The sequence below is a fragment of the Amblyomma maculatum genome, chromosome 11 (genome assembly GCF_055883805.1).
Source record: "Amblyomma maculatum isolate TAMU_Amacu chromosome 11, ASM5588380v1, whole genome shotgun sequence".
NCBI classification, from domain to species: Eukaryota; Metazoa; Arthropoda; class Arachnida; order Ixodida; family Ixodidae; genus Amblyomma; species Amblyomma maculatum.
The window spans coordinates 4,538,605-4,610,693 of record NC_139354.1 but is presented as its reverse complement, the minus strand read 5'-3'; the positions used below and the strand labels follow the sequence as shown (position 1 = coordinate 4,610,693).

At 46.1% G+C, this 72,089-nt stretch overlaps 1 protein-coding gene across 2 annotated transcripts; it reads left to right on the top strand.

Annotated features, from left to right (window-relative positions):
• Positions 1-27,060: 27,060 nt before the first annotated feature.
• Positions 27,061-64,958, top strand: LOC146172691 (catalase-like). 2 transcript variants are annotated; one of them, XM_084584651.1, is made up of 12 exons: positions 27,061-27,326; positions 49,529-49,656; positions 50,252-50,403; positions 50,992-51,173; positions 51,782-51,961; positions 52,365-52,556; positions 54,342-54,494; positions 55,337-55,472; positions 56,703-56,851; positions 57,674-57,832; positions 63,638-63,658; positions 64,738-64,958. In XM_084584651.1, the coding sequence occupies exons 1-12, from the start codon at positions 27,273-27,275 to the stop codon at positions 64,750-64,752; spliced, it is 1,521 nt and encodes a 506-aa protein (XP_084440777.1). In that variant the 5' UTR covers positions 27,061-27,272; the 3' UTR covers positions 64,753-64,958. The 2 variants fall into 2 exon arrangements, with proteins under 2 accessions (XP_084440777.1, XP_084440778.1); XM_084584652.1 differs by lacking the exon at positions 63,638-63,658 and having other exon boundaries at positions 27,062-27,326.
• The last annotated feature ends 7,131 nt before the right edge of the window (positions 64,959-72,089 follow it).

Below are 72,089 nucleotides of genomic sequence, written 5' to 3'. Positions count from 1 at the left end.
CATCAGCTTGTATTTCACTCTTGTTGAGGCACTGGTAGGGCAGGCTGTACATAATTCGGCTCACTACCAGGTTTCTAACTAGTTTTAGTGTGTCCTCTTCGCGCATGCCATGCCGCCTGTTGGTGATGCGGGTGATCATGCGTGTCACTTGTAGCGTTGTAGTTTTGAGCATGGTAAAAGTGTGACTACTGCGTTGGTTCGATTGAACCCACATACATAATATTCTTATTTTTGTCTTTTCAGGGATGGGCATTCCTTCCAGGTAGATGTTGAGTTTCAGGCTCTCACTGGTTGGGACGGTCCGGTTTTGTTTGCCTCTCCACACTCGAAGCAGTTCCGATTTCTCGGTCGAGCATGCGAGTCCTCTTTCTCCGTTCTTGGCGGACACCTGAACCGTGCGGTACGTGAAGCCTCAACTGCTTCAATTACTGGCCTCCATTTTTTCCTGCTAAGTTCCAAACATTTCCGACTACTGACAAAGCCGAACTGAAGCTGTGGTATGCGGCGGCGAATTTTCGACCGAACGAATTTCAGATCGTTTTATTGCGATAGCAATACTGCGCCAGGTTTTGAGCCGTCGCGCAGTCCCGGCAGAAGTCACGCTTGACCTTGAACATCCGAGGAGGAGGAGGAGCAGAGGAAGAAGAGGAAAGAGAGGAAGAAGAAGACTGGTAACTTGCGCTCTCGCGTCATACTACTCTCAAAGGATGAGTCCCCAATAATGTAGCAGTTTACACTGATAGGGCGTGATAGCGGAATAATGTAGCAGGCAAAAGACGTCTCTTTGTTTCGCCTCCATCGAAACGCAGCCGCCGAGGTCGGGTTCGAGCCCGGGTACTCCGGCACAATAGTCGGGCGTCTTACCACTGCACCACCCCGGCGGGGCCCACCTCCGCTGCCTCGTGCGGACAGAAGAGAAACAAAATGTGTATTCAGCGATAGTACAACTGCTACCTGGAATTTCATGATAGGCAGAATCTCACCGGAAGCGGCGGATCCTGGCCCTGATGGGGCTGGGACAGGTGGATCACCGCCTCTTGCGGCGGGGGCTAGCCTGCCACCGAATTTTTATCTGTTGTAGGCCGTCATTGCACCCGCCATCGCTTCGGTGGTGGACGACGGCTGTTGCGGCGAGCGTCTTTCTCTCCCTCTTCTTTTTCTTTCTTCTCTATTTTCTCTTCTGTCCTCCGCTGCCTGATTGATTGATTTATAGGAAGGGAAAGGCGCGGTAACTGCCTCACTTGTTTTCTGTGGACACCTCAACCGCACCGTAAGGGAAGGCAGGAAGGCGAGCGTGAAAGTGAAAAGAGAGAAAGAGGAGCAGTAGTGGAGGGCTACGGAGTAATTTCGACCACCTGGGGATCTTTAACGTACTCCCTGATGGGGCTGGGGCAGGTAGGTCACCGCCGCTAGCGGCGGGGGCTAGCCTGCCACCGAAGTTTTATATGTTGTAGGCTGTCATTGCACCCGCCAACGCTTCGGTGGTGGACGACGGCTGCTGTTGCGGCGCGCGCCTTTCTCTCCCTCTGCCTTTTCATTCTTCTCTATTTTCTCTTCTGTCGACACGAGGCAGCGGAGGTGGCTCAGCTACAAAGCCAGTAGCAGGCCCGTGCATTTTCTTTTCCTTCTTCCTACAGCCACAACAACAACATCGCACAGCACACGGATGCCTCTTCGTTTCGCCTCCATCGAAAGCAGCCGCCGAGGTCGGGCTCGGATCCGGGTACTCCAGCACAGTAGTCGGTCGTCTTACACCCCGACAGGGCTGTCCTCCGCTGCCTGATTTATTTATTTTAAACTGATTTATTTATAGGAAGGGAAAGGCACGGTAACTGTCTCACTTGATTTCTGTGGACACCGCAACCGCTCCGTAAGGGAAGGAAGGAAGATGGGAGTGAAAGTGGATGGAGAGAAAGAGGAGCCGTAGTGGAGGGCTACGGAGTAATTCGACCACCTGGGGATCTTTAACGTGCGCTGACATCGCACTGCGAGGGCGCTGCGAGCAGTCGGGAAGGACGGCCGTGTGTTACATCGGCTCCGCCGAATTTATGCTCCTTTCCCGGACAAGGATTTCCAAAGCGCTTCAAAAGCAGCAGGACTTGTTCCCGGGCACTTCAGAACAACGAGGAGACCACCGTTTCTCAGGTGGGACCATTTTCAACGAGGATTTCAAGTTCAAGCGGATCGAGCGAGTAGCTAAGCCTAACAGATAGGCCTCGAGTCAGCTGCCCGCCGCGGCTCCGCGGGCAAACTCTGCCGCAAATCATGACAACCTTGACGGGGTACGACCCGGATGGAATGCGTATCGTCACCATTCCGCAGGCGAAAACGCCAGTTTTCGACAAAGTAACAGAAGCCAACATCCAACGCAAGATAGAAGAGTGGGAACGCGCATCAGCCCGTAACAACCGCTCGGCACGGCAGAAAGGACGAACGCCAGATGGCCACTTCACCGCCGCAGCTGATACGCCGCTGCAGGAGACGCCACGCACGCAAGTCAAGCGTTGGAAGCCTCCTCCGCAGCCGCGTCTCGACAAGCAAGATGCAGTCATCATAATCAAACCTAGAGGAACGCTGGATCTCAGCAAATTCAGGGGAAGCAACACTCTCGGAAGCTCCTTGCACATGGCAGCAGGCATTAATAACACATCAGCAGCGCTCAGCGTTTGGCCCATTTGGGAACAAAACATCATCGTCGTCGGCGTACGAGATGCCGAAATAATCAGAAAGATCCTCGCAATTCAAGAACTTAAACTAGGGGACACAGCACACGCAGTGTACTCCTACCTCCGGCCTTCTGACGACACATGTAAAGGAGTAATACAGGTGGACCCTAGGGTTTCCAACGAAGACATCACGGAAGCGCTTCGCTCCCCGGACGCACCAGTGGTGAGCGTGAGAAAACTAGGTTCCTCCAACAAAGCGGCCGTCACTTTCGAAGGAAGAAAGGTCCCTTTTCACGTCTTTTACTACGGAGAGGCGCTTCCCGTGCGCCTCTACAAGAAAACAACACCAGCCTGTTTGCTGTGCGGGAAACTTGGACACCGGGCGGATGTCTGCCCTTGCCCTGCGCAGTCACGATGTCCGCAGTGTGGCCAGGACGACATTCAAGAAGCCCATGACTGCCAACCCAAGTGCACAGTGTGCGAAGGCCCACATCCCATGGGGTCGAATCAATGCAAGTTCAAGTACCGAACATCACAACCAGCCAAATCCAAGACAGGTCAAGACAGTCACCAGTCCAGGGCCAAGTTTCGGGACCGGTCCAGCCGCAGAGGCACATCTAACAGCGGGGACCGACTGACCCAACGGGCCCAGTCCAACAGCAGCAACTCAGGACCACGCGGCTCCCGGTCATCAAGCAAAGGACGTGACACTAGCGACAAGGCGTCGCACCCCACCGGCAGTCGTCCAGCTGAGAAAACAACAGGACCCCATTACAAGGACCAGCGCAACGACGGCAAGGTGAGCTGGGCAGATGTAGCTGCCTCCTCCCCCGAAGCGTTGGCTTACAAACAACTTAAAGCAGAGATCGAGAAACTAAAGTCAGAAAATAGGAAATTAAAAGAGCAATTAGGCGTCGCAGCCAACCCGAAGAACACATTACCTCCATTGACACAACAGGCATGTCCGATGGAGGAGGACAAGGAAGAGGTACACCCTCCGTACCCACAGGAGCTAAATACTAGCACTATCGACAGGCAAACTGCACTAGAGACGCCACAGCAGGCGCCAATGCCGCAGGTACCACAACCGCAGGCAGCAGCACCGCAGGCACCCATGCCGCAATTTATTGAGAACACCGAAACACAGGACCGCATTACCCGCTTGGAAAACACAGTCCAAGATCTCATGGCCAATAAATTACAAATTATGATCGAGACGACAATCAAAAGCATGTTAGAATCAGTCATCAAGCCCATGATGGAAAAACTTGAACCAGTTCTAATCAGGATGCAAGCGCAGGAGATTAGAATTGACCGAAAAATTCAGGAATATTCGGATGTTTCTCACAACAAGGGCACAAAACTACAGGGCAAAATGGGAAATCGTCGCCTAGTCATCCCTGAACTTGATAAAGAACCTGAAGATCCACCACAGGATCCGACACACATTTCTAATCCTCAACATGGCGCCACAACCAAGACCTAAACTCACCATCCTACAATGGAACTGCAGGGGACTAAAGCGCAAGAGGGAAACATTACAACAATACATAGACTCTTATTCTCATGCGCCGCAAATAATAGCCCTGCAAGAAGTAAATATGGAGGCTAAGATCAGAGGATACTCAACACATCAAACAAACCCCTCGACATGTATTTTGGTCCACAAATCATGCACAGCAACCACTGTAGACCTTGACCTACACAGCGACATTGAATATACCTTCATAAAGTTGCTACCACAACACCGTAACAGCAAGGGCACCTATATACTCAATATATATAGTCGCCCCAAACAGCGCCGCGCAGCCTTTGACGCTATCTTTATCAAAGCACTAAGAGAAGCTCACACAGCTCCCCTAGCTATAGTCGGCGACTTTAACGCTTCTAGCCCATTATGGGGATATCCAAAGGAAGACACTAAAGGCAGGAAACTAGCTTCCGCCATCGCTGACATGGCACTCACCTTACTTACTGACCCGCAGCATCCGACTCGAGTCGGTACCAGCATAACTCGGGATACCTCCCCCGACCTGACGCTCGTCCGCAACGCCCGCAACTATGAGTGGCTCAATACGGGAGAGACCTTAGGCAGCGATCACTACATGCTGCAGACCATCTTTGAAAGCAACAAGCACAGCAAACCTCGTGGGCAAGCCAGAATGACAGACTGGGAGAAATTCAGGAAGGATACTAAACTAGTTACATCGGAACAAATAACTAGTTACGAAGAGTGGGCGGCATCTATTCTCGACCTTAAAGAAAACCTCACAAAAACCCTTGCCACCACGGAGGACCACCCAGCTGTTGACAACCATCTTCTACACCTTTGGGAAGCTAGGCGTAGTCTCATAAAACGGTGGAAGAAACAAAGGCACAATCGAAAACTCAGAATTCGAATAGCGAAGCTAACTACTCAAGCAGACCAATACGCATGGGACCTCGCTCGCACCAATTGGCTAAAAAGGTGCGAATCCCTCAAAGGTCGCCTAGACAGCAAGACTACGTGGAACCTTCTCCGATGCCTAATTGATCCACCGAAATCGAAGAGTGAACAACGTAGAAATTTGCATCGAGCCTTACACAACTTTCAAGGCACGGATGATGAACTCATGAATGAACTCACGCGTCGCTATATCTGCACTTCGAGAGACGCAGAACCCTCAAATCCAGAATACCGGGGGGAACCGAACGAAGACCTAGATAAAGACTTCACTTTAGAAGAAATCATAGCAGCACTAGCAGATATGCGCCGAGGTACAGCCCCGGGACAAGACAAAATTACGGTCGGACTTCTAACCAACCTCGGCACGGAGGCACTGCAGCAACTTACGGATTACGTTAACGAATGCTGGCGCATCGGCACCATTCCACAGGCATGGAAAACAGCCAATGTACACTTTATCCCCAAACCCGGCAAGAAAATCAGCATTGAAAACCTACGCCCCATATCCCTCACGTCGTGCGCAGGCAAACTCATGGAAAAGGCAGTCCACGCACGTCTCTCCAACTATCTAGAGAACAACGAGCTACTGCCACACACGATGTTTGGATTCAGAGCACATCTGTCCACCCATGATGTGCTTCTGCAACTCAAACGCGAAGTCATTGATCCAGCACGCAGAAACAGTGACCGAGCACTTCTATCCCTCGACCTCAAAGGAGCGTTTGACAATGTCAAACATTCCACAATCCTCCAAAATCTCCAGACCACCAACTGTGGCCAGCGAGTCTACTCATACATCTATGATTTCCTTAAAGACAGAACAGTCAACATCAGCATCGGCACTAAACAAACAAAGCAAGTGAAGATGGGCACGAGAGGCACTCCGCAAGGGGCAGTATTATCCCCACTTCTGTTCAATATTGCACTCCGCAATCTTCCACCTCTTCTAAATCAGATACAGGGCATACGACACGCCCTGTACGCTGACGATATAACCATCTGGACAACTAGGGGTAGTATGGGAATGATGGAAGAACAACTACAAACAGCGGCAACAACAGTTCAGAATTATGCACGAGCGTGTGGACTAACCTGCTCTCCCGAAAAATGTGAACTCCTAGTCTTCCGCCAGCACAAAAATCAGGCCACGATCGACATCCACGTTGACAACTCACCCATAAAGGAAGTTCAGACCGTTAAGATACTGGGTCTATGCATCAATAACAAGGGCAACAACCACCTCGCCATCCAGAAACTCCGCCTCGTGAGCGAGCAAGTCGGCAGGATGATCGCCAGAATAACGACGCGGAAATCAGGGATGCGCGAAGAAGATACTCTCCGACTGGTGCAGGCCTTCGTCGTGAGCCGCATCGTCTATGCGGCACCCTACCTTCGTCTCAAGAAGTTTGACATCAAGAACCTCGACGTCATAATCAGAACAGCCTACAAGAAGGCCCTGGGCCTCCCTCTTACGACATCGACGGACCGGCTTTTACGACTGGGCGTCCACAACACGGTAGACGAGCTGATTGAGGCACACCTCACGGCGCAGGTGGTACGACTCTCCACGACTCTGACTGGCCGACAAGTCTTGAACGATTTGAACATCAATTGCCCCGAACAGCTAGACCCTAAAAGCGACATCCCAGCCTCATGGAGAGGACAATTCAAGGGAACTCCATTACCGAGGAATATGCACCCCGACTTTCACCAGCCAAGAAGACAAGCACGAGCGGAAGCTATAAAAAGGCACTACGGCGGGCGCGAGGGCGTGTTCTATGTCGATGCTGCGGGTCCTGAACAGGGAATGGCGGCCGTTGCGGTAGTACACCAAGATAAAACAGTGGATGGACTAATATTACACAGCCATGACACACTGGCCGCGGAGGAAGTGGCAATTGCCCTAGCTGCGACACACACTACCTCAGAATACATTCTTACAGATTCACAGACAGCATATCGCAATTACCTCAGGGGCAGGATTGCACCGCTAGCAGCTAAAATCCTGCAAGATAGTTACACCCGTGGCTACCAACCCATGGATAAACACTTAGTATGGGTACCAGGTCACCAGGGCATCCCAGGGAACGAGAGCGCACACGCCTCAGCCCGAGCATTTCTCCCCCGGGCACCCAATACGGATCTCGTGGAACCTCCTATCCCATTGCTAACTTACACCGAAATACTTCAGCACTTAAGATTATCTCGCCGGGTCTACCCTCCACCGGCAAAGACACTAGACAAAGGGGAGGAGATACACCTCCGCAAGCTACAGACCAACACTTTTAACAATCCACGCAGACTACACGCAATAGATCCAGAGTCATTTGACTCACAATGCAAATTCTGCGGGGAGAAGGCGGACCTATACCATATGGTGTGGGCATGCCAGCGAAACCAGACTGTCACTATTAATAACCAGCCAACGCAGGAGGGGTGGGAGGCAGCTCTGACCAGCTCGGACGCAAGGGTTCAAAAAGAACTCATCGGAAGAGCGCGGACAGCAGCCTACGCCAATGGGGTTCCGGACTGAGGACTCCAACCGCCGCTACAACCTCCTAATCATTTTCATTAAAATATTTTTACCACCACGCACAGCACACGACGCCTCTTCGTTTCGCCTCCATCGAAACGCAGCCGCCGAGGTCGGGTTCGAACCCGGGTACTCCGGCACAGTAGTCGGGCGTCTTACCACTGCACCACCCGGACGGGGCCCTTCGCTGCCTCCTGCGGACAGAAGAGAAAGTAGAGAAGAAAGAAAAAGGAGAGGGAGAGAAAGACGCGCGCCGCAACAGCCATCGTCCACCACCGAAGCGATGGCGGGTGCAATGATGGCCTACAACAGATAATTCGGTGGAAGACTAGCCCCCGCCGCAAGAGGCGGTGATCCACCCGTCCCAGCCCCATCAGGGCCAGGATCCGCCGCTTCCGGTGAGATTCTGCCTATCATGAAATTCCAGGTAGCAGTTGTACTATCGCTGACTACAAATTTTGCTTCCGTTCCAACGCAAGCGAGCAACATCTTCGGCCGTCTCTATGTTGCGGCTGCAAATAGTGGCTGCCGACTTGGGGGCTCCTAGTCCGTTTACTACGGATGCACCGCCGCTCCTGACTTCCCAATAGCCGCGTCCACGTAGGCGACCTCTTCGGGATCCATTTTTCCGACGCGTTTTGTTAGCTCTTCGACTCTTTTATTCCTCCTCTCGGTATTATCCTCCTGATGCATATTCCTCGGGAGGGAGGGTATCATTATTTTCTCGCTACATCTAGGTGAAGGGGGAGGGGGGTAGGATAGTTTTACAGTGCATCCCGCGGTCAGTCTGCAAGCCTGCCATCTGCAAGATGGCTCTGCCCGTGTGGTGCTGCTCAGTGTCTCTAGATGAGACATGCGGTCTCTGCGTATTCTTTCCGGTTATTATGCACAACATGGAGAGGAGTTTCTCCGTACATAGAGGTGCACATCGGGAGTCTTAGGGTTCTCTAGATACATCTGCCGCCGCTTCTTCGTCAGTTCTGCGTCCGTAGCGCTACCTGGGGATCACCGAGCTATCGTCCCACTCGTGGGCACGGAGGCTCTCCGCTTTGATACCACGTGACTAGTCGGAAAGTTTGACAACTGCTTCGCCGGCATTTGGTTGCTTATAGTCTCGCCATGGAAGCCTAGGTGTAGTGTACCAGTATTCTAGTGAGGTGCGGGCCGGTTCGAGACCGTCAACGCTTCAGTCTAGACGTCAAGCTGAGTATTATGATCCAGCAGATATAGGTCGCCCGGAAGCTAGCAGCAGTGAAGAGGAAACGTGATCTGCTCGAGCAGAGACGGAAAAGGAGCGCGAATCTTTCATAGAGAAGTAATGCCAGTATATATGATCGTGTAGCCATGCTTAGAAGAGTTTACGCTTTGATAACTAAGTTTAACCGGGATAAACCTCCTCAGTGTTTCGCACCAATCTCAAAATCTAGTTGTGAGTTGTACTTTACGATAGCTGGGGCTTATACGCACCGCAAAACGTCAGCGACGGGCGTTGCATTTGCGCTGAATTTCGATCCTGTGCAGATACTGTACTCAGTTGTGTTTCGTGATAACAAAGCGCTGAATTTCCACACGTTTCAGGGCTGTACAGAATGATGTGAACTTGAACCCGAAAATTTAGTAACCACCTGACTGCTAATCAAAACACTAAAAATGATTACTGCTAAAAATGAGAATCGTTCAACGCTGCTGAACTGAATGTGGAGCGAAGGCATTCTGCGGGTGACCGAGCGTTCTTCTTCCTCTTCTTCTTTTCCTTCTTCGTCTTCTTCTTCTTAGTGTTAATTGTTCCTCTTCGTCTCCTTTTTCGTCTTCGTCTTCTTCGCGGCTGTTCAAGTTCATTCGTGACTGCTGCCACGGGCTACGCGACAGGCCGAAACTAGGCGTATGTTGCTTTTGCAGCAAAAGTAATTGGTATTTCAATAGCGGTTGGTTATTCGTCCATGAAAAGGTTTTGCATTAATTTCTGTTCTGAGTTCCCTACATTTAGGAACAATTGAAAGTGCTCGCTAACAGCCAATATATCAACTCCCGTAGAATGAACGAAATCCTCGAGGTAGGTTGGTTGACGATGGTCTTTAGAGTTTAACACTCCAGAGCGCGGTGGTGGTGGCGTTGGTGAAAACTTTTACTGCCAAAAAATGTGGAGAGGGCAAACCCCACTCCTTTACATGGCCCGAAGCAGCCCTTAGGGGGCCACCCTTACAGAGCAAAAGGCAGCCCTTGGAGGGCTATACGATTCAGGCGTTGGTTGTGCCTAAATAAGAGGCTTTTCGATCACAGAAGAATTGTCGCTCCTTGCAGGCTCCTGGAAACTTGGCCAATCACTGTCTCAAGCACAATTCTCACCCATCTTTTAGCAACGCATTATCATTGGCACGTGCAAACGATAGGAAAACGCGTGAGATTGTTGAGGCCTTCACCATGATTTAAGATAAGGGTGAATACGTTAGCTCCCCGTCCGTTGCGCTCACTCGAAGGGAAGCAGATATCCTGCGCACTGATAAACGAATGACATGAGTGCCGCCTAAGCGTGTGCTTCTTTTAGGTGAGGACAGGAATGAAAGGCTTGGTCGGTTGATTTATTCCTTTTTCAGCGTCATCGTTGCGTGTTTGGGTGGTTTGTTTTTCTCCCGCTTATCGCTGGACCATTGTCACGTGTGCATTGTTTTCTTCTTTCCAATCTTCTGGAATAAACCACCTTCAGTTGGTAGATTGCGCTTAACGTCTCTGTCCGTTTCTTTCACCATCCTGTACGCCTAATCAGCGCATCCTTTCAAATTATGTTTTTCCAACGAGCCCAGTCCCAAGCACTTCTAATCCCGCCGGGGTGGCGCAGTGGTTACGGTGCTCGACTACTGTGCCCAAGGACGCGAGATCGAATCCCAGCCTCGGCGGCAGCTGTGTTTCGATGGAGGCGAAAAGCAAGGCGCCCGTGTGCTCTGCGATGTCAGTGCACGTTAAAGGGACACTAAAGAGAGAAAGGAAGTGGGTTTGCATCGATAGATAGCCAGTTCCTGATTACAAAAAGACCACTCTTACTGAAAACAGAGCTGTTATAAGGTAGTAAAGAAGAATAACAGAAATATAGGTATCGCCACCACAGCCAAACGGCCGAGGCTCGCAACTACAAATCACGTGACGCGCTAGGGATCCCGGAGGCTGACAAATGCGAATTACGTTGTATGTTTGAATGCGATAGTACGTTTTTTCTCAAACATGATAACACGTTTTTATCATACGTAAACGACGGCGAAAATACAACGTAAACGTTGCAAGGCAAATACAAAAATATACTTGGAGGCGCCACAGGCGCCCACTTCAGTTTTGGTTATGTTTCGACTCGGGCATTTCGTGCGCACTCGGATAGTTTGGTTGAACCTGCAGCGCCTTAATTACGAGCTTGGAGCATCAGATGCGCCTTGATGGTTCCCATTCGAGCATTCGGAGACACGAGCGAGCGAAATCCGCTACCGCCGACACACTCCTTCGTTCACACTTCTGCGCCAACATATCGCCGCCGTTGCCGCTTCGACTGCGACCTGACCGCTTGACTGCAGCTGCGTACGCCACGAAAAGCATACATATGCTAAGTACCGAAGGAAAAACGCATTATCATTCAATTGTTCACTAAATCATGGCACATCTGACCAACATATACTGCGTCAACAAGACCTTCAACGTGCTATTTGCAGGCGTCGTTAACAAAAGGGGCATACGCGCCGCTCATACCAAGGAGAGCGTCGATATATTGCCCTCGGGTAAAAAGTAAAAACTAAAAATAACGAAGCGCCAGAAATACATTACAAAAGGTTAAAAAAATCGATTTGTAAAAAGCTGTAAGACTCGAACTCGCTATTGCTTGCTCCGTAACGTACGGCGCTAACCGCTCGGCTACGCCGCGCCACACGAACCTTGGAAATAGTTCTAGTTTTCATGTCATGACCCCATTTACAATTAAAGTGTTTCTGCTGCCGGTCTAAAAATTACAATTTCTTGATCATCGGCGCATGCTGCCTGCTCTCACGTCTTGCAACTAATGTTCTGGATGCCTATGCGCACTATATTGTGCACTGGATCCATTTTAACATGTGGAATTTCACAGCGCTGGCAAATGTAGTGGCGCCGGCACTTCGGTCATGTTCTGCTACCGTGGACGTAATTTTCGCTGAACACGGTGCTGTAGCACAAACCTTGAAGGAAAAAAGTGCGACGAAGCTTCAAAACTGACAAGCGCAGCAGCGAGGACACTATTTTGCTGGTAACTAAATCTTATTTGTATGTAAACATGTCAGGAAGCCCCATAGGTGAGTACAGGAGTGGGGCTGAAACGTGGAGGCTAACCAAGAGAGTTCTACTTAAGTTGAGGACAACCCAGAGGGCTATGGAGCGAAAAATGGTAGGGGTAACATTAAGAAACAGAAAGCGTGCAGAGTGGGTCAGAGAAATAACTCAAGTTACCGACATTCTAGTAGAAATTAAGAAGAAGAAATGGACATGGGCAGGACATGTAGTGCGAAGAGAGGATAACCGATGGTCGCTGAGGGTAACAAACTGGATTCCAAGGGAAGGAAAGCGTAGCAGAGGGCGGCAGAAAGTTAGGTGGGCGGATGAGATTAAGAAGTTCGCAGGGGTCAAGTGGATGCAGCTAGCACAAAACCGGGTTAAGTGGAGAAATATGGGAGAGGCTTTCGCCCTGCAGTGGGTATAATCAGGCTGATGATGATGATGTCAGGAAGCGTTGCGATGACCGGGGGCTCGGTTTGTTGCAAGAAGGAGCGCAAAAGCTTGTGCAACATGTAAAGTATTGTGCATTACAAGCGCTCTATGTTTTTTTTCTTCCTTTGTGGGCCCATCGCTCGGTAAATTACTCTCTTCATCGTTTTATTTATTTCGGCTGAGGCCGTCATTGCGAGTACGCTGTTGCCATGTTGGCCCTTGAGGGATGCGACGCCGCGGGCCCAGCCGGCTCGCTAGCTATCACGGAGTCTCCGCTTACGTCATAGTGTGCGTCACTCAACTCTAACTACGTAGTTGGAGGCCACAGTTTGAATTCGACCGGCGGGAACAAGAAAAAAACCTCAACTTCTTATCGCAATATCTCAGCAATTATTCGATTTTTTGCTGCCGGATATGCGGCGACAGTGTCACCAAATGTAGTTTATTAGATTTTCATACCATCTTTGGCTGTCTTTAGTGTCCCTTTAAAGAACCCGAGGTGGTCGAAATTTCCGGATTACTCCACCAAGGCGTCTCTCATAGACTGAGCCGCTTTTGGGAAGTTAAACCCCACAAACCAAACCAAACCAAACCAACCTTCTTTGTTCACTTCGCCCGCCCATAACCATGCTATATGTCTATTCTGCATAATACGTCTTATGAAACATGCTAATGAGAGGGCGCTTTCATATTCGACCGGAACAAGGTTAGTCTTTACTGACGAAGCGCTGACGCTGTGAGAGTGATCATTTTCACTTACGCCACGTGACGTGACGAAATGCTACCACCTGGCGATCACGAGAACTTCGTGAGGTTGCAGTTTTCGACTTGAATCATGTACATCACTGAACAGGCTACGTACATTGCCTTCGAATTACATTAATATTTTCTGGTGACTCTGTTGTAATAGGGAATTAAGTGGTGTGAAAGGGGAGGTTAATTCTAAGGAGCGTTTAAGCATATTTTTCTTATTGCCTAATAGAATGTGTCTTTTACTTTCAGGCCTCTTGTAAGCGATTAGTCTCGGTCACGGTCTCGGCGCACTTTAACCAGACTTAATATGCGTAATCGTACACGAAACAGGGTCACGAGCCTGTAGCGCTCAAAGGTTCTTGATTTTATTTCTGTTTTGTCTGATGCCGGGCTGTAATCAGTGATAACATTGTACAAGGGAGACTGCACTTCGGTCTTAACCATGCTGAATGCACTTGAACAAGCGGGGGGCGTGACATGCCCTTCATTCTGTGAGCGGGTGAAATTCCACTTTTTTTATCCGCCACTTTTCTGCCCTGCCTTAACGCGTCAATCGGGCGTTGGCAATTTCTATAGATATATGTGCCAGATTTTTGGCCTTCGATCACGTCACATTTTCTTTTTCTTTTTTTCTTCTTTTTATTTTTTTACTGGGATAGGTTTCTGAGGCACATTCTCTAATATATAAAGGGTCTTTGTCGCAGCACATCACAGACAAAAACAACCCTGTTCACTTGATGCACGAAAAGGCATTTGCCCGACGTCATAAGACATTTAGGGTAAGGGAGCGGGTGCTGTTGAAAATAAGACGTCAGAGATCACGTGGTCCCTCTGGCTGAGCATTTGGTGCTCTCGCGGCTTGGACTCCACACGGCAATCACCATTATTTATTCACCGGGCTTCTTCCGCGCTGTTTCACTCAAGTCACAATGAACCAACTAGCCCAGCAAAAAGTTCTACTTATTCACCCGGCCAGTGTATCCTCTATTTTCAGTGTCAGGTTTTACTGGGTACATGAATGTCATTTAAAACTGCATACCCAAGCTCAGGAGCATACTTATCATTGGACGACTACTTTGAGGTATCACAAGCTATAGTAGCAAATGCTTTATTTATTTATTTTTAAAGGCAGCGTTACCCCTTATGTGATACCCTCTAATGAGGGTCTTTTGAGGTATCACAAGCTATAGTAGCAAATGCTTTATTTGTTTATTTTTAAACGCAGCGTTACCCCTTATGTAATACCCGCTAATTAAAGTGAAGTGGAGACTTTTATGACCATGAATGGCTTAAGAGGTAGGGAACTTGTCTTCTTAGGTGGCCGGCTCTTTGTCAGGTAGTTCCGTAGGCAATACATATTTATTCTAGCTTCTGATGGACAAGTGATTGTGCTCTTCTTAAGGCTTCTTAATTAATGGTGGGTTCAGATTATTTCATTCAAAAACTTACTTTGCTAAATAGGTACCGTGATTTTTTGGCATTCAAATTATATATAGCATGGGAAAAATGGTATAAGAAAAAAACGTGCTCCGTTTACTTTTTTTATTATTCGAGAAATTTTCCATCAGGCACAGTGAAAAGGGAGCGGGGAGGAAGCTAGAAGAAGGAGTGTAAACAGGTCTCCCTTAAATAATCGCACAAGTTGCCGATAAACTGAAAAGAGGCATTATGCTTGGCATGCAGGCGCAACAGTTTGATATGCGATATAGAGTTCCAAGGATAAAAAGAAATGATCCAAATGCGGGGGTGTTCATAAATAAAGCGCAACAAAATTTTCCTACCGTTAGCTTGTCAAGTCAGATGAACACAAATCGATAATTTGTTGACGTGACTGGCACACACCACGCAAACAACACAACCTAATTGCTGAGGTTCGAAATAGCTGGCAGAAAGGAAGAAGAGCGCATTGAAATGGGAATTATATGTGAGTCAGACTCAAGAGTAATGTTTGCAATCAAAAACGTTTTATTGTAAGTATGGGACTGAAAAAGCATTATTAGCACAGCAGGGGGATGAGCCCCAGCTCAGTTAACGTGAACGTAAAACTAAATCCCATAAATAACAAGTCAATTTTAACTCTACGCCAATGTAAATAAACTTGCTCCAGCGCAATCGTGCGGTGAAAATAAGGCTAGCTAAACGCGGCTGCCGTGCAGGCGCTGTCCAAAAGGAAGCGCCCTCGCGGCGGCGCGCTGGTCGGCAGAAAATGGCAGCGGCTGGGAGCTGCTAGAAGGAAGGAGAGGAGCAACAACGAGGGCAAATCTAGAGGAAGCTTTATGTCTGAGTGACATTCTTCACAACGCTTTTTTTATGCAGACGCATGCAGACGAGAAGAAACCTTACGCGGTGACATAGATCTTGCTTTCACAGCAATTAATGACTTGGCTTTGACAAAGATTTTTTCTTGTTTCATGGTTGCATTTGTGTCATCTTTGTCCCAGCTTTCTCATTCCGCCGGTAGATTTTACTTTAAAGCGGAAATCCGAAATGGAATAAAATAGAAGCTCGTTGATTGCATAAATCACTCAAATGTAGCCATTATTCAAGACTGATATTCATGTCAAAGTTGATATTCTTATTCTTCACAAAAACTACTCATCGTTTTCGTCAGCCTTGCGAACTTTATCCTGCCTCGGTGCATTAAAACGCGCGTTTTATATTTGGTGTCATTTTATCTAGCTTGTACCACGTCTCTCAATCAACAGACTCTCCTCCCGTACACCCCCCTACACAAATACGTAGAAAGGAGATAGAAGAACAGAAATAAATTTCTGGCGTCCGCTGGCTATATCGCGTCATACCACGAAGTACGGACGTGCAATTGTGCAATGTCAACACAAACGAAAATGAAAACAAGCAAAATGGCTACTATTCTATTCATGGGGTAGAAACAAGTGCTAACTGCTCCTCTGCCCTTAGAAGAGAGAGTGCGACCCATCAACGGAAAGCGACGCCCAGGAAATGGATAACACAAAAGGTGGAGGCTTTGCACGCTTCCAGACCGCGCTATCGCAAAGACGAGGCAGAAACACCAAACTGTTAAGAGTCTAAAAGTACCGACCGTCCTCGAGTGGCGTTTGCCGAGCTCTTAACGCGAGAGCGCTCCCACCTTCGAACCCGTATACCTCATGGCCTTGGCCAGCTCGATACCGGTGCGTTGACCTCCAGCTCCTCAATGAAACAATGGGTGTCGCCGCGGAAAGAAAAGCTGATGTGCCATGTGCACAATTCTCGCGGGAGCTTCGGGGCATGCGTATAAATAGAGCTGTAAATTGTCGCAACAATGTTTCTGGGTGAATTTTGTTTCACCTTTTTCGTAAAATCCAAAAAATGAACTCGAAATTCAGGCTACATCAAACAACGAACTAGTACAACTAGCGGAATCAGCTTTTTGTGCTCGCAAATTATTCTTCGTTTAAGATGCTCAGAGTGGCTGCCCTGCAGACGATTGGAAAAATGAGCACGATAAACGTTGGGGCTCAGGCTGCAGCGGACATTTGTTTTTTTCATTCCTTCTAACGCTTTTATGCCTACTACACTGACTGCGGGACGAGTAGATAAGCAAACATTTAACGTAACAACACACCGTAATGACGCATTAGCAAAATTTATTCAGGAGTTGTACACCATATAAAGTTCAGTACCAGTCTATCAACGCCGCTTGCCAACCGAAGCGAATTAAAGCATGAGCGTCTGTGTCAGGAGGATCGTCAAGGCTTTGCGTAATACGGGATTTAAAAGAAGTTCTGAGCGATCATTGTTGTTTTGTCGTGTCCGGGTTTTTTTTTTTTTTTTTTTTTTCATCTGAAGCCGTGTTTTCGGCTAGCTTTGCAAACATTCTTGAGTAATCGGTTATCTTGTTTGAGGCACTCAAGAGTGGCCAGCAGCTCTAACAAAGTTATTCTTTTTTCCTCCTCCTGGAGCTTCCACAACATATCAAAACCAATGCACTCGATCCCCGCCAGCTATATCGGCATCACCGACCACTCTACATAAAATAAAAAAAAAATCGTTTCTAAGCTAGCCGGCACAGCGGCTACTAAGCACAATGACCTGACAAATCTCCATTTGCCACCTAATTTGTGGTCTATTGTAAATTATGTGCTTGCACATTAAACGGGTTGAGATTTAGTATCCCTCCAATATTCATATACTGCCTTTTTTTTTTCAGTGCCTGTATATTTTCGTTCGTGCTAGTAAAAACTATTTTAAATAATATGTGAACATGCGAGTACGTGAATTGCATAGGTGTTCATGCTGTCCGTTTAAAAATTGTATAAAAAAATACAAAGAACCACAAATACGCTTGCTCCCTCCTCCTCCCTTATGTGATGCCCAACCCAGGGTCTATTAATGATGAAGATAATAATGACAGCACCAAAGGCGCTGTGGCTAACAGGTTTCAGCCAAGCTCACGCAGCCTTTTATGAATGCTCCAGACGTTCGCGAAATATCGCCCAGGCGCACATCTTACATCACCCTTACAATCTCACGGAAGGCTCAGGGAATACAAACGTAAGAGTGCAGCTGTGCCCCCTCCCCCCCCCCCCCCCCCCCGCCCTCACACACACACGCGAGCACCTCTTTATTCATATTTAATGCCTGCGGCCCCTGTTTAAATCACAGACACAATCGCACAGCTGCAACGCTGCGCGGTAAGTGAGGTTTCTTGGATGACCTTTTATTAAAAGCGCATAATAAGAAATAGTATCACGAGTACAATATTTTGCGCAAAACGACAGGACGACAGAAAGACAGGACGAGCACGGGCGCCACTGACAAATGATTTATTGAAGGAGAGCGAGGCATATAAATATACAACAGGCCTAACATGGAACCTGGAAAGCAAGGAAAACGATAGATGTGTCACTTCAAAATTGTGACCCACTTTCCTGATAAAGTATATGCTTCCAAGGCTTCACGAGCAGTTTTTTGATAACTCCTACCAAGGATTGACTCCTTCAATAAATAAGTTGTCAGTAGCGCCTGTGTTCATCCTGTCTTTCTGCCGTCCTGTCGTTTTGGGCAATATTATACTCGTGACGTCAAAGCAACTAGCCCAACATTTAACTCGTTTAATATATATAGTAGCGTCCGCACAGTCCCGGAAACCAAGCATACCAGTGTTAATTTTCTTTTTTGTCTTCCGTTAATTACCCTTAGTGGCGACTTTGTTAGGTGCTGACCCTTAAAAGAAACATTGCTTGCCTTAGAAATTATAGTTTCAAATATAGTTATGACGCCTTCGTTTAGGCAACCTGAGCAATTCACGCATATGCTACTTCAGAACCACTGATTAGAAGGTCAGATTTATTTAACAAGCATACGTAGTCAGGTGTTTGAATGAAGCACTAAATAAATTCGCTTTGACAGGGTCATTTTTGATGAAATATTCAGATATCACTTTGTTCCTGCTGTAGACTAATTAGTTCCGCTGATGATGGTAATGCTTAATCAATTTCTCGTCTGAAAAGAAAAACACGCAGGTGTGCAAATCAGCCAAGCAATCTACAAGATGCTCCATTTATCCGCTGATGACAATGTGTGTATGTAAGTGGTTTTAATCAAATACACAAAAAGCTAAAAAAGAAAGATTTTTGCGAACCCCGGTATCTGCTATCAAAGATATGAGCTACGGGACATATAGCCTGTATATATATATATATATATATATATATATATATATATATATATAGATCAATCTAGGGGAAATGAGGGTGCTCGTTATAATACACGAAGGAAAGAAGCCAACAGAAGGCGAGGCCAAGGAAAGCGTTGGGGATGGTACTTTATGTCTTTTTTTTTTAATGTTTACTTGGATAATCACAGAAATTAGTAATTGAATCTGTTAAGGGAGAAGATAATTAGACAGAAAGTAGAAGAAAAAACAACGTGCCGATGGTGGGATCCGAACCCACGACCTCCGAATAACGCGTCCGGTGCTCTTCCAACTGAGCTACATCGGCCGCTGTCCCCCCTGCTACTTTCTTGGGTATTTATGTTGTCTGTATACGAACCTTGAAAGTGTTCACCAGCGCCACCCTCAGCCATAGCGGCGGACGTAGCGTGGCGCTGGTGAACACTCTCAAGGTTCGTATAGAGACAACATAAATACCCAAGAAAGTAGCAGGGGGGACAGCGGCCGATGTAGCTCAGTTGGAAGAGCACCGGACGCGTTATTCGGAGGTCGTGGGTTCGGATCCCACCATCGGCACGTTGTTTTTTCTTCTACTTTCTGTCTAATTATCTTCTCCCTTAACAGATTCAATTACTAATTTCTGTGATTATCCAAGTAAACATTAAAAAAAAAAGACATAAAGTACCATCCCCAACGCTTTCCTTGGCCTCGCCTTCTGTTGGCTTCTTTCCTTCGTGTATTATAACGAGCACCCTCATTTCCCCTTGATTGATCTGCTTGTAGCTTACGGGGGTCTCGGTTCTGGCAGTCTTGAAGCCATAGGTAGCGTAAGAGGGTTCTAGCACAGCTTTCGCCCTCGCTCTTGATCACGTTCTACGTGACGCAGGCGGTAACAAAGGACGTCCCACGTCCGCCGCTATGGCTGAGGGTGGCGCTGGTGAACACTCTCAAGGTTCGTATACAGACAACATAAATACCCAAGAAAGTAGCAGGGGGGACAGCGGCCGATGTAGCTCAGTTGGAAGAGCACCGGACGCGTTATTCGGAGGTCGTGGGTTCGGATCCCACCATCGGCACGTTGTTTTTTCTTCTACTTTCTGTCTAATTATCTTCTCCCTTAACAGATTCAATTACTAATTTCTGTGATTATCCAAGTAAACATTAAAAAAAAAAAAGACATAAAGTACCATCCCCAACGCTTTCCTTGGCCTCGCCTTCTGTTGGCTTCTTTCCTTCGTATATATATATATATATATATATATATATATATATATATATATATATATATATATATACAGGTATACAGGTCAGATATACAGGTCATATATATATATATATATATATATATATATATATATATATATATATATATATATATATATATATATATATATATATATATTCAACGGAGGATTAAAAGATGCACTGCATCTGTTGGGCTAGATGGGTTTCTCTAAATGTTCGTTATATTTTATGCACCTTGACACTATTGATAACCGTATTCCAATATGCATGTATGTCCTATATGGCCTTTCACATAAAGGGGACCACCATTTACTGGATCGGACGTTGTAGCGCCAGCGTACAGCAGCCGCCAGCACCCCCGTGATTTTATGTTCGTCGCTGCCTAAGCAGATTGCCTGCGCGCAATAAAAATTGCGAGTTGGATTCATTTCTCAGTGATGAACCGGCGTGGGCTGTTAATAAGCAGCTTCGGCTCCAGCTTTCGTCGTAGGGAAGCAACCTTCGCAGTGTAAATTGCGTGGCGTCGTTTTATCAATTTCTTTCAGTGCGGAACAACCCCAGAGGATGGCAGGTCATGATTGTTGTCATGATCATCAGTCTGACTATACCCACTGCAGGGCGAAGGCCTCTTCCATACTCCTCCAATTAACCCGGTCCTGTGCTAGCTGCATCCACTTGAGTCTCGCAAATTTCATAACCCCATTCGCCCACCTGGCTTTCTGCCGATCTCTGCTACGACTGCCTTTCCTTGAAATCTAGTGTGTTACATTTAGCGATCAGTTATCTTGCCTTCAGATTGCGAATTCCAAGCCCATGGCACTTTTTTTTTTTTCGACTAGAATGTCCTTAACTAGTGTTATTTATCTGGCCACTTCGGTACGCTTTCTTTCTCTCAATAAGGCATTCCTATCATTTTTCGTTCCATAGCTTTATGCGTTGCCCTCAAATCAGGTTGAACCCTTCTCTTTAGTCTCCACATTTCCGCCGCATAGGTACCAGTAAGACACCAGCTCTTAAATAATTTCCTCTTGAGGGACACTGGTAAGCTGACATTCATGGTCTCAAAGCACTTGCCACTACCGTGTCCTTATAAGGCGGAGCGTAAGTGCCCCCTAATTTTGTTTTTATTTCCCTAAGTATTGATGCTACCACAGCTAAGGCATGCCGCATGGGCATTTTGGGCACCCGAAAAATTCGCCATTTTCCTGTGGACACTTCAGTGCTGGTTAGCTTTTGCGGCTGAATCTCTGTCGGGAAAAATTTATGCAACTCAGCGACTGTATTTTACGTATGCATGCCTACTTTTTTTTTTCTACATTGGGACACTAAAAAAAAAAAAAAAAAAACCTTGACATCTAGCGCCATCTGCTGGCTGCCAGTAGCGAACACTGCCTACCTCAATGGGAATATCTTAAACATGTTTTCTTTCTTCTTTCTTTTTCGAGAAATTTACGGGGGAGTCTAGAGAAATTACTTACACTTGCGGTGGTTATCATGGCCGACTCCTCTTAGTAGCTGCAAGATTTGACTTGTACAACGCTTGCTGTGTTCACACCGACTATAATTAGTTTGTATTAGCCATTCACAATTCACGCGGTGAATTTGAGTATTCAGCGCCATCTCGCACATGGTAGCGGCTGGGCGGAATATAAGTGCTTGTCCTAGATTTTTAGGCCTTGGAAACGGGTGAATTCTAGCCTCGTTAACTCTAGCATAATAAAAAAAAAAAGTCTAGAGTTGCCTATGTCGAATATACATGGCAATCATTTGTGTTACGTAACCCCAGTGTGCTCAGCTATGTCTAGTTGTCAACAATTGAGGCGCTCACCGAAATGGAACTTTCCTCACTTCATAATCCTCATGTATAATTTTTTTTAAACTGAGAACGATGAAATATGTGGCACTCGATTGTTCACGTGTCAGTCAACACGGAACCAGCGAGCGTATTTAGCAGAGTTGAAATTAACATTCTCAGAACTTCATTTTATACTTTCCAACCTTCATCGTATGAATGATACAGGTCCCCGCCAAAAATGGCCGGAGGTAAGGGCAGATACAGAGCAGATTCTATATTCATGCAACACTGCCATCACCTCTCCTTGTTTCTCTTACCCCAACCTTCTTCCCGGCATGCTTTGACTTACGGATCTTCAGATGAACAAAGAGGCTCATGAGCACTTTTCGTCAGCAACGAAGGCAATGACCCCTCTCTCAAGAATTTCACCCAAGGAGAGCCGAGCACCAGGCCTAGAAAATCTTGTACCGATTGAAAAACCGATGGTTACTCCAGGTATCGAACCTGATACCTCCCGAATGCTAGGCGGACGTTTCAGTACCCACTGAAAAACCGGCGAGTACCCTGCGGTCCCAGGGATCGAGCCCGGTACCTTCCCAATGCTAGGCGGATGTTCTACCACGAGGCCACCGCTTCGGTGCGCTTTCTTTTTACATGCTTGCCTGAAAAGAAGCTTTTTCCTCCTTCTCCTCCTTTTCTTGCAGGTGGTTGTCCATATAAAGCGGTGATTTCTTTTTTTTTTTTCCCTTAATCAAATGGGATCGCTAGTGGCCAACCCTATCTTGGTCTTTCACAGGAGTCTCGCTTCTTGCGACTTCTCTTTTCTTTAATGTAACCGAGAATCTTTTGCTCGCTAAAAGTCAAGGCTATCAAAAACCTGTTCAATTCACATTTAAAAGCATACGTAATCGTGGCGAAAGTTTTCCGCTTTTAGCTGGCCTGAGGACAGCGAGTGAATGCAAAGACTACGGAAATAAACGCACCCCTACCAGGAAGAACGGTGAGATAGACAGGCGCACACTTGCTCGGGACTGCTCTCGACACTGCTTTAGAAATGCAATAATAAGAGTACGGATATTATTATTAGCGTCAATAGGAATTTCAGCGTATCAGAAACGAAAGAGCGGTTAGCTGTCCGGCTCACCCTAGGGCTCTCGACTCATTCCCACCATCAAGGTTTTTTAACACTCACCAAAATTAAATACAATAAAGCTTTTTTCTTCTTTTCACCTCCACCGTAGGGTGGCTGTCGTGACCGGGAATCGAACCCGTGATCTCATGCGCCGTAACACACGTCTCCGCGGCGGCTGAATTATGGATACTTTTGTACTAATTATTTTACAGAGCTATCAACTCGTATACTTTTGAAAAATAGCTACCCGAGCTAATTAAAACTGTAAAACAAAGTTTACAAAACTGCATAACGAGCTCCTAATGAATTCAGTTTTATGCATGGTGCTAAGACGAAAGTTCGTAGCTCAATTACCGTCTGGTTCCTTAACAGCCATCTTAGAAAAATTCTACTTAAGCCAGGCATGTGCCTGGTTTGGTCAGCAGCCCTACAGTGACAGCTAGTATGTACCGTTTAGGCATTTTTTTGCTTTTTTTTGTATTTTGTCTGCCCTAGCCACTGCAACACACAAACCTCCGCATCCGTTTTCATATTGAACAAGTGGAATGCTGTAACGTACCGTTGTTGCGCCTTATTTACATACGTTATACGAGTAACTAACGCACGTTGTCTCAGAGCGGAGGGAATACATAATCGAGCCCCAGGTTGGGAACCACCTGTGTCAGGAACTCGGGACTACATGCATGGTTCATGCTGGTTAACATTGCTCTAAGGTGCAGCCCTGTTGCACTTATCCATTTTAGCGCCATGTGAAACTGTATGATTTCGTCTTTCATTGTCTTTCGTCACTTTTTAAATCTTTTTTTCACTCATCAGGGTGGTTCAGATCATATGCATGCTCTCGGGTGCGGGTTCGATTTTCGCTCCTAGTACGAGCATTTCGGCAGACGCCGGAAACATGTCCATGTAATTAGATTCGGTTGCCCGATAAGGAAACCAAGCTGGTGTCATTCAGCTCAGAGTCTTCTCAATTTGGCATTTCTTAGAGCCCCTAACCCTTTGCCTTTGGCACACATGCTTCCATGAATTTCTTTAATTATTCCTCTTCACTTTTGGTCGGTGGCTTTTTTATTTTTCGCCGATTAAAAACATGCCGGCATACTTGGAATGTTATAATGATAAGTATATCATGAGCTACTCCGCAGGAAGGCCTATAGGTCTCGCCCTCGACGGCGCAAAGGTGAAAAAGAAAAAAATATCTGACCGTAAGCGAATTGTTGTGAAAAAGAAAGCACGGACTAGGCGCTGACACCCAGAAAAGGGCGAAAAAATTGCTGGTGCCCGAAGTGTGAATTAATGATAATATATTGGATGGTGACTCAGCAAATCAGTGCTTATACTAGAAACTGGGACAAACGCTTCATGGTGGCATAAATAAGGAGCAACGTTGTAGATCTTCTGACGTATGTTCATTTATTGTGCGTTTGACGTGACATAAGTAATGACATGGGGCAAACGCTGAAGGCGATAACAATGCTCGGTTGACTAGGCCCTTGCCCTAGCTAAAAACTTGCAGCACATCATGCACAAGCAGGGCAATGGTACTGGCGCAACAAGGTGAAAGTGCGCATAAAAAACAAAAGGAAACAACAAACAGGAACATTGTTTATATTACAATTCACCAAACGTAATATATATATATATATATATATATATATATATATATATATATATATATATATATATATATATATATATATATATATATATATATATATATATATATATTACACTACGAGGACGTTATAATTAATTGCACTCATTAAAATAACCAAGAGTGCATATGCAGCAAAATTTCACATGAAAAGGACAAATCAGTATCGTCTACAGGGAGAAAGAGCAAGACAACAACGTTTAAATCAGCATCAGATAGGCAAATATACAATATATTGAGTATAGATTAATAATATGAGTTGGATAATATCAATGGAAATAAATCACTGCGTAGATTTGACGCAGTAATGAGTGAGAATGCATATAGAAATTCTTGAGACGACACTGAATTAACCTGCCTCATTGATATACATCGTCACTGAACAAACCTGTAGATATACTTACAATCTCTATGCAAAATAAGTTTTTATATTTTTCGTGAAAGAAAACATGAAAGGAAAACAATCAATTAGTTCAGTTAAAGCAGGGAAAATATTTAGGCAGCGAGTAGTTTGCTATATAAGTAATGGCGTACCATAATTCGTTCCAATGAAACGTGCACATATGGGACATTTTTAGTATAGTTATGAAAGAGAAGTTCGCGGTTTGCTTTCATCCTTAGATACTTTTGGAAAGCCTTTGATTTTGGTAATGCATGACTTCCATATTCAGTATATAACCTGGCAATGCCCCGATTCTTCTGGAGCTAAAGAAACTGATCCCTTTAATCAAATTACCTGGGAGTCCTTCACATATGCTCTGGTGCATCGCCAGGCTAGCTCTGTTGTTTTTGACTGGAGACGTTCACCAAAAACAACAAAGTGGGGTGGCCTTGATTTATCAATGTTCGTGCGTTGAACTGTATGCAATTTAATCGGACACGTGCTCATATGTGTATAGCCCATGAAGAATTGTAAACCTTTCTTTGCATCGCGTATAATTTTTAAATGTTAGATTTTGAAGCAACGGTTGATACAAGTAGGGAACCTGAAGTGATTTAGGACCAAATGTATTTGACGTTCTAGGTTATTTGGAAGGTGAGCTCAAATTGTGTTTCAGCAACCGTAAGATTTGAGTAATACCGTTTTACAGAATTCACGTGTTCTGACCAGCGGAGGTTTTCTTGAAATTTAACCTTTAAGAATTTAAGCTCGGACACATTTCCTAAAGCCACATATTTACGGTGCGCAGAGGGATGGTATGTTGTCAGAAGAAAAAGAAAAACATTCGTGTCATCCTCATAGAGAAGAATGCCCTGGGTGTTAATTTGGGTATGCACGTAAGGTTGACCCACTTATATGACCAAAGTGAATATATTTAGATATGTTTTTTAAATAACGTTGGTTATTGTCTCAGGGCATAATTGAATATGTAAAAAAAAATTTAAGATATATTCACATGTTAATTGAGTTGATCGGCATCAGGCCACTGAGATAATGGAGCCACATATTTATGGTGCGCCGAGGGATGGTAATATTTAGAAGAAAAAGTAAAAACATTCATGTGATCCTCATAGAGAATAATGTCTTGGATGTTGGAAAGGCAGATTAAGTAATTTTATATACAAGACGAAAGTTATAGGGCATACAGTGAAACCTTGCGGGACATCGATTTTTATAAATGTTTTATCGAGACTATGCTCTTTATTGTAAAAACTCGCTTACGATTTGAAAAATAACTCCGTAACATTTGAAATGGAAAGCCTCTTATGCCATAGTGCGGCAATTTGGGGCATGACATATAGCGCTTTATAGAGTCAAATGCTTCTCTAAAGTCTAAGAAAAATACCTGTGGTATGTAGCTGTTGATGAATAGTGTATACTAGTTGCTGAAAATAGATTTGTCCCTTGCATCCATATAGCAGCATTGCACGAAACGAAAAAAAAAATCCACATCTGTAAAGCAACGATTTTGAATATATTTAAAAACTTTGGTACAGATTTATTATGGAGCGCTAGCTAAGAAGCCGTGCTTTTGTTCATAATGACGCATCAGCAAACCTATATGCATTTAAATTAAACGAATTACGTTGTGAATACAGAGTCCTGTGCGGTGGGGCGGTTTAGAAATTTGGCTATCCACGACCCAGTAACGAAGAGAACGAAGAGCAGCGCCAGAAAAATTTTAAATCAGTAGGTTGACTCTGTAATTACCGACATTAAAGCGATAAAAAATAACCCGTCTTAATATTGCATCTCGCAAATTATTCTGCCACCTCACCATGAGAGAGAATACAGACCGGTGATGTTTTTTTTAATCCAATATTCCAATAATTGTTCTTCTTTGTGAAACTAGATGGCGCGGTAATCTTTAGGACAACAAAAATTGCATGCAGTTGTGCTGGTGCTTTTAGGCTGTGGTGTGCGACTGCATTTTATCTCTGGAAGCAGAGTGGTTCTCTCCCTACAAACAGCGCATGCGCGCTCCTTCTTCCTTCTCGCATCCTTCTTTCCAAACCGGCGTCATGGTATAAAAGCGTTCCACGGCGCAACAGCGGCGGGGAGGCGTGTTCGCGGCGTCGAGGAGCTTCGTTTGTTTCGAAAGCGCGCGTGTGTGCCTCGCTTTCGGTTTGATCTTTTTCCTCTGCACGCGTCGACCCGTCAGCTGCCGTCCTGCCCTGTGCTTCATCGACCGGTGATTTCGTTCCAGTCACCACCGCTCCGTCAAGTCTGCTTCAGTGCAACCCCGCAGCATCATGGACCGCGACAAGGCTTCCGATCAGCTCAAGGAGTACAAGGAGACGCACAAGGTAAATCTGTTCGCACATGTATTTAACCATGCCATAAAATCGCGGGGCTTTTGTACCGACAATTGCTCGCACTTAGAAGCAGAGCGCAAGTATTCGCCGCTCGCTTCGCTTGGCTAATTCCTGAGAGGAAGGCGCGGTGTTGCTTTCGGGACGTTAACAGCTTGGCACTAACTATGCCGTCCCCTGAAATATTTCTCCTTGGTGCATTGAGGAAATTTTACTGCAGTTTAAAACCAGACCTTTGAAGGCGCTGCACTAACCTGTTTGGCTTCACGAGTAGCCCACACGTAGACGTCATATACTGGTGTTTTCATATCTGCGCTTTTTACACGTTGTTTACACGAACCACTACTGACTTGAAAAGTCACTAGCTATACCGCACCCTTGTCACACACACACACACACACTGATATCGTGCTGCGAGCTACAAATCCGCGCTATACAAGCTGTAGTTATGACGCTTTCTGGAGGGCCGGCTTTGCACTCGCAGGCTATAGGGTATAGACAAAGCTGATTGGCACCCAATTCCCGCTGCAGGCGCGTGGAATACAGTATGGTACATCTCGCGCAACTACGACTTCACCACATACTCGGGCTGCTTGCTTCCCTCGAAAGAAATTGCGTCCTCGTTACCGGCCATAATTTTCTGCAATTGCGCTGTGCAAACAAGCATCGGCGAAGGGAATGTCGTGCACGCATGCAAACTATCCGTTGGCGCCGGTATTCCTTACCCGGCAGACGCAGGAAAGACGAAAGAATAGCATTGCGCCCCGAAGGCAACTTTTCCTTGTACCGTTACCTTCCTCTCCACTTCATATGCAGCGGTCCAAGTTCGGGCGATGGGGAGTGTGACGCTGTTCACAGAAAATAAACAACTGAAAAGCCCGCGTCGCGCTTCCGCCTGATGGGAAAAATCCTACGCATATCCTTCTCTACTGCGGCCTTCGCGCCACGTCTGCTGGACATGTGTCCGCTGCTCAAGGATGGGAGAAATACTTGGCGCTGCCGCCGTAGATACAATGGCCTGAACGGAAGAGTTTGGAAAGAGTGGGCGGGTATCCCATTGCATAAGTGACTATTTCTGTCGCTCCCCACCCCCCTCCCAATTCCTGTGTAACTAACGCAGACCAAGCAGACCAATTATTTGATGAGTGTACCACAAAGTAAGAACAAAAATAAAGTTTAATAGAGAACTGTTGGCGCGTGAAGACCGGATGCTGTAAGGCGACGCGTAAGCATTGTGGCCACGACATCCGCGAATGGAGAGGCATCTTTCTTTTGTTTCATTGTGACTTGATGGCGCCGCTGCGTTAGCTTGACCAGAGGCCGTAGCCAAGATCCTCATCCGCCGCCTATGCTCCCGTCACGCGCTTGGTTTCAAAGACACAAACAGCGCCTTCTTTCTGCAGAAGAACGGAAGATTGGGCGAGTTGGTGAAGATAATTACTTGCGTAACCTCTCTTCCTCTGCTTGTCACCTGTCTTAGCTTATTGGGCTTTGGTATAGTTAACGTAATGACCTCCTACTATGCCCAGCTCTCCGTGAGCACTTACTACGGACACGTTCTGAGGGCTTTTGTTTGCAGTGCCTCAGTATTAGGAAAGTTGTAGGATAGTTCATTTGTTTGTTTTGAAGGTGACTGGAATAGAGGTGTTTAAAAATACGTCGTCGCATCAGTCTCATTATACTTTCACCTTATCTTATCGCTTTATTTGCGTTTTTCTACCGCGTGATCTTTTTTTTTTTTTTTTTTTTTGCCTCGTACCATATGGCAGATTAAATCAGTCCGACCTCAACCTGTGGCGTTCTGTGTTCCGGTTTTGTCTGGTTTTAGTTTTCTTGGTGGTCTCGTAAATAGTCAACTGCGCAGCCGACCTCTGTATAACGCAGTTCCTGGTCTCTGATCACCCGAGTATGCGCAATGCCCCAGGGCTGTGACTGGTTCAGTTTGCGACGTTTCTTTAACGATGTCTGCAAAATTAACAATTGCAACTCCAGATTATAGACACCCGTGTCTTCCCCTATAGCTACGGATAGTGGCCGTTTTCGTTCACTTTAGGTCACCATCCCCCCCAGTGCTGTGCTGAGGCTTATCTTGAATGTCCGCGACGTCCGTCGTTACTAGAGTTTATCTGCCTCCCAGGCCACTCTCTTATCAGGAGGGGGCGTCTGCTGAAGTGTTTTTGTTATTGATCGTTGCTACCAGCGAAGTTATTTTGTCTCTTCAGATAAGCAGGCGTCTGGATATCGCACCGTCCAAGCTGGCAGACAGTTGACCGTTGAGACATCATCGTCTATTGCTGTTTTTAGTGAGGTGTTGGCTTTTGACAATGTTGGAGCATATAGCGAGCATAGCAGTGTATAGTGCAACATTTATCCTATTTTGCTTGCTGCATTCAGTGTTTCCCAGACTTTTTGTTTCGTTTTGTTTTAACGTAAACGTACTGGGGCTCCACCTCTTAGATATGTGAACATACCGACAAAGCTCAGATTCCACAAGAAAGCCAGTCGTTAGAAAAGTTCCATTGGTGATGGCGCAAAATCTAGTTTCCTGCAAGTGAAAGCTGCACACAACTCGCTCTTTCTGGATACACGTTCTGAATACAGTTCGTTGCCGCCCGTTTCGCTTGATGTCTTCGGCTTCAACAATAACAGCCGCGATTATGCTTCATGTTCTCCGTGACTTCCGTTGTGCCCTTTGCTGGTCGTCAAGGCTACGTATGGAAACGTACGGTTAGACGCTACAGGTCCCGCGTGCTGAATTTGCATACCATTTAATTTCAACTGTTTCTGTGTCGTAACTGTTCATTTCGCTATGCCCCCCTACAGTTAGACACAACTCAGTGGATCGTCTTCAACTAATAAGGCTTTCCCGCGTATAATCTGTAGTTAATATGGTAATCGGCATCATTCTAATTGTGTAACCTGGTCATTTCGTCCAACGTTAAGTTAGACGTGTTAGCACGCACATATTAGGGAAGCAAACGTTTCGTTCCAAGCATCAGGCCTTCGCCGTTCTTGCTGTGCTGTATGTTTGGATGAAGCCGACGTTAATCTTAACCATTAGAAGCTCAGACTGCTCTGTGCATGTGCAGTGCACCATCCTTAGCAGTACAGCTATTTGAACACTGAAGCAAGGAACCCAGGCACTGTGCGATGTCGGTGCATGTTAAAGGAACACATGCTGTCAATTTTTCGAAGCTCTCTATACGGTGTTCCTCGTAGCCCGAGTCGCTTTGGGACGACCAAACCTATAAACACACGTGCGTTTGCACTGTCCGTGCGCCATCGTCTTATATAGTTCTAAGAAGTTTGATTCTGGTTTGCGTCTTCCGAACAGCAATATCGAACGGTATCGTCCCCCGGCTTCACTTCGATAAGTTTGCGTTATCCCCTAGAGTAAAATGAATGGAACCTCGCCTAACAGTTTAGCGAAGTTTCTTGTACACAATTTTTCGAGCTACTCCTTGTTATAAAATGTCGTCCAAGAGATTCTGTTTTTAAGATTTACGGCATACATGGCTGTTCTGCGCGTGCCATAAGTTAAGAGCGCCTTAACTTGCGTGGCGTCCTACCCTGTCAGACCGGCCGACAGCGAGAACAATACTGCGTACGTCTGCGAGGGGGCGAGGGAAAATGGTCCGTCGCTGCAACGCCGCCCTTGTAATTTGTAAATATCCGGGTTACGCAACGTTCGGTTCTTGGCCTGACCCAATTCTACTGCACGCCTCACGCTTCAGGTAAATTGCCTTCTGTCTTCTACTCGTGATGTCAAGCGGGTCCGTACACCCCACGTAACTGCAATACACCTGATGCATTGGCCCTCGAAATTTGTTGTACATTGTTTAAAGTGTGTTTGACTGCATGTTCCCTTGAAAAACAAAATTGCGCTTTATGTGAGCGGTATTACATAATGTATCCCCCCCCCCCCCCCCCTTCCATCTTAGCTGAATCAACCACCATTTCACTCAATGTTTTTAGCCACCGCCTCTCCGCATAGCCCCCGCCGGGGTGGCGCAATGGTTACGGCGCTCGACTATACTGTTCCGAAGGATGCGGGATCGAATTCCGGCCTCGGCGGCCGCTTTTTGGTGACGGCGAACAGCAAGGCGCCCGTGAGCTGTGCGATGCCAGTGCACGTTAAGGAACCCCAGACGGTCGAAATTTGCCGAGCCCTCCACTGCGACGTCTCTCATAGCCTGAGTCTCTTTGGGGCGTTAAACTCCACAAAGCCAAAGAAAACCTTTTGCGTCGGTCTGGGATGACATCACGGCCAATCACCTTGCACCTCTATGGTAGATACAACGGGGTTGACCGACATCATGACTTGAGTCGGTGCCGATGGTTAGATGACTCATTTAAAGAGTATTCACTCCTTTGTCCTCGATTATGCGGCAGTACCGGACCTTCATCTCTGCGACATCGAGGGACACAATCTTCTATAGCTTGTTTTATGAGCTCTTCGCAGCAGTTAAGGGGGATCGTGGTGCAATAACGTAATGCGCACCGCCCTGTTTTGCTCAGACTGTTCATGCCGTTAAGAGTGCTGCAAGCAGGTTCTAAAAAAGTAAAGGAAGGTTTCAGAGCGGGTAGCTTTCGAGACTGAGTACTGGTTTAGAATTATAATTACCATTCGCGGTAGCTTCGTGAAAATTGTCGACTTTGTATTTTGCGAAAGAAAAAACATTGATACTTTTGTTGGTACAATATTCGTCGTTATCCGTTCCTTGACAGTTACGCAAATATCGGAAAATATCAACCCCACAAGGATGAAGACCAGGTGTTCTTACAGTAACCAATCTCCTTGTAGCTAAGGTCCTTATTTTGTTCGAACTTAAACTAGTAATTCCTGAAATTGCTAAGAGTTCCACTGTATATTCATCGCAACAGAGATCCTTTGTGTTGCAGACGACATCTTTTTCGTTTCTTTTTCACGAGGCCGTCGTCTCTTTCTATCACTGCCCGTATATTCTATAAAATGGTTTCTCAGTTTCTCTTCTGTGCGAAATAAAGTTGTCAAGTATAATTTGAAGGCGCAGGTGGCCGCCGAGAGAATGCTGGGATGTAATACCCGGCTCCATCTAGGTGTTCGCCAACGCTACCTTCTTATTAGGCTCAAAATATGCTTTGAGGAAACTGTCGTCGCCGTGTTATATGTTATACGGTTAAGTAATAAGTGAAAGTAATTTTTTGTTTTCCGTCAGATATTTAGCCAAAGTCACCATACACCGTTCTTGCAAGGTCGAGCCCTTCATCTAGAATATTTTCTTCTCTTCTTTATGCGTTGCTGCGATCGATCTTGTAAGTTATGAATACTATATATACTCTGGTCATGTAATCGTACCCCTCTTTTGGCATTTTGTTTCCGTAGAGGTTCTGGGACGCATTTCTACTACGAGCATGGATGCCACTGCTTCGCAAAGTGCAAATGCCTTTTGAGCGTCAAGCGTTCCGCCCTTTCAGCAGCTTTTCATCTATAGGATCTCTGGCTTTACATCATCCACGAAACACTCGGTTTAAGCTGCGTTATCTTGAAAATCCTCGCCGGTAGAATTTATCTAATCGCTGTGGCGAATGAGACGAGATATCAATATGATTTTACCATAAAGTCCTGGCTTAAAGACGTACTATCGGGGACAAATGTCTGTGGACCACGCAGACTGCAACCAAAGCGCATAATTTCCGTATCGGCCGGTAGCCTGGGACAATACTTGTCGATGTGAAAGTTGGTCTTTAGTTCTTTCATGTGTGCTGGATAAATAAGGCGATAATTCGTTTACATCGTAGTTCTAGTCCAAAATCGCCAGACATGCGGTCCAGAGACTTTTGTCCCCGACAGTACGTGCCTGCGCACACGATCGCATGCCGAAACCGGCCGCGCATGCGCGTCGACGGCTATCTGAACACAAAAGCAAATGGAAGCTTGAGAATATAGAACAAAGAGAGCGTCGCTAAATCATGCCTGGCGCGCGTGCTTTCGCTGTCTTTGCCGTAATAAATCAGTCTGCAATCGCTGGACATTCCACTGCAACACTCCTATGAAAACACGAACGTTGCCAGGGCAACCACATAGTTGCACCGGCGCTATTTGGGCGCCTGTCTAGTACGAGCAAATTCTTCTCTTGATACGTTCAAGGACGGCGAGCTCGCCGTCCCTGGTCTGAAACACCTGCTGCCTGTCGCACGTGCTCTTCTTGTATGTCTTTAACCTGTCAGCCCTTTCGTGCGCTATGCACGAGTTCGTTATGTTCGCCCGTACATCGGAAATGAAGGCACCACCATTACGAAGAGAGGCGTTAGCAGCCACGCGCGTCGAAGCTGGCCCGTGATTCAGTCCTTTAGCGCGTAGTAGTCATGACGTAGTTAGTTGTAAGGTGTATATTCAGTAAAATTGATGTAGCTTGCTCGTCTAAAAGCTTTACACACAGTCGCAAGTTTCCTTGCCGCATAGGTCTATACTAGTGCTTTGCCACTTTTAGAGTGCTGTATTTGCCAAAACTAAGCTGGCGGCACGATCGGTAATCAGTGTGTGCGTCACACTCGTATAGCAGAGCACATGGGCCACCTCTGCAGCCCTCACTGCATTTTGTAAGAACCTTTGCCCTCACTTTTCAAGGTCGTTCAGTCTTTAAGGAAACCTTGTATACTTCACTGTATATGCAGCACAAACCATCGACCCAGTAATAGGATTGCTGATGTCCTGCCCTCTATATGACCAGTACATTGCCAACATTGCAATATTTGATCAAAGGTTGGTTCATCTAAGGCTGATTTTGACAAAGGCGGTGTCTTCTTTGGTCTGGTTTTTCCGGGTATAACGTGTACCTAAAGTGAGCAGGCAACGCTGGGATTTGATTCACAGCCGCATATTAGTGCCTTTGTGGAGTCTCTGCCGAATTACCTCGAAGGGATAGTACAAATGTTGCCTTACCTTAGACTTTCATCAGCCTTGTATGCGGAAGATGCGGTTTCATGCGGTTCCATTGCTGCCCGGTACAAACCGGTTTCGATGAATGGATACAGCCCTTTGTCTAACAAAGTGATCGGCTTCTTGGGTAAAATGCTTGCAAAATAGTATACTTTCCCATCCAATTAGAGTATGTCCCATGCTGTCATTGAGAAGTTATGCAGCGCCGTTGGATATGGAGAGTTGCCATTCTTTCCAGAGCTCGACAGCCTGTCCACATATCCGGAACTTTCTTTCGCTTGAGGTCGCTATTGATTTTAGATATTTAATTCCAGAAATCGAGCTGGGGGTGTGTTCTGTGCGATTGTTGCCTGAACCGATAGCGCATGCTTTTGGGGCAGCTTGCTTTATATACGCAGTCTTTGTCTAAAGTTTAGAACCCACGTGCTTGCTTCTGATCCCTACTGTGTAACTTGTAATTCATTACCACTGTTCCAAATCTCCTGAAGCAAAGATTTTTCTCCCAGATTCTTTAACAGCAAGGACCTACGTGAATGCTGAAGTAACTCCACTACACCGCTTAAAAGCAGGCCCTCTGGGCTCTTAACTTATGACAAATGCCGTGCTTCTTTTGTCTAACGAAACAGCTTTATATTTCTGAACAGTACGAGTGGACTTTATCCCTATGTTTATACATCTGGGTTAGACAGCTGGTAGGCATTTAGTTTTGGTAGCTAATCGGTGGTGTATAAATCGCCGACACTATACACTGCCAACTAGTAGGTACGCGGAAACTTCTGCTCTTGTGCTTCAATGTCTTATTGAAGACATGCACGTTCATGGCTGCCGTTAAAGGACAGTCATTATTTTTTTCTAATTCCCGTTGTACTTTACTATTATACCTAAGCCAGTAAACATGTATTACCGCATGGAATTCGGCTATGCTCGGTAATAATTGCATTTGTTGTCGAACGAATGTTGAACGAACTTTCCTACGTTACAAGTTGGTATAATATCACATGACGCATACAAAACGTGAAATATATACACTGCTTTCTGGTTTTAATTTTCGCAACTCTTAAGCTTAGTTTTTGCAGAAGCTCGAATGACTGCCTAAGTGCTATTATATTGCAGTCAATGTGGGCGTCGCGTATCTGACAGTAAATTGGGACAGAGGAACCTTCTTTCGGTAACCTGGAACCGAAACTGAAATAATGTAGCAGAATAAATGTAGCTATAAATTATTTACTGAGCCTAGTTAAAATTCAGGCGATCGTACAGGCTCATCAATGTACTGTGTACTCCGAAGTAGAAGCGCACTAAAAATTTCTGTACCACTTTAACTAGCGTACCGTTTCAGTAGAGCGCGTTCTCGTACTTTCACAAAGTCTGGCGGCGAGGCCAAAAAGCTGACCAGCCAGAAGGAGGAGCAAGATGAGGAGGAAAAGCAGGGAGGTTAACCCGTAAAAAAAAAAAAAAAAAAAAAAAAAAAAAAAAAAAAAAAACGGTTTGCTACCCTGCACTGGGGGAAAGGGGTGAGTGGATATAAAAGTTGTAACAGAAGGATGGGTGAAAACAGTCGCATCAGACATGTCACATCACATTACGTCACAGTCGCACCACGTAACGTAACAGCAAAATCATAGCCTTTCGATTAGGCCTGTGCTTTCCATAAAGCGGAGCAGTGCCTGGGAGGCCTTCACCGCAGACTATCGCCGTGGCCAGGGACCTAAAATTTTAATTTCAGTCAATGGGCGTCTATCTAGACGCTCCAGCGCACGGCATAGACACTGCCTTTCCTCAATGTATATGGGGCACTCACAAAGAACCACCAGTGTAGAAACCAGATGCTTCCTAAATCTGTGGAAATGGTGTCTAGAAAAAATACTTAAAATCTACTAAAATCAACGCCCCTCTGTGGTCTATTCCTTGGTGCGCGGGCCGGGTAGTGTGTTCTCTGGCCGAATTTTCTTCCTTTTTGCGTTTTACTTGGTGCTGTCGTATTCTACTATAAATTTGCGCGGGCTGGCTAGGCAGGGCGATATTCTTTGCTTTATGGACGTCGAAACTAAAAGATGTCTCGTGCGCCGTTGATTCTTTTTAGCATCCTTTTGAGTTCATTCGTTGGCTATCGAGCTGCTCTGTAAGTTCCCTGTCCTTGACCCGTGTTTACTGCGTTTCAGCGTTCATACCCTTCAGGGCACCGCATACTGCTGTTTTTCCAAATGCTATTGCCATTCCATAATATGTGCTCAACTACAATCGGCACATTAACACGCAGCACAGTCGGCTTTTAGCTAAGCTTTCCAACGGCCACGTCATTCTGCACTCCCCTCCTGCCGAAGTGTTCGAGCTGCCGAGACTTTCTTCGGTTCAGTTATAGACAACCACGAGGAAAGCACGTCTAACGAATTCCTCTCGCGTACTCGTCCTCTCACCCACCTACTTACAGTATCTGAGTCTTCCAAACGTAACAAAAGAAAACTGCACTGCCGCGTCCTCTAACGCTGTAAGCCTTGTCGCATATACGTGCCGAGGCGGCGGTGCGTTCACATTGACAGTGTCCTTCGAGGGAGTAGAAGGCGCCGATAGCCAGTGGCCTTCTCGGACACTTCACGTAGACGAGAACACAGCAAAAAAAGCTAACGCTCTCTCGACAGGTGTGGCCCCTGCATCTACGTTCTCCTTTTCCCTCTAATCTTTCCCTTGCACCCGCCGCAGATGGGCGAGGCTCGCGTCTTACTCTATTCGTTACGCTTGTGTTCTTCTGTCAGCAGCACAATGCCTCCTTCAGCTTGGGGCATATTCCGCCGCTGAGGCCAATGGTTTGGGCGCTCTACTGCTGTACCCAAGGATGCTCGGATCGAATCCCGGCCGCGGCGGCCACGTTTCCATGTAGGCGAACAGCTAGGCGCCTGCGTGCGCTGGGCGATGCCTTTGCTCAGTGAAGAACCTCAAGCTGTCGAAATTTCCGGATTCCTCCACTACAGCCTCTCTTGGCCTGAGTGGCTCTCCAATATTAAATCCCACAAACCGAACCAAATCACCATCGGGTGCATGATCAATAATGCAAGAAATACGAACGAGGAGTATGCGGCACTGTTTTAAACAAATCAATACTTGGGTATACTGCTTTTCAAGCCACCTCTAGCAGAGCTTTCTCAGTTTGATGCAAAACATCCTCCACAGAGTACTGTGAATAACGGTTCGATTTGCACCATTGATGCATATTGTGGCCAGTTTCGGTCGCTGGTCCTCAAAAGCTCTTATTAATTTTTTTAGACCTCTAGTTCTAAATGAATCCTTCTTAGAGGCATTATATACCTGGAAGTCAACCCAAATCCTCCTAACTCGTCCAATGTGGTTTCGCGAGGGTCAGCGTTGTCCAGAGCTACAAGGTTGGTTTCATCGTCGCACATGTTACGATGCGATACTCATGGGGATAGCTTTCCACTGATCAAAGTCCTAATTTCATAGTTTTTAATTCCTCTCTTCATAACTTTGGCACCTCGTAGAGGGTGCTGTGCCGAAACACTAACTATATAAGCGTTCCCACAACTTCATCCTGCAGCCCCCGTCCTATTTCAAGCGCTTGTTTCGTAATCCCGCATCCTTGTACGTGTTTCCAGTCTTTAAAAGCGGTGTGAATGCAAAGTGCTCGAACAAAGTCGAGCGGTCCCAAACCGTCGGAAGCCAACGGCCGGATTCTCTACTCGCCGGCGTATCCTCATTCGTCCCTGTTGCAAGGAGACTGGACAAACCACCTCCTTGCCGGTCCCTGCGGTGATCGCTCAATGCATGGCCGCCTGTAGTTCTTTCCACTACTGAATGGTAGCAAAGAGGACTGTAAACGGTTTACATGAACACCTGGGAACTCTGCAGGCCTCGAACTACCTCCGCTTTCTGTCTCTTGCTCTTATTAACTGCACCGCCGTGCGTTGACCTCGCCCGGTCACTGATTGCTTCTGTGCCTTTCTGGAGTTGCCGTCTGTGTGTGCGTGTCATTCTTGCATGCGTCATTTCCCACCCGATTGCGCGAGCTGCTCAGGGGAGGTCTGGTTTCTCGACACTGTCGCCAACTCCCGAGATGCATTTTGTTGACACTGTGCCATTACTGCTGGATCTAACTTGATTGTAAGTATGGGTTCTAGTGCAAATCACTTACTGGCTTCAGCGTTGTGAGGGTGGCGGCCATTGTGTGAACCTGTGTTAAGAAGGAAAAAATTATTCTGGTTGGCTAAGTCTGGAATAGTGTGCTCAAATGGCTTGGAGGGAAATATAAGGGACTATTGATATCGCACTTCATTCTGTAATGCAAACTACGGAACCATTACGCGCAAGTTTACCACGCGAAAAGTTAATCAGGGTTAAGTCGGTCAGCTTTTTGTCTTGTATATACATTTATACCTCCATTCTTTCCTTGTGTACTGGCTATAGGGAACACGCTATTCTGGCCTTTCATTAGCACACAGCGAAACGATTACACATAAAGCTTTTCTGTCTAACGGAATTTGGGTTTTGTACGTCTGTTCCTGGCATCCCGAAGGACCTGGTAGGGCGCTCAATCGTTGAGAAAAAAAAAAATACTTTGAAGGAGAGGCAGGAGAGAACGTGTGACCAGCCCTGAAGAATTTTCGTTACCGTCCTCTTGTACTGCACTCGTAGATTCAGCATACCGCCATTGGATGTGAGCAATGTTTTAAACAAGTTCGCGCAGTCTACTTATAAGGTGCAGTTACTAGCACATCACTCTTTTTATATAGGTTTTGCGGCATAGCAAATGATGTTGCATGTTATTGCATTAATACCTTTACCTCTATCTCACTGCAGTAATATATGGCTGTCTCTTCACTGGTGCAGTTAGGTTTTTAATGACTTACTTCGAAGACTGTTCCTCCAAGTTCCCAAAGAACAGAAGCATGAACCACTAGGGAAGGTTCTTTTGGATCACTGTTGGGAGCGTTTTCTCAATCGGCTTGAAGGCAGCTTTGCAGCAGGTTTCTGCTTTCCGCATAACGATTTCGACTTCTTGGAAGAAACGACAAATCCTACATACTTAGTCCTTCCTGAATACAGTATTTGTCTCTAAAACTTGGCATTCATTTTCTATGCTAAATCAGCTTTTCATCGAATACTGAAGAAATTTCATTGAAGCCAGGCCTCCCGATTCCCCTGCGCACCGCGCAACCGCGGATGCGACCTTCTTCATGATTCTTTTCGCAGCTTTCACAGCTATGCGCACATGTGTAGGCCTCTGGCGAGGCCAAACTACTGACGGCGCTCTGCAGCCGATGCGGGAGGGAAGACGGGCGTGGTAGTATTTCAAATATGTTCAGCTCGAAAAAAACACACACGCTGGAATCCGGTTTGTCGGCGTATCCCCTGCAGGGTGCTATGTGCGGAGTCGGCGAAGTCGGCGGATGCTGCCAACAGGCAATGCGCCGATCACGGTGCTGCTAATCCGATGGCTCTTCGCGCTCATCTTGTGTCCAAGCTTACGAGGAATGCGATAAAATCTTGGCCGAGGACACGCTTAGACTATTTCTGGTATCTAGTTTGGCGTCATTGCTGCCAAGCTGTTGCCGAAAGTGTCGATTAAACGCCATCCATTCAGATGGTCGTTCTTATAGTTAGCTAAACACTTCCATCGTAAATGTAGTGTCATTTAATTTTTTTGAAGGAGTGTCTTAAAGGAGAGAGGGGGGCGTGCTTTAGCTTGATGCTAAACGTCTTTCTTAAAGCCGTAGTCTCCTGAAATTTTAAATTATTTGTTCGCACCAAACGTTACCCTTTACCAGCAGTAGCAGTTCAAGGTATTGAGCATATATCCGTCGGTTGAATATCCGGTCTTCCACAGAGGAACACTTGAGTCAGATGAGTTGTACGTATGTGCTATAGTTGAAAAATAAATTCGAACCACGACTACGATACACTCCCTAGGGCGAAATTTGAGCTCGGCTATTTAAGTTTTTTTTTTCTTTTTTTGCGATACGTTGAGGCACAAGCCACAAGCGAGTGGCGCAGAAATCGTGGCTTTCCTTTCTCTTCTGAGAAATTTTCTTTGGCTCTTGACTCTCGTAGCCAGTGGCTCTTTCCCTCGGTTACACCGTCAACGGCACCAACAGTGACGGGACTCACACCACCGAACGGGCGCATAAGAAGGCGCTCTAAAATAAAATAAAGGTGTTTTTGATACATTTCGCTCTTCGCATCATCGTCTGTTTGCCATCATTTCGAACGTATTCGGCGAAAAGAGCATTCATTCGGTTTGAGATCTTGATTCATTTACCTCAGTTTTCAAGGTCTCGACTTAGCCGGTGTTGCAATACCCCTCATTCATTTTGTATCTCTTCAGTTAAATCTTCCAATGGTGCCTATAGCTAAGAGGGCGGTATATTTTCACAGCCGCACGCATTGAAGGAGCTTCGGTGGAACCTCCTTTTATCGCAAGCAATCGACCTCGAGCCTCTCGGCTCGCCTTGCCCGCAAACTCATAGCCGCTAAAGTTATTTCTGTACCGACACTCCAGCTGCGCATCCGTTCGTTTTGACGTAGACACACGCGTCGGCTTTTACCACGCGTGCTATGTCAGCTATTTTTATATTTGCTATGCCAGTCCGCTGAATTTTCGACCAGTGCTTCCAGTGTCTCACTGACGCATGCGATGATCTGTTTCCAACTGCCGTCTAAGTTGAAAGGTATACTCGCTCCTCGTTCATATGCTGGTCGTGACTTCACGGTCGTGGTTCGACTGTTCTCGACTTATTTGACCTGGCCGTCGGTACGACAGGGTCTCGACGGCATATAGGGCACAGTTATGCTCTTCAGCTTGTTTCACCTTTTCGAACCAAAATCATTGATACGTCCTAATATCAACGTAACTCATCCGCGGCGTGTCAAACCTAGCTTTCTTTTCTGCGCAGCCTTGGAGACTTCAGGTTGCATTGTGCTTGCGTAGAGCGTTATACTGCTCCAAGGAAGGGTCTCTCCAGCTGTCGCATTCATGTTTTATTGCAACCTGCTGTTGCAGCTTCGGCGATAAATTTGCATCTATGTAGAACTGTGCTCGTCTCTCCATAAAGTTGCTTTCGTTCGCTTTTACCATACAACAGTTGCCTGCTTGCTCAAACCAATCTCAGTCAACTATATAACCTCAACTTTTGCCCCCGAAGCACAAGTTCCAACCCATTCGAGGCGACCTCGACGCTGGAGCCTTGCCGATAACTGTGCGAACTTTTTCGCTATCATACTCTATACTGCCTGATCTCAATCGCTTACTTGCGACGCATTCAGTTGCTCGAAACAAGCGAAAGCTGTTCCGATCAAGGTCGGAATATCTCGCTTCAATTAACCACAGCGCGCCTTGGCTTCCTCAAGGGCACTCAGGCATGACGTAATCCGAGAGCGAATGGAAAACATCGCTTAGGCGGGGTCTAGGAAATAGGTTTCTTTTTCCGATATCATAATTTGTTCTCGGCTAACACAATTACTTCAAGAGCTCGAAATCTTGCTCTGTCCTCAATCGTTTTGTCTAAAACAGAGCATCTTTATTCGTGTTTTAGTCCTTCCAACCACTGTTTTCAGTTCTTCCTGCACAAATGTCTTGTTACCATAGTGAAAGACTCATCCACGCGCCCTGTGATACTCGCAAGGAAACGTCCATCTCATTTAGTCTGCCTTTACCGCGCCGCGCTGCTGCTGCGGCGGCCACCACCTCATCCGCCAGCATTGGCCGTGTCGCGCTTTCCAGGTCATTGACTTCTGCCCGCATACTGCGCAATGCGTTCAGGCGTGACGATCTAGCAGCAGGAATTTTTTTCTTTACTTTACGCGCCGATGAAGCATTTTACTTCCCCTGCCACATTCTCCGTTTGGGCGCGTCCCAACATCCTTCTCTACGCTTAACTCCCCGTGTTGCTGACGTACGCGGCAACCGAATGTCCTCGCGTCCTGGTGGTCGAGGCACAAGCCTCTCATTCTGCAGTGACCATGCCGCCGCACGAAATGCCGGGCTGGCACAGAGTTCTGTGCAACACTGCCGTATCGAGGTCATCTGTCCGGGCCGAGCGGTTTTATGGGCGGACATTGCACGGCGCCATTGCCCGTAGGAACCACCAGACTGGGCGTACCAGGAAGTCTCCTCTTGCTCCGTGGACAAGAGGCTCGCTGCCGCTCGCGTGGGAAGTGAACCGTGTTGTGGGTTGACTGTTCTATTGCACTTTATCTAGACAGCAGGAGCCAGCGAGTGGGCGCTGAGTGAAAGTGTTATCAAGAGAGGCCTTAAAGGAACCTAGGCGCAGGACCCGCATATGGATTTGCCAGGGGCATCGTGCTTATAGACGATGATTTGAGAAAAGTGATCATTGACTATCTTTCGTACTTTCCGTGTCATTCAGCTATGTGACGAAAATCCTTCATATTGTCGCGTAGTACTGGCAATGCTGTAGGCGAGAAATGAAGAGATGAGAGTTGCACTGGAACTCCTTATTGGGCTGACTTGTTCCCGCAAAAGAATAAAGTAACATGATGGCGTCAAACGCAGCATTAGTGATCGGTTGTCGTCGAACAATGAATGCTTGGACAATTCGGCTGCGCTCTATATAAAGCCGCAAAGGTGACCAGAATAAATGAAACATTCTGGAAACAGACGCGAGTGGCTGGGATCATTCGAGATTCATCTCTGTGCATCATGCGCGACAAAGAAAACGATAAAGCCGTGTTTTGCGATACCGAACATAAAAAAAAAATATTTTCGTGTGCTAACATCATGTTCAAAAGGCCGCATGGCGGGGCTGCTGAAGACAAGAAATAGTTTCCATTGGTTCGTGACATTATGCTGAATCTAGGTAATGCCGCGTGAAATGTTATTCGACTTCGCAAGATACTTCTAGTTCTCATCGAGAAAGTTACTCGCCTTACTCTCGTTGGCTCACACTCGGAACAATTCTGAGTACTGCATTATATAAATCTTTCGTAACCGTCCTTTCCATATATTCAAAAAGTGATTTAATACCGCTTGTTTACGTCTTTGGGCGCCTGATTTTCTAATTTGTAGAGTTCATTTTGTTAACAACGGCTAATGTATATGCAGGAACTTTCTCTTGCATCGACTTTCCAGCAGTTCTCTTATGGCAGTAAGACTCGGCGTTTGCATCGCCGTGGTAACCGAGGCGTCGTTTTTTTTTTTTTTTATTATTAATAATGGCTCCCAGCCTGTCTGACACATCCTGTCAGCCGCGTCCACAAGCCTGCCGCCGTAGTTGCTTTACAAGACTGGCGACGTGAATTTCACGCTCTTGCATTTTGCTACGGGTTTCCCGCAGCGGACACTTAACCCTTTATCCGGGGCTTTTCCTAACAGAAGCCGTATTTTTTTCGTGTCTGCTGCACGTGTTCGTTTTATGGAGCGACCTGCGAAGCGTTGGGTTCTGTTCCGACTTCGAACACGCTTTGTACAGAGCATAGGTTCGGAAGTTCACTTGATCGGTCTACTAGTCAACGTAGCGGTTTCCAGTCGGTGTCTTTTTGAAAAAAGCTTCGAATTCAGAGTGACGTTTTCAACTCGAACGTCGAGACTGCTCGTCGCAGTTTTTTTGTGAATCTGTGGTTCATAACTGCAACGTTTTTTTACCGCACTCTTTGAAGTACCTTTACAACTTCTACAACTACTTAGAAGCGTGGTTCAGGTCGTTCCACTTGATTCTCGATTGACTTGGCACCTGACCAATAAATGCGACGCATGTTAGGCAACCTACTCGCCAATTATATCATTCCTGTTTATTTTTCATGAGCACGTGCTCTTGCTATGGTTACGTCAGGGGAAGGATGGGGGGGGGGGGGGGGGTAGGAGGGACCCCCTAGCAGACGTATCGCATCGCCGGTGCCGAAGGAACTGCGCACCACCGGGTGGAATCAACACGACCATTCGTCGACCTCGTCCGCCCTGCCGGGTCTGCAATTTTCCTCGTACCACTTTCCTCCTCTCAAGGTCTGGCCGGAAAACAATCGCTTGCTCACACCGCACAAACATCCGCGTCCTCACCTTGTTTGCTTTTTTCTTCTTTCCTGCGGGGCTCCAAGTCTCATAAGGCCTGTGACGTGTCCACACTTGTCACTTTCGGCTTTGTAAACTTGGGCTCGACAACTTCGCGTTTCTCTCTTTGAGGCCTCCCGTTCCAACCCGTTACCACACTGTTCATATGTGTTGGCGTTTATAAAGCCAGTGCTGGTCTGTGCCCGCACTAGGCTAACTGTGACTTCCACGAGTCAAGCGTATGCTCTCCTCTCAGTCTGGATGTGGTATAGACCGTCCGTTATCAGGGCGGAGGAAGCAAACAAGCACAGACGGCAGCTTGGGCCAGACAATTTAATTTCAACAGTGTGTGTGGGAGTGTCGGTGGTGGTGATGGTAGTACAGGCAGTAGGGAAAGCAAAACTGTAACTTATGCGGGATGCAATATTGGTGTTACAGGCTTGTCGATTTATATACACGATCTGCTTGCAGAGTGGAATTCGACTTGCGTTCGAATCGCACGTGTTTTCTGTTCATCTTTACCATTCTCACGCAGCACATGACGCAACCGCGCGTTCCTCCTTGCTTTCGACCCCGTCCTACCTGCTGGCTTAGTTTCAGCTGCCAGGATACGCAGCGGCATGGTGTATAGTCCTAATCGTTCAGTGATAAATATAAAGGTGATGTTACACAAGTTCTCTCCTTGGTCTTCTTAAAAGAAAATATAAGTTCTATATGAAGCCGGCGCGAAGCCACGCAGCTGGTCATCTTTCCTGGAGTTCAGGAATTCATAAGCCGGCAAGAGTGCCTCCAAGACGTCTGACGCGCTGACAATACAAAGGAGCCTTTGCAAGAGTGCCTCCAAGACGTCTGACGCGCTGACAATACAAAGGAGCCACGCAAAGGCATTGCGTGGCTCGGTATGCTGCTTCTTTGCTATTGCGCTGGTTGGTACTCAAAAATGTGTGACAAAAATGTTTGGTTTGCTAAGTTAAAGCCAGCGCCTGACAAACCACAGCCAGTGATTTAGCCCAAGAAAGCTCTTGCGTTAGGTTGCTTACGGCGCATTAGCTGGCGTGCATGACTTTTTTTACCAAAACGTAGTGAGAGCTGAAGTCGCAAACAGCAGCAGTAGACCGTGGGATATTCGAACGCTGCAGATGCCGCCTCCAGCTCTGACCCCTCCGCTATTTTGCACGTGGTGGCGGCTCCGTCTCGCCTACCTTGCTCTGCAAGCACTCGCCTGCCTCGGCAAAGTGGCCCGGCTGGCGCGGCGCAGTTTGACCGATCCGGCTTGGCTGGTTTTCGGGTCACCCCTCCTGGCGTTGAGGGGGGGCCCTTTCTGTAGAGTGCACGCGAGGTTGGCTGGCGCGGCAGCCTGTCTACGGGTGTCCGCTTCGCTATCCGCCCGGTATTCCGGGATTCACTTCTGCCAGGGAAGTACTCATCGGCTGGCTTTCGCACGCTCTCACGGACACGTCTACGTAAAAGCCGATGACGGGAGTTGTGCACTTGCTATCTGGGTGCTTAGCACGCACAGATATAATTTCAGCCCCCCCCCCCCCCCCCCCCCCCCCCCACCCTCTCTTTCTTTTTTCGCTTCACATGCACAGGCTTTCGATTTCGTGCACACTTCTGAGGCCCTTTTCTGGGTTTTGTGGGCACGCATGCGTGAGGTGTTTTGCAGCCGGGACTGAATTCTACCGACAGCCAATCAAACTGCTTTGGCTGAATAGTTTTGAACAGTCGTTGGCTTTCAACTTCGGGGATCTTGAGCGTTTTCGGTATGCTTTTTATTTACTGGTGCACAGTTTCATACCAAAATAAAATAAAAAGCGGAAATCGGGTACTTCGCCGCGAGCAGCTTCTACACGGCTACCGAAATTGCTGGAGAATGCTTGGAGTATCAATTGCGACGGCGCCTGTACACAGTTGACGTCCTTCACAGCATGTTATGCAGGAATGTGGTAAAAGTGCCACTTGTGAGCGCCCTTTCCGCGGCGGCCGACTATATAAGTACGGCACCACTACATTCAAGGCTTCTCGTGAACTCTTTACCACCATTGAAGGGTGGCCTTGTTGAGAACTAAGAGACCAGCTCTTGTTACTTGGCTAGAAATTACATTATATTGCTGTTGGATAGCTTTTTAGTAAAAGGTAGTTTTCTTATGTTGCCTTCGGTAGGGCGCATGGAATGCAGCCACATTTGTTGCGGATGACGACACCTGCGGCTCGATGCATAAATTTCTTTTTTTTTACGCGTTATTTGAGAAGAGGAAAATATCTGCGCAAAAAGGCTGAAACCTGCCTTCGATTAGGTCGGGAATAAAGGCAGAGAACAGTCAGCACACGCAAAAAAGAACAATTCTCAAAACTTGTGCGCGCCACCAGATCGCGAATAGCAGGGTGATGCCCGCCTTCTCTTTCGTGTAATGATATTCTCAAACGGCCGCTGGGTCCAGTGGTCCAAGTGAAAGGAATCTGCTATTGCTGTCAGTGAGGTAATTAAGGACTTGGTGGAAATGCTAAGGCGAAAGCCTTTTTAGGCTCATTGAGCGAAAATGTGCGCTCGGGAGCTGTGCACGGGATCTGTACGTTGCATGTGCGCTCGCAAAAAACGGGCATGTGAGGAAAGATGTTCAGAATGAAAACGATCGATGGTGATGGGTAATGAATAAAAGCTTTATACATCGATAGTGTTATTGACTAATGATATGACTAATAATTAATAATGACTAAAATGACTTGTAATGACCAATATGTCAAACTACTTGTAATGACCACAACGGAGTGGTAATGACTAAAAATGCTTAGCTATAAATGGCGATAATTACACTGACTAGTCGTGACATTTGACATTACGTTTCTTTATGCTTGATGTTCCAACATTCACATTTTACCGCATGGTGCAAGAACATACTAGCCAGAACCTGTCTTCTGAGAGTGGCAAAATTTCGCTGAGGAGACAAGTGCTGCAAGTTGCAATATCAAGATATTCTCAAGAAATTTGTCTGCCAAATATGTCAGAATCGCGCAAAACACCTTTTGAAAATTCGTGGTCTCGCAACATTTTGAATGTCCGTGGCGCCATCTGGTCATGACTGGCGAGTTCATTCCTGCCATTTTTTTTTCTACCTGCTGTGAAAGTGCATACTCAGTCTACTCGTGCCTCTTTCGCAAGGCACACAGTCAGACTTGTTCCTGCTTGCTGCTGCCGCAGCATGGCACGAGTTGTTGCTGCTTAAACGCGGCGTGACAGCTTGCTGGGAACACCCACCTTGGCCTTGAGTCCAGGGCAGTTTCGTCTTCGACGCTCGCTTTTACTAGAAAGATACCCGGCGGCGCCGCCGCCGGGCATTTCAATTACCACCGAATGAGGAATTGAAAGCGTTCAAAATATTCACGAAGGGTTCTTCTGACGTGCACCGTATTAAAGCACAATGCCGTAACCGGGGTTTGTGTAATCCCTGCTGCTTCAACGTGCCCTGCGAAGGCCGCGCGGAGATGACCCGAACATGGATAGAATTAGGCCTTTCATTTTTCCTCTCCTTTTTTCACTGGCCTTCCCTCGTTGTCCTTTAAGGAAAAAATGGCAGTGCACGTTTCAATCCAGTCTTCGCAAGTTTCGCACGCCACATTTATTTCTGGACCAGGTCGACACACTTTGCAAACTTTTTGGGAATGCACAAGCACTTTCCTTTTCGGTGTTGCCTGGCTATTTCAGTTTTCGTAACCGCGTGCTGGCTTCATTCAAATGAGCAGTTTTTGCTGCGCGATACCGTTCAGTTTCACTTCAGGTGCTGTAATATAGATACCAAGCGACCGCATTAATACTTCAGTTCCTATGAAAGGTGTGCCTTCCTGCGGCGATGAGATCGAAGTGCGTGGTTCAATATCATGCAGAACTTTCAGGCAACGCCCACATTTCTGACGGCCGGGCGTGTGCTCTGGCGATAAGCAGATGACAACTTTTGGAACAGAACCAGGAGTAGGAAGGAGGATTGACATGAAGGAGACTGGCCGACAAGGCCAGGTGGATCTAAGCGATGTTCCAACCGGCTCAGTCGTGGAGGTCGTTCCAACGTCTGTAACACCATTGCCAATATATTTCTATATGGTTCAATAAACTTTGGTTCAATCACGTCAGTTTCTCCCTAGTTGAAACAATCTAGTAATTTTCTCTGGGTACTTATTGGTGGTACGAAGCTTAGCATAGTTTTTTCCAGTCCGTTCCGGAAAGGTTTCCTTTTCGCATAAGCGATTTTCGATGCGGTCACCTCGTATGTATAGCCGTCATCAAAAGCTGGTTTCCAAAGCCTGTAGTGAGCTAAGCCACAGTCTTGATGGGAAATTGGCGACATTTGCTGTAGTTTCCTTTGTGCAACTCTTTTCGTTGGCGGCGTCTAGAGGGATACGACTTCGAAGCGTACGTTAAAAATTATAAGATTGGTTGGTTTGTGGGGTTTAACGTCCCAAAGCAACTCGGGCTATGAGAGACGCCGTAGTGGAGGACTCCGGAAATTTCGACCACCTGGGGTTCTTTAACGTGCACTGACATCGCACAGCACACGGACGCCTTCCTTTTCGCCTCCACCGAAAAGCTGCCGCCGAGGCCGGGATTTGATCCCGCGTCTTAAAAATTATAAGAGTTCAACGCTGCCCAACCAAATATTGAGCGAAAGCATTAGCTGCGGATGACCGAGCGTTCTTCTCTTTTTCTTCTTCCTCAGCCCACATATAAATCCCCGTTTTAACCAAGCCGCATGAACGTGTCTTAGTCGCCTATAGGGGTAACGTGAATGCCATGGTCCTAGCAGGCCGATTCTGACATAACCCTCCCATGTGAAACGATACTCAAGTTGGCAGCTCCTGCCAGGCCGTGTGTCACGTGCGGTGTGACGTCACAGCCTCACGTGGGTAAGACGTGGCTACCGCCGCGCTACGCTGAAGGCTCGAAACCTAGAGTAGTATTGCTTTTGCAATAAAAGATTCAGTGTTTTGTTCTTCGTATCGAAAATGAAGTGAGAGCTGCTAAGCGTATCGAAATTTAATATGAGTCTATTTGAATCGTTCACCCAAATGTCCGATGGGGGTCTGAATGTGTGCGCAAGTGCAGGCACAGAGACAACGCAACCTACGCTAGACCTCTCCGGGTGTTCGTCCTGTAGCATTGTTCTCAGCAGCACAATCACTACACATCCACTAAGCAGCCCAGACTACGTTTAGTAATGGTTGCTATTTCGGTACTCGTTTTTTGAGATGCAAGAATTTCCTCTCTTGCAGCCCGAGCCGCTGACCACATCCTGGGGCGCCCCAATCGGTGACAAAACCAACGTTCTCACGGTTGGACCCCGTGGCCCTGTTCTGCTGCAGGATGTCGTCTTCCTCGACGAAATGGCACACTTTGACAGGTGCGTGTTAGTTTGTGCGCGTGTGTGCGTTTAGATATATTCTTTCCTACCGCGCCACTTTCAGCCTGTCTCGCAGTCCTGAACGCCTCTTCGTTGCCGATATCGCCATACTCGGCAGAGGCTAAACAGTCCTGGCCATTGCTTTCTTTGCCAGGCTAAAGTGTAGCAGCTCGTCAAAACTTTTTTAACGCTTCTCTACCGCATTAGTTAAAAAAGTATTGGCTAATGGAAGCCGCGGAATGGAAAAATACAGTGCGAATGAGCAAAGAAATGCGGCATTCTTGGCATTTGAATTTCGAACTGAGACTAAAATTCTGTAAGCATAATTGCGTTTTTGTTTTTTTAAGGTGTATTGGAAGGTAAAAATGTATTTGGATCTATAGTAATAGGAGAGCAACGTATATTGCAATTTGTTTTTGTTTTTTTTGTTAATTGTTGCCTGCATTCTTGAAGCGTATGCCCTTAGCTTTGCTACTCTGGGGATAACGCGAAATGGTAATTTTGGCAGCTGGCAAATCTGATCCCCATCGTACGATCGTTACTTCCGAGTTTCATTTCATCAGAATCGACAAATTTATTTCCCATTCCCTTGCAGAGAGCGCATTCCGGAGCGTGTGGTCCATGCCAAGGGTGCCGGAGCATTCGGCTACTTTGAGGTTACCCACGACATCACCAAGTACACCAAGGCTGCCATCTTCAGCCAGGTCGGCAAGAAGACACCCCTGGCCGTGAGGTTTTCCACTGTTGGTGAGTATATGCGTCGGCTGCGCTGCGTGCCAAGGTCGCTTGTGTAAAGAAAGTGAAAATTTTGCTTCGGGGTTGGTCTTCACACAGACCTCCGCAGTACGGTTTCGGAAAAGCATATATACCTTCAAAATACCTCATTGGAAATATTCCTTTTGAAATCTTCAGCTGCTTATAGTGTATGGTTCGAACTAGTTAGTGGAATGATTCCCGTTAAAGACAAACTGAAACCAATTTGTTCCAATTTATTTTCATTTCAAGTCACCTAAAAATTGTCCCATAAACCACTGGCGGCAAATTAGTTTCTACCCGGAACGTACTTAAAATGTGCGATCGTATTGAAATGCGTAAAAGAAAGTTTACTAGGACTCGAGGCTGCATAATCTTCGCACGAAGGACAACGAATGAACGTTACTCGGAAATCTCCAATACTAACATAATGCAAGAGCATGTTTAGCGCATGCAGAAGATTCAAGATACATTTAAGTTATATCTATACTGTGACAGTTCTGCGTTCGTTGCAGAACCGTACACACATTACTGTGACTATTCCGTTACTTATAGTTTTGTTTTATTTGATGCGAAATGCAGGTGGTGAGAGTGGCTCTGCCGACACTGTCCGCGACCCCCGTGGGTTTGCCGTCAAGTTCTACACCGATGACGGCAACTGGGATCTCGTCGGCAACAACACTCCCATCTTCTTCATCCGAGACCCGTTCCTCTTCCCCAGCTTCATCCACACGCAGAAGCGTAATCCAGCAACCCACTTAAAGGTCCGTGCACGTTCTTTTCTTTCGTTAAAGGGATGGCCCAACCTTATCGAGCACATTTAATGCTTTCTGCACCACTGTATGTACCCCTGTGGACATAAGTGGTGTACTCCACGCGCTGCGAGAAAACTGCCCGTCAGATTTTTCCGACAGAGAAGCAGTTATTTCTGAGATATGCATAACGTACCCTCCTTGATATACCTGCCATCTTGTCCAAGCAATTTTGTGTGGCACATTTGTTTATACTGAAAAAATGCAATCGTTGCGGTTTGCGTGCAGTATACCATTTTGGCCACGACTGTAAATGTTGAAACGCAGTGTAGTATTTTACATCTACTCATTTGGCTATTACAATGTTTGAACTAAGCCTTATTGAGTGCGAATATCGAAGCGGTGGCCTTGTGGTAGAGCATCCGTCTCTCACTCTGGAGGTACCAGGTTTGGTTCCTGGTGCCGTCGGGTAATCACCTGTTTCCAATGGGTACAAGATTTCCCCTCGGCCTGGCGAAGTGCTTGGGAAAGGGGTCATAGACATGCCAACATGCTCGTTGTTTTAATACTTTAACGAACTAGGTCTATCAACCAATCTTTACGAACCTCAACCTTTTCAGGACGTCGACATGTTCTGGGACTTCATCAGCCTGCGCCCGGAGACAACGCACCAGGTGATGTTCCTCTTTTCGGACCGTGGCATCCCGGATGGCTACCGTCACATGAACGGCTATGGCTCGCACACATTCAAGCTTGTGAACGGCAACAACGAGGCAGTCTACTGCAAGTTCCACTACAAGGTAGGCAAAATTACCTACACGTTGGATATGGTGCAATTGGATTTAAAAGGCATAATTTGGAAGTTTTAATATGCTTAATTTTTTCCCTAGCATATTAAGTTGCTTATACTTGTAATGAAACTTCAGCATCACCATATGGGTATGACAGGGGAACGTATTGTTTGCTAAGTTGAAGGCAATTCACCGCACGCCATCTGTGCAATTGCTTCGCGTACCAACCTGGTTATCTTGAGGTGATGACGAAGCAGATAAATTCAGCGATGAGTAGGGCTTTCTACAATTTTCTTTCTTGTCTAGTGCTTTAGGTCAGCATGTACATCGCACTACGCAAGGTGACCGAACATGGTCATATCTGATGTGCAATCTGTCATAGGTTGTTGATGCGAATGTTTTTTTGTTCCAGACTGACCAAAAGATCAAGAACTTGCCCGTGCAGAAGGCAGATGAGCACGCCTCCAAGGACCCAGACTACTCCATTCGTGATCTGTACAATGCTATCGCCAACAAGCAGTACCCGACTTGGACATTCTACATCCAGGTCATGACCTTCGAGCAAGCCAAGAACTGGAAGTTCAACCCATTCGATCTGACCAAGGTAAGTTGCCGAAGAAGTAATGTTCTGTTTCCGTTCATTACGATGTGCGTTCTATTGAAAACGAGTAATAAACAGCACGCAGATCGGCCTAAATGCTCCACTGCTGGAATCGCACTGCCATGCAGTGTGGAGGCGGAGTGTTTTGACAGAAATAATGGCTATCATTCACAGCACTGCAGTTTTTGAAACCCTGCAGCAATAAACCTCGAAGCTATTATATTTGCTTCATGCTTGCAGCAAACCACATACAGTTTTAATACATTCATGTATTGAAAAGCTGGGGGAGTTTTCTGAAACAATCGGTATGCAGATCGCATGCAGTTTTACAAGCATGAGGACCACCTGAGCCCATGTGCATTCACGCTAGTCCGTGGTATTGCATAGGTGACTCGCCAAAATTTTTAAGGGTGATGAATATGCCCATTCTAGTCGAATTACTACTTATCTCTCTTGAGGTTATCTCTATCATTCATGCCATTCAAAGTTTCCATTCTCTCCCACCTGTGCCTCAGTATATTGTATATACACTGACTTCCAGGCTGCTATCTGTGCCATTCAATCTAAAAGTCTAACACACCATCTGTTCACGGAGCTCGAGGCTGCACTTGTTGCGCTGCAGCCCTGCCCAGTCTTCCTCCGATGGATTCCTGGACACTCGGGGATTGACGACAATGGCGAATCAGCTTGCCCGTGAAACTCGTAACCGGGCACCGTTCAAACCCTGGCTAAGATCTTTGGAGGGCGAGTCGAGACTGTCTCTTCGCGCCACCATCGGCAAATATTACCGCAAGCTCTACCCGACCCTCATCCTAATCTCTCCGTTCGGGAGGCTCATATTCTTCGGCAGATACAGCTGAACACACTCATAACCCTTGCACGGATAGATCTCTACAAATTCCGTTGTGATTCATCATACCCCAACTGCCCTTCCGCTTATGCCAACCTTTCCCACTATTTTCGTGTCCGGTTGCATTGCAATCGAGATTCTTTCCCACCTCCTCCCATACTATCTGGACCTGAGTGAACTGGCTTGATGCTGAGGGTGAAGAACAGCGCCTGCTTGTCCAGCAGGCCATCGATGTATTAAGCGCCTAAGTGTTGCACCTCAATAAAGTCTACTACTACTACTGCTTCTCTACGAATTATTCTCCTCCTGCTATTCTTTTTTCAATCTTCAGCTGCAAGATAGGAGACTAATAACTCGGTCGATCATTAGCCAAGTATACGTGACATTTCGCTGGCACGAATGCTAATTTTCATTTCCCACGCAGTAATGGCTCGCTGGTTAGGGCGCTGTACTGCTGATCCCAAAGACGCGGATTTGATCCCTGCCGCGGCAGTCGCTTTTAGATTTAGGCGAAAATCGGGGCGTCTGTTTACTGTGGAATATGGACACGTGAAAGAACACAAGATGGTCGAAAATTTTGCAGACCACTATAGCGTCACTCATAGCTAGACTTGCTTTGGAAATTTAAGCACGGCTTATAAACCAATCCATAATTTTCGTTTATGGACAAATCTGCTTGCTTACCACTCCGCTCTTTGTTGGTTTGAAAGTTGCATAAAATCGCACAGTGCTCTCAAGATTGCTTCGAAGATGGAACGACGTGAAAGCAGCCGAACACTCTGATCCACATCCAAACAATTCTTCATGAATACGCTTTCGGGAAATACAGACTGCGGCTGTACCTGCGTCATTGTGGTTTGGTACCCAAGTTGAGTTTCTTGCTATCGACGATGAGATACCTTACGTGTTGTTGAAGCAGTTCTTTTCCTTTTTCGCAGGTCTGGCCTCACTCTGAGTTCCCCTTGATACCAGTGGGAAAGATTGTGTTGGACCGGAACCCAGTCAACTACTTCTCCGAAGTGGAGCAGATCGCCTTCTGTCCGGCGAACATGGTGCCGGGCATCGAGCCGAGTCCAGACAAGATGCTTCAGGTTTGTCTCCGGAGAGGCTACTTTCCCACAATGGCTCTGGAATATTTCGTTCCACGTTCCCTTTAAAATCATGTCCATACATATTTCATCAGTGCATGACGCAAGAACTTTAGAAAGACATTCCTTATGGTGATTGCATGTCTATCGACATGGTGGCGCATAGTAGTTCTAACTTCTGTATTATGTTCTGGGTAAGCATACTGTGCTTGACAGCAATTTACAGCTGCGAACAGAAAGCAGGGTTCCCTGCAGTATCCAAGTTTTCATCTCTGTTTGATTCGTACTGTTTTATTAACTGTGGGCGAACTCTGGTAACAGTGTGGGTGAGCTGTTTTCAATTTGAACTGTTCTTGATCCATTGCACTATCAGGAGATTTTAAGACTGCGAATGGGCTGGAAAATGAAGAAAAAGCAGTTACTTCGAGCGCAAGTTTTTATTACAAGAGTGACGCTGACTGCCTGTGGTTGCTTCTGGGCTATGTTAACTGCTTGCTGCAACTACAGATCGCCTTCCTGTTTAAGTATCCTTAAAAGTGCTCTTACGATTCCACTTTTGCTAATGATGTGCAAGGAGATTTCAGATAATGTAGCAAGTCACTGCGCTATAATTGGCTGTAGCACTGTCTCCGGTACTACTTTGTCTTAATCGAATAATTTAGCCAACTGCAATCTGTGAATGTAAAGACCTGTAACAGCTATGACATATTTCGATCCGCTCCTTTTATTCATCTTGTGATTCATTATCCTTCAATATACTATAATGCGCTGCACGCATTCAAACTGCTTTTTTTCTGGATATGGTGACCTACGACGCTGTTTAACGCTTGTCTTTTCTATCGCAGGGGCGCTTGTTCTCCTACAGCGATACGCACAGACACCGTTTGGGACCCAACTTCATGCAGATCCCGGTGAACTGTCCCTACAAGGCGCGCACGGCCAACTACGAGCGGGACGGCTTTATGGCAGTGAAAGAACAAAGTACAGTCATCTTTGACATGCTTAAAGATCATAGTTGCTATTTCGTGGTGTGCGCCGGAATGTAGAGAGTGAAAAAATTTGCACTTTGAGGCTGCTAACCGAAGCTCTTACTGGAAGTAATGCCATAACCTGAAATCCTTTGTCTATCTTCAGTTAGCAGAACGCTTGTATATCGTAACAGGGGGTGTGGGACGCCCTGAGACATAATTTCTAAACAGCAATTCTAGACGCTGCAAAAATAGCTGGCAAGTGCACGAGCGGTATTGAATAGGTGTGTATTGATGGCACCTGCTATCCAGCACCAACACTGCTAGATTCTTCCCCTCAGAAAGTACCTGTTTCAGCTTGCCATTGCATCAAACTTCGTACCATGCGCGCCTTGATGTCGTCTTATCCTTCGACCTTACTCCTCTTAGCGCAAGACTGTGAATGGCAGTTGCGCACTTGCACTACGACTACGTTCATTCCTCTTAGGTTAACTAATTGCACCCAAAACGCATTCTAGTTCCGTGGCACTTCTCACTTAATTTTTCGTTTACTGTGCCTTTAGAAATAATAGAAGTGAGACGATGTTGTGAAACTTCTTTCTGAGGCATCCGTGCAGCCGCGGGATATTATATCGACTTCGGCATAGTTTGTTTTTCCTGCCAAAACCTGTCAACGCGACAGGAATGCTGCGAAAATAGGACCCATGCATGGCGGTGTCTTGTCTCGCCCTGGCCCTCGTCACCAACTATGCATGCGTTCCCACGGCGTCGAAGCATCGAAAAAAAGACCTCTATCAGTGTTATTTTGATTCGGAAGGAGATTAGTGCTCCGCATACATGTACTACCGACTGGTGCCTGTCTGTAAATTTCGTTTCCATAGTTTCCGAGCCCACTGCAGTTACTTGGCTTGTTCTGAACGATTTCGTTCCACCAACAGTGCAGCGGACAGTTTTCGGTAGAACGGTTCAGGTTCGAGCTTGGTATCGCGCTGCGGAATAGCTTGCACAGCGTGCGAGTAACTTGTCTTATTTTTTTGTTGACCGTAGTTCAGCATGACGAGTCCTGTAACCTTTTTATGCTCGTTTGAATTCACCACTAAGTGTATATTCTAAATTCTTCATTGTGCCATCTGTTTGGGTTCATTATGATGAGCTCCAGTACAGAATTTTATGCATGCTGGTGCATCATGCACGTTGTTTGTTCAGAGTTTTAGTCTCTGCGTTCTGCGGTCCCTCCGTGCAGGTGGAGCTCCCAACTACTTCCCAAACAGCTTCTCTGGTCCCATGGACCACCCGAAATGGAAGGAAACCAAATTCCCCGTTTCTGGAGATGTTGACCGCTGGAACAGTTCGGATGAGGACAACTTTACTCAACCAGGAAATTTCTGGAAGGTAGGCGCCATGACTGGCTTTATATTCCATTTTTGCGCCTCGGCGCTTGTCTGCTGTACCCAAGGATGCAGGGTCAAATCCGGAGAGCAAGGCGCCCATGTTTTGTGCGATGTCAGTGCACCTTAAAGAATTCCAGGTGGTCGAAATTTACGGAGCCCTTCACTACGGTGCCTCTCGTAACCTGCCACTTTGAGATGTTAAACCTCGTAAACCAAACCAATTATAACACTGGCACATCGTGATCAATGGGGCCATCTGCCTTGGATCCTGATTAAGCTTGGAACGTACAATCATATGCGAAACGTTTAAGGGCATGAGCCTAGTTGGTCAACAGCGAAGTTCATAATGAAGCAAGCATTCGCGTGTTATTTCACAGTTGGCGTTGTCAACCTTGCCGATGCAATTAACCTTTTTCGGGCTCTAGCTCCATATCAGCTTCATGCATGATCGGGGAAGTCTGTCTACGTATCAAGTGCGGAGCGACTACTTTCATGGCCTAGCTGTACTCGTGTCCTCACGAACTAATATCACGCTTGACTCAAAGCTGCATGTTTGTGATTAGTCACCTTTGGACCATTTAGCTTTTTTCGCGATGAATCGGTATCGAGATTGAAGAAGCGATTAGTGACCGCCTCCTTTAAAAGACTGCTGTCCAAGAAGCTGTGCAATTTTTTATTTAGGAAGCGCGTCGTTTGTTGCACATAACGAATGCGTGACTTGGCTGTAGCTTTATTAATATAGGCTAGTGTTAAATCTTCATCTGATTTATTATCTGCCCTAACAATTCTAGGCCCTACAATTCATTTTCTTTCTGCCTTCCAGATCCTGAGCGCCGAGGAGCGTGATCGCCTCACGTCCAACATCGCAAACCACCTGAAGGACGCTCAGGACTTCATTCGCCAGCGCGCTGTGACAAACTTTACAAAGGCTCACCCCGAATGCGGTGGCCAGATTGCCAAGAAGCTTGAGAAGCTGGTACAGGTGAGTCGCCGTCTTTTTTTTCTCTCTTTTTTTGCTCCTACTTTCTAAACGCGACTTGCGCTGCTAACTGCTTCTGACACCGCACTTCACTCCTGTCAAATTACACTTTTGTGATGTTGTCGAGGAAAATTTGCTGCTTTAACAAGGTTTTTACTACCTCATGCTTCTTGAGCTCGGCAGACAATGGAGGACATAAATTGTCAGAAACCTATTGCAAAACTTTGAAGCTCCGGTTTTAAGCCAGGTTCTGTATTGAGTCTTTCAGACGTCGGTGTCGAAGGTTTCACGGCTACAAAATTGCTAGCCGTTCTGAGTTTGTCCATGATTACATTAAATTTTGTTCACCTCCTTATAGGAATTCAACAGGATTTCTAGGAATAGAAGTCGTTATTCAATTGATGTGCTTTCCCATCACAATATTTTCATTTAGTGTATTTTAGAATGTACAGTCGTGAGCAAAAGTGGTATACAACACTCGGCCGCTGACAATGCTCATGAAAACTGCCCTGAAATGCCATCTAGCGACAGCGTCAGGGGCAGTGATAGCGACACATGCATGTGGATAAAATGGGGCACCATCGCTATGGCCTCAATCTCAGATAGCTGTTGCTAGATGAACTTGGAATGCAGTTTTCCGGAGCTCCGCCACCGACGGAGTGTTGTATACCACTCTTGATCACTACTGTACATATTCAGTGAATCTGTCCGTGAATTGTAACATAACTATTTTATACAAGGAGTGAAAATATTTCGCTCTGCGCTACTAGCAGGGTGTACTTAAGGCTGCTCTGCAAACCACTGGACTCGCATAGTAACATCGCAGGCGCTTGCAGTGCCTAGCAAGGCCAGAAAAACGAACAATTATTTGGGCTACTTTGAATCAGTCCGCATAATTTAAGAATGAAACAGTGCCGGACGAGTCACAGCAGTAGCCATGTCTTTCTTTTTTTAATGTTATCTTTAAATGTCGCCCAATAAAAGTCCACTTTGAAGATTCCTAGGTGGTCAAAATTATCGGAAGCCTCCACACTATGACGTCGCTCATAGCGTGGACTTCTTTGGGGTGTTAAACGCTAATAACTATAAGCCAATGTAATTTCAAAGTAGGCAAACATGAACTTAGAGATGTGATCTGCTTTAAACGTCGGGCTTTGCTACCTTGCTGCAGACGAAATGAAACTGCGCAATACATAAATCTAAAAAACTGCGAAAGACTGAAATGAGTTCTCAGTGCTCTTTTACGGCAGTGCTATCGTCGTGTATTGCTTTTAGAAAGTTCTTTACAACGGAAAGTCAACGAGGTTTGTCAGACTTGTCAGAGAGCAGCTTGGCCTTAAATGTTCAGTGTCTCAGGGCACCGCTATCTTCAGAGGATAGACGGCAGTGTGAAATTCGCGCAGCTTCTGTACAAATGGAAAGGGTGCCACTTTCGCAAAGCGATCTTCGGGCTGTGTTCCACGGCTCAAGGTATTTTTTTAGAGCAATTACAAGGTTAAAGGGACTAGGCAAACGCAATTGGTGTGTATTCATAAACTATGCCATTTTATTGACATAGAACGTTTGCACCGAAAACAGAGCTTTGATAATCTAGAACCGACCAGAAAAAAGTTAGACGTCCACATCACTGCCTGGTGTCGCAAGTTAACCGCATGCGAGACATCGAAAATTTTTTGCGTGAATCTCAGACGCTATACTACGTTACCATTCATTTCGAAACGGTGGCGCTCGGTCCGTCTCGGTGTAGAGGTCGCAAGTTTTAATAGCGTCACGGGAGAAATTTTGTATTTAATTTTTTCGTGCGTAAAACTAGTTTTCTGCGTCAGTTTGGAAGAAAAGCGAGCACTACAGAATAGCTTCTCTAGCTTTCTGACAAATCGGTGCTGCTTTCGGCAATAAACGTGTTGTTACCAAGTAAATGTCTTCGGTCCCAACAGAAAAGTAATACAGAAAAACATTATACAATGTTACTACATAATTACGAAAAATGGCCTGTAGTTTCGCTGCAACCTCAACCTTTTTGTATTTTCGGTCCAGTTCTGCATTTTTCTTTCTTTAACGTGGAGTAGATTTCAAAAACAACTCGATAAACTTGTCCTCCATGCCGCTTTGATTTCCACTGTGCATCTCCTAAAGGCACAGCTGCCTGCTCTAATTATTCCTCTCGCCATTGCAGGAAAGCTGCTTAGGTTCCCATGTGTTCCCATCAAGCTGCGCACCAATTTATCCTTCATTGTGAATGCTGTTCGAAGCTAGAAGTTGAATGAGCTTAAAATTGCCAAGAAGTACGCCTTAGTAATCTCTAACCCAAACCTTGAGGGGGAATAATTAGAATAAGAACTGTTAGGCGGTTAGGTAGGCACCTATGATGCTATTGATAGCTGCTTACCGATTCTCACGAAGAAAGTGTAAAGAAGTTGGGTATTGCCAGTACTCACCTGTGAAGTGGAAAGTTGGAGGTGCACTAAAAGGCTTAAAGTTAAGTTGAATAAATTGCAATGACCTTACGAAAAGGAGATAACAGGCGTAACCCCCTTTTCGTGCAGTCCTTCCTGTGTGCGTGTAGTTGTACTCGCGTGCAGTGCAGTGCGGTGGTAGAAAATGTAGCTTGTTTCGGCAAGCGTGGGCTGCTGATGTCAGCACGCTTGCATGCCCGCTTAAACAAGACATCGTAGCTCTTAATGTACTTTGTAAACGTGGAGACTAGCATAGCTCGGGCGCTTTGGTCACCTGCCGTCCGGTGCTCTAAAGCAGCCTCAATTATGCGACTATTTCCAACATCGTAGTGGCATCGTTCTTTGGAACACGTTCTTTATTGACGAGGACAAACTTGGTTTTTTCCGGAGTAGCGAGCAGCTCACGCTCAAATCTGGTGAGCACCGTTAATGGTAACGTCTTCTTCCTGGTACGTAGGGAACATCTTAGTGTTTAGTTTTTTCTTGCTTTTGGGTTCATAAGGGATGTGCTTGGCAGACTGAAAAAGCAAGGTGCTCGAGCAATGTGCACCGCTTTGTTTTTCACGAGCGGTTTTGACCTGGCATGGCATTCACGTGCACGGACAAATTTGGAAGGCTGAGCATTTCTACCAGCACTTTGATCCTGAACGGTAATGTGTGTTAAGTTTTTTACAGCTCTTAATTAGCTGAAGATCACTGCACAGCTTCGAAGCAACCTTCTCACATTGGGTTATAGTAGGTTGGATTCTTTACAGAAAGAAAAACAATTTTCCAGCCTGCTTACTACACATGTACCGGACATATTCTTGGAATTTGGCGCTGTAGTCGCTGTCAGCGCATTTAGAATATCCTTTGGGATGCTACTGCGTTGTGACTTTCGTGAGAGGCGATTTGCACTGACGAATATGCGTTTTTGGAAACGTCAGTTGTAATTACTGGTAGAAAATTCGCTGGTTGTAATAACACTTACACCGACATGTCCTACAATTCATTTCTGTGCCAGTTGAAACCATGGTTCTTGAGGCAGTTTCACTGGAATACGCCATGGCAGTGCCGTCCGCCTTGACAGCAAACCCTAAAACTCACGGTATCAAAACGGCAGCTAGGAGTTGGTGAGCCCATACCTTTCAGCACTGCTCAGCCACTCTTTTGAGCACGCCTTTCTCACGGTTATCTGCATGTTGCATAAGACGGGACCTTCGCGACTCCAGCAGATTGAAAAGTGGGGGTCAAAAACAAATGCAGCAGGTGGCCTGCGTATATGAATGTGCGGCATATCTGGTAATCTTTTGACCAGTGTGACCTCAGTTTGCGGCCTGTAAATGTATATTGTGTTCGTTTCACTGTATCTTTTGAATTCTCAGTATGGAGCCAGGAAAGGTTATGCTGAAGAGTTCCTCAGAATTTCGAAAGTACGAGTGCATTTAATTATCTCCGGAGCAAACGCTTCAAAAGAGCAGTCCATTGCGCTTTAAGCGTCATTTTCTGCTGCAAAAAGCTTCTTTATATATATATATATATATATATATATATATATATATATATATATATATATATATATATATATATATATATATAATGTCGCTGGAACCGCGATTTGAGTGAACGCACAAACGTCGACACATCAGCCTTGCATGTGACTGCACACCGCACTCTCACCAACGCGTTTAAATACTGCACAGCTTGTGCTGCCAGTTTCAGTACCTTCTGAAATACTCTGTGCTCAGGCACATGAACTTATGTTGTAACGCTGTTGCAATATTTTGCTGTAGTGAACATATTGTTGAGTTGTATTGGCTACACGAGTCTTTACGCAGGCACAGGGTCACATTTAAAATCAGTTTCAATTTGAACTTTCTTTTCCAAAATGGTTATCTAATTTTGAACTCGTGAACTTAGAGGAGCCATTCAATTATCGAAACTTGCATTTGGAAGAAAGTGCAATATTTGCAATATATATATTCAACGAAGACGGGTAAGGTTTTGACTGCCATGGAATATCTGATGGACATCATGAGTGATAAGCCGAAAAATAAAAATATTGTTAGACGAATGTTTAAGCAGAGCGCATGCACGTAAAGGACACGTGTTTTTCTTCTATTAACATTTCCAATGGTTCAATCTATAAACCTGCTTCTAATCGAGCACTTATGATTAACAGACATTTAGTGGTTAGTGTCGGGGTTGAGCTTTGATGTACTTGGAACGGCTGGAGCGTAACACGTATTAAGGAAACGTTGCAATGTCGAGAATTAAATTATGTGAATAAACATATCAAATCCATAATTCATTTCATCCTGTGCAAAATTTTGCTGTTTACGATAGCCTCGCGAGTGGTAGTGAAATATGCGAACAAGGCAATTCACGAGGCCAAACTTTGTGTTAACGTTGTGTATACAGGAGAGGCGATTCGAATGCGAAAGTATTCGTAAAGGTTAGAAGTGAAATTGGTAAGTATGGCATGACCGCGGCAGCTGGTAAAAACCAGTGAGCTCAAATAAGATTTCAAAATATCCCGATTCGCAAGGAAGCGAATGAGGTACAAGACAAATGTGCACTATTGAGCCTACTAGAGGAAGTACGCAAAGTATCGTATTGCTCAAATTATTGTATGTATGGACAACCGCAGATTAGCAGAACTGTTTCTGCCTCATCGACATAGCAATAATTCTGTATCTTCGTCATGTGTGAATAACTTTGAAGCCGTTTCGGGTACCTTGGATGACCCGAACTTGTCTTCAGACTGTGGTCAGCATCTGCGAGAACTTTTGTTAGGCGTCGCACTAGCGACACACTCCTGTACAATGCCGCCATAGGTGAGCCGTGCTTTGGCTTTTAACAGTGCTTAACTGGGTTTCTCCTTCGGCCCATCCTAGACTTATTTTTTCTTCGAAAGTAGCTTCATTAGTTACTTTCTTTGCTTGGAAAAGCTTTACTTTCTTTCCATACTCTTCTTTCCAATCTCTTCATCCCTGCGCTGCTGTATTGCAAGATGACTCTCCAGCCCACCATTCGTTCCTAACTGCAATCGCACTGCACCAATCCCTTAACCGTAGCGATTAGGTCTGTTGATATCCTGTTTAAAAGGGTAATCTCCTATCACTGCATACAGTGGACTACGGTTGTTAAGCGCCTTCAAAAGCAAAAATAAATCTTTACTCTTCCCACTCCATCGCCACTTAATTTGTCACGTGTGCACGCACAGCGAGAGTGACTGTTCAGCAAATGCTCCTTCTGTGTAGGCTTGGTCAACTTGCCACTCAATGCTATAGTCTGTTTTATATACCTTTGTTAGCCTATATTCCTTCACGCTAATCACGCTAATACACGCACTTTTTTTTTTGTATTGAAGCCACCCTACAGCGCCGCACCTGTAAGTGTATATTCTTTTAAACTCCGTTTTGGCACAAAGCACCACCCTGCACATTCGATGCATGAGCTCGCACATTTCTGCTCTTTGCTGATGAATATTTAAGGCCTTCACTTCAGTGGGTGCATACTATGCGCAAAATTTTGGCGTAGCAGCTATTTTTCATGACCTTTCGTGTCTTTAATGTTGCCTGTCTTCGGTGTGCCACATGCTGGACAATTTAGAAAATTTTGTGGCAGTCTTTTTTTCTCGTATTTCACATATATTGCAGTGCGCGAAGGGGCAGTACAGCAAAGCTCAATATAACCTGCTACACATGCGTTGTGGTGAGATTTGTTCAGCCTGGACTGACGACCTACCAAGAATTCATTATTATACACTGATCACGAGAATTTACGCAGCATTTTGGTTTGTTGAGTCATTGCATCCGCATGTTGTTGTTACACAACAGTAAAATGCCGATGCAGTGATGTTACATGGCGCATTTTCCTGTGTTTTTTACTCTGAAGTCCTACTTAAGTAGATATGTTCCTGTAAGCCGCTAGTTCTGAATGTCTGGAAATAATACAGCTTTTCTCATTCAACAGCACTAAGTTCTTTTTCAGTGCAACTGCCCTCTTCAGAGTAAAACTATCAAAGGATAAACCTATATGTGACTTCGTCGCGTTCGTACGCCAATTTTGCCTGCCGACGAATTTTTGTTTCTGTGCTTTGTGAACCATTTTTCAAACTGTGCAAGTTTCTGAGCAACTTTGTTAGTTCACACGGTAATAACGTCGGGCTTCTGAATTGTTTTGATTCAAAACTGGAACTGATTAATATTTAATTCGGAGAACATAGCAACATAGTTGGTTATAGTGCTAGTCTTGCATTGTAATGGCCTTTGTGACCCACATCATCTCGTAGAATTCGGCAGAGAGCCCACTTTTAGGGTAAAAATTTTGATGTCCGAAGCATTATAACAACGTTTACTCTGTGCTTATCTCGAGCTGTTTCGAGCGTCGAAAATGAACTTGTTAGATTGTTTCCTATAGTAAAGGTACTGCATTGCTCCCTAACAGAGTTCTATTTTTGTTTTCCAGAGCGCGAAGCTCTGAACCGTCACCAGCTAGACGCATCTTCACTTTAGTAACCTCATCGTGGGAGATGGTGCACACCGGTGTACTCTGCTGCTAACACTACTGCTTCATGGGTGTTGCGTCTTGCTACTCACACGCACCACTATTGGGGTGTTTATACTTAACGGTCTTTTTACCTGCCTTCTTTCTCGTTACTTGTCAATAAAAATTCATGCGTTGTTTCATCTTCTGTCCTGTATATAATATCCTTGGTACGATATCAGGTGTCCACCCGACGCTCTTAAAAGTTCACATTACATGCATAGAATGTTCACATGGTCTTCATTGGGGTACATTGTCATATAACGCTCCCATGGTGCCCATGAATGAAAATTCTTAGACTTCAGATGTTCAAAAATTACAAGGGTGCAGTTATGCCTGCTTACCTACAGAAATGCGGAAGAATTGAGAGTTCCATGACTAGTTCCGTTATAAGTTCTGCATTTCGTTACTTAGTACCGTTGCTTAGCTGCTGTTTCTGTTGGCGAAATTCGGACGGAGTCAAATTTAAGATTGGACCACTTAGTTTCGATTTCACCACTGAATTGATTGTACTATTTCGCTAGACGCCGATTATGGTCAAATTCTGACAACGTCGGATTTCTGGAATTGGTTAAACATAACGCCGCAACCCAACCCAATGTGGAGGTCCTCACTTAATTGACTCCAGTCGATCGAACTATATTTGTCATCAATTTTAGTGAAATTCTAAAGGAGTCAAAACTTGGGGCCCATGGAGCCTATTTTTCGGGGTGGCGTATCTAAATTTAAAGGTCACCATGGCGTTGGTCCAAGTCTAAATAGATTGGATGCTAATTCTGTGATATATTAATTACCCATGCAATGAATTTTTGAAAGTTTGTGCGGGCGAGGTCCGATGACATGTTTAGTTTAAACACACTGCCGACGCACTCGGCCGACTCGCTCTGATGACGGCACTCATGAGCGAATAAATGCTTTCATGTTAAAAAAGAAGAAAAAACCGCATATACTTATCGTAACTGCGATATCTGAGCTCTATATACAGCCCCTAGGCCATCGGTACGGTAGCCGTCTATACACCAAGTTTCGCCAATAGCTTTCGTCAACGTACGGGGCCAGCACAAGCTGCTCGTTATAGTCTGACATCGAGACATTTACCTTCTCCGATATCATCTCAGAGTTAGCATTACGTTCATTCGTTCTACGTAGGCGCACCTCACCTCACTTGCTGGTTAGTAGGCTTGTTGCTTGTCTGGAGCAAAACCTTCACTCTTTCCCTGCGAAAAGTGCGCTTGGATGTATTCGAGAGGTCTCGTTTTCATTCATGTCACCTCGTGAGATAGTCGTACCACGTACGAGTTGAACATTCGAGGAAGAAGGCGCTTCTTAGCTTGGTGTGTCGTCTCAGGAGTTAATTCAGTTCGGCCGCTGAGTCTAACAAGTTAAACCGCTTTTTAGTATCTTCGTGTGGTAACCATATGAGTCTTGGCATGTTGCGGGACTGCTCGAAACTCATTGGCGATGAACGTGTGGCTGATTGCATCTTCGGCGATATGGCAGGTGTGGTGCTCAACACTTACACGAGTTTTCACATGGTAGTGAGAACAGACGTGTAGACGGAAGTTGCACTGGAATAAACTCTTTACTGGATTTACACCGCCCACAAAGAATTGAATAATTCGGAGGCGACGAAGCAACCAGCGTGCCCTGTTGTCGTCGAGGCTGTGCTGTTTTCTTAAAAACAGTATCGAACATTCGAAATAAGGACATAGAACAACAAATGGTATTTCGAACAGTGGGGAAGCAGCTTCAATTTATTCTTCTACAACACACTCGTATGTTTTTGCCTTGCAAACAAAGTGTCCAAGTGCCGGCCTTAGTAAATAAAGCGGATAAGTAAATATTAAAGACGAAAGCTAACAGCGCTCCGTGGCCGTATTAGTGCGGCAGAAGTAAACGCACCATGACGGGATGACAGAATACTTGCATAAAAAACGAGGTAGTTCTCAGAACCAAAATTAAAGTTTTAGTAGGCACATATTAAGCGTCCGTTCCTGGCCTGTGAGGCGACGGTGTAACCGGTGGGCAGCTGAAGGATGGCGCAGGAGACTCCTTATCACATTTGACACTTACTGGACAACCTGGATGCAAGATTCGGCTCAGGGAAGGAAAAATGGACGCGGAGCGCAGTCACAGTTTGTCATTCAAGCCGATGGTTGTTAGGTAACAAAACAGTGCCATGTATACCTTGGAGGAAGCTGACTGTTGTGGCCACGGACCAAAGATCTTATCCGCCGTTAAAGGGCGAGAATCGAGGTGGCCCAGCGCACAACTCAACTTATGTCTTTCCCTCACAAATGTAGGGTATTCACACAGGAGATGTACAGCGATCGCTTCGCATTTGCAAATATAGCGGATAAAAAACAAGTAAGGACTGGCTTATGATCACACATAGTACGGCTTAAGCCATACCACGGGCGCGACTTCAGGACATGGGTAAAGGCGTGATGATAGTCGGTTTCCATTTCCAGCACTTCGTAGTTAAGTTAACCGATGCGACGAATGCCCATACACCGCCCAAAGTAGCACTTCATAAGTTTTTCTGACAGACCTCGACGGCGAACCGATTCCCAAAACCAGACCTTATCACCAGGTATAAACTCAACATCACTTCTTCGGAGACGTAGCGATGAGCGTCGGTGCACTGTTGGGGCTGTATGCAGAGTCATGCCAGTTGTCGAGCCTCCTCCGCGTTCTCGCAGTCGCAGACTAGTCGAGTAGCATCGGCTACGCCGTCAGGCGGCTCATGTGGCTGCATAAAATCGAGCATTGTGGAGACTTCTAGATACGGGCTTTCTCCCGAAAAGCAGTATTATATACGAATATAAGAAAATACATTGTTCTAATTTCGATGGTCGCGTCGTCCACGTACATGGCGATCATGTCGGCCATCGTCTTGTTCAGCCTCTCCGTCAGCCCATTCGTCCGCGGATGATACGTAGCAGTTCGGCGGTGTCTGGTGTCGCTTAGACGCAGGTTCCCTGGTAGGAGTTGTGCCAGAAGTGCAGCACCTCGGATCACCGCTGCCGGTGCGCCATGCCAGAAGACACTACACTAAGTAAAAGAATTTGACTGCTTCAAACTTCTTCAAGCAATGTAATAATCTTTTGAAGCCAGGAGGTTTACAGGAGGCAAAATTATAAATTGTCTGGGATTACACGCGCGTCGTTATATTGATTAGTAAATACTGTGCACAATGCTAAATTGTGAACATTTATAATACGTACGTCTCAACCAGCACGGTTGGAACATGCATTCGCCCTTTGCGCAAGAAAATTGAGGTAAAAGAAGTTTGAAGCGATAATTAACTTGTAATCTATTCAGTTTTACAGTAAACTATGTTTTGCACAAAGAGGCCGGGTTAGAGAGGGAATGGATAAAGAAACAACGCGCCGACGGTTGGACGGATTTGTCGACACGTTCCAGCCAAAGAAGACAGTCAAAAGGACGCAATAAACAAACTACAGGGTTAACTTATACATTTTGTAGCCCTACACATATTATGAGCATTCACATGACGTTTTTGAGCTGTTTACAAGCTCGTTGTCCACAGTAATGGTGGGTACGCAGCACCGTGCAGCCGGGTGACAGCGCGCGCCGGAAATCGTCAAACCAGAAGCCCCGAAGGCCGGCGATTGCGGAATGGTCACATGTCCAAATTTGGCAGCGCCCATGCGCTCGTGCTGTAAAGGGTCTATAAGTGTCCCTCTCGTCAGGTGTTGCGGTTCGTTCCTAAACTTCAGTAACAGCGCAGTAAGAACGAATGGGCAGGATAAACACAAGAGAATAGAGCGCTATGTTCTATCCCGTCCCTTTCTACATTCGCTGTTACTGAAGTTATTTTTAACCAATTAGCCCAACAAGCGTAAACCGTTCATAAAATTCGTCACGGTGATGTTGGCCCGTCCTTCGCTAATGCTTGTTATCCCTCTCGGAACGCCGATGCCCGTCGTAAGTAGGATTTGAATGCTTCCTTCCATGCTGCCTTCCCCACAGGCGGATTATCAGCTCTAACAGAAAGATGGTAGACTGCGGCGGCAAATTTACATATTAGTAGCCAACTTTAAGTACAGCTCGGTTTGCTGTACGAGGCCTTGGCGATACATAACAAGTTTGAAGTGTCAATTGCTCTGCTCTACGTCGATCACTGCGCCATACTCGCGAAGAGTGCCCATTCCCATCTTGAAGCAATGCTTTAAAATCACAAATTTCGGGTGGAACGTCTCACCATAAATTTAGATGCGGGCGATGCATTTTCTAATAGAATATACGAGGTGAGCTCCCTCGGCTCGTATTAGAGGGCCACCCTGCTAGGTTTTTACTTTTCTCAGTGGGTGAGAAAATCTTCCACTAAATGCTGAGTAATCAGCGCCAATATCAACGAGCGCGGCTACCTCGTAGCCGTCTATTGCCATTGGAAACTGCAAAACCGTTTGTGTCCCCGAGGGAGCAAACTTTTGTTGTGCAACGTTTTAACGTACCGTCTTTGCCAAAAGTAACCAGGCTGGAGGGCCTGCTTCTTGGCCGTATGGCAGTGAACATAAATTACATCTGAAGCTTTAAATTTGTGAAAACTAATGGCCAGCGCCTGTCCTCACTTCTTAACAAGTTATGATCCTCTGGAAATCTTTAGTGGCTTTATAATACAAGTTAGAAGCACAACATGCAGCCTGGTTACTTTTGGCAAAGACGGTACATGGAGGGTCGGTTTCGGTCGACTTCGGCAACGCTATCTTTAGTCGTAGCCGTACTCAGTTTTTCCTACTAGGAAGAGGGGAAAGGCTATCGCAGCGAGATCTGCGAGGAGACGAGGCATGACGACGTGGTGACTGATGACGCTGTACATGATGTGGATCGATTGCACCGGTGATGGAGGACGTCGAACATAGCCTGGATCTCCTGTGGCAGTTCACCGTAACGGGGCGTGGATAACGTCTGCTGAATCCCCGAAAGCAGAGTTTTCGATGTGGGCAACGAAGTTATCGGTGATCAGATTCACCGCAGTGGAAACACGACCGTCCCCTGTAAGCAGTCCTCCAGTTGACGGACTTACATCATCCTCGCGGCTCCAGGGGTGCTTTATAATTCGGCACAAATTCGCGGCCTGAAGACAGGGATCTTCAGCTCGTGGGTACTGGAGAGGGACGGGAAGCGACCGACGGGCAACAGCGGCATAGCTCACCTCAGGAACTGCTAGGACTAGTTAGTGCGTGTTGCAGCTCTTCCCGAATACTTGAGCGATGGTTACTGAGGCTCTTCTCACTCGATTTCGCGGATGATTTCGCGGACATCGGCGAGGCCAAAACCGCTTAGGCCAGATGAGGTAAGGCTCGACACGTCCGGGAAGCATGCGCAATAGCTGATAGTAATTGATCTTTCTGACCAGCGCGTGCTCGAAGATAGTCGCTTTGCCGAAGAAACTGACTACTGTAGCCGATGGATTGCATATAAGGCCACCAAAGACCTCATTTCGTACTCCCCGCATCAAGGTGCGTAGCTTTTTTTACCTCTGTAGCATGCGGGTTGGCGCGAGAACGTAAGCGCAGTCCCTCGCCAGTACCCACGAGCTGAAGATCCTTGTCCTCAGGCCGCGAATTTTTACAAATAATTTTTCAAGAGTATTTTTGGTCGGATGGACGGACGGAGGGGCGGACGGAGGGACGGATGGATGGACGGACGGATGGATGGATGGATGGATGGATGGATGGATGGATGGATGGATGGATGGATGGATGGATGGATGGATGGACGGACGGACGGACGGACGGACGGACGGACGGACGGACGGACGGACGGACGGACGGACGGACGGACGGACGGATGGATGGATGGATGGATGGATGGATGGATGGATGGATGGATGGGTGGATGGGTGGGTGGTTGGTGATGGATGGTGGGTGGATGGGTGGGTGGATGGATGGATGGATGGATGGATGGATGGATGGATGGGTGGATGGATGGATGGATGGATGGATGGATGGATGGATGGATGGATGGATGGATGGATGGATGGATGGATGGATGGATGGATGGATGGATGGATGGATGGATGGATGGATGGGTGGATGGGTGGGTGGTTGGTGATGGATGGTGGGTGGATGGGTGGGTGGATGGATGGATGGATGGATGGATGGATGGATGGATGGATTTGGCCTAGGTGACCTTCAAAATTTGACCTCGATCAATTTGGGCCAAAATTGATGTCCAGCCTGATTCTGCTACTGTGAACGTGGGGGCGACCTCCAAATTTAGCCCGGGCCATCCGCAATTTGACCACGGCCGACTTGGATTAAAATCTTACTACATCGTGTGTAAAATTCGTCACCAATAAACAAATTGCGCAACCATGCAACCTACGCGTCGTCCCGCATGGCTAAGTAATTCATACTTGGCAGCATCGATCAAGTACTGCCATTTTACAACGTAGTGCATTATAGCTTACAATTTGTGTTAACGAGTACGTGTGAGATAGCAAATTAAGGTATTAGTGATTAGGCAAGCTAGCAGTGCATGTATGGAAATTATAGACGATCTGCAGCGGGAGCTGTGGACGGATACCATGACGCTATTCTATTAAATTCAATTTTTTATTTCCTTTAGAGCGGGAGAGACTGCACTAAACGCGATGACGATGGCTTCATGTGGGCGCATGCTCTTTACGATTCATATTTTAGGTTACCGTAACATTTGTTTCATAGAAGACAAAAGCAGAAGTAATAAATACATGTTAAATAATCGATTATACAGCAGCTATCAAATGACATCTTTAAAAGGGGAGCTTTCCTTTTCCCTAGTGCCGGGTAGCCAACTGTAGGCCTTTCTGCTTTATATCCCTGCGTTTCCTCCTCCTCTCTATCTATATATCTTAAGTGCCTTCTCCCATTCTGTACTTATACGTGTCATTTATACTTCACTATATAAATTTTGAATAAAACTTTAAAACTTTAAATAATTTTAATTTAAAACGTGGCGGGGCTTATACTCTTAGGGCTTCTTATTATTATCGATATCCAAGATACCTCCTCTGATACTTTAAATATTACTGGAAATAAATTTCCATTTCAATTCAATTCAAAATGTAGAGAGAAATTTTGGTACGCCTTTGACATGAACCCAAATGCAATTTGCTTGAGCACGCACTAACACGTGGCGGTAGTTACGAGGTTAGTGTGCACTTCTTTTAATTCAGTATTGATTTTGATGGCTTCTGTGTTATAAGCATTTGCCGTAGAGAAAGATGAATATGTTTCACAAGGTTTTTCCGATAGCCTTTT

Bases quoted from the DNA above. Each gene is read 5' to 3' on its own strand.
- LOC146172691 (XM_084584651.1), top strand. From the start codon at position 27,273: ATGGACCGCGACAAGGCTTCCGATCAGCTCAAGGAGTACAAGGAGACG. The intron at 27,327-49,528 runs GTAAATCTGTTC...CCTCTCTTGCAG, and splicing joins AGTACAAGGAGACGCACAAG to CCCGAGCCGCTGACCACATC. The intron at 56,852-57,673 runs GTAGGCGCCATG...TCTGCCTTCCAG, and splicing joins AACCAGGAAATTTCTGGAAG to ATCCTGAGCGCCGAGGAGCG.